This window comes from Notolabrus celidotus, chromosome 13 (assembly GCF_009762535.1).
Source record: "Notolabrus celidotus isolate fNotCel1 chromosome 13, fNotCel1.pri, whole genome shotgun sequence".
Classification (NCBI taxonomy): Eukaryota; Metazoa; Chordata; class Actinopteri; order Labriformes; family Labridae; genus Notolabrus; species Notolabrus celidotus.
In genome coordinates this window covers 22,084,655-22,155,785 of record NC_048284.1, presented here as the reverse complement: position 1 = coordinate 22,155,785, position 71,131 = coordinate 22,084,655, and the positions used below count along the sequence as shown (strand labels likewise).

General features: G+C 40.2%; 5 protein-coding genes and 1 long non-coding RNA gene across 13 annotated transcripts in view; 2 read left to right on the top strand and 4 right to left on the bottom strand.

The window, feature by feature from the left end:
• Positions 1-7,350, bottom strand: part of LOC117823699 — a 43,146-nt gene extending 35,796 nt beyond the window's left edge. Inside the window, exons 1-2 of one of the 3 annotated variants that reach the window (XR_004633477.1) lie at positions 7,280-7,350; positions 5,589-5,669 (exon numbers count right to left, since the gene is read on the bottom strand). This is a non-coding gene — a long non-coding RNA (uncharacterized LOC117823699). Of the gene's footprint in view, positions 1-5,588; positions 5,670-7,273 lie in introns of all 3 variants that reach the window. The other 2 variants (XR_004633476.1, XR_004633478.1) reach the window with 2 other exon arrangements.
• A 5,524-nt stretch (positions 7,351-12,874) lies between these two features.
• On the bottom strand, positions 12,875-24,346 carry LOC117824109 (E3 ubiquitin-protein ligase pellino homolog 2). Its single transcript, XM_034699504.1, has 7 exons — positions 23,969-24,346; positions 18,976-19,105; positions 18,575-18,676; positions 18,006-18,203; positions 17,716-17,901; positions 17,402-17,607; positions 12,875-16,702 (listed from the first exon to the last, which is right to left on the bottom strand). The coding sequence occupies exons 1-7, from the start codon at positions 24,046-24,048 to the stop codon at positions 16,318-16,320; spliced, it is 1,287 nt and encodes a 428-aa protein (XP_034555395.1). The 5' UTR covers positions 24,049-24,346; the 3' UTR covers positions 12,875-16,317.
• An 11,792-nt stretch (positions 24,347-36,138) lies between these two features.
• arf6a (ADP-ribosylation factor 6a) lies at positions 36,139-38,747 on the bottom strand. The gene is made up of 2 exons (XM_034699503.1): positions 38,578-38,747; positions 36,139-38,448 (listed from the first exon to the last, which is right to left on the bottom strand). Exon 2 carries the CDS (start codon positions 37,810-37,812, stop codon positions 37,285-37,287), a length of 528 nt encoding a protein of 175 aa, XP_034555394.1. The 5' UTR covers positions 37,813-38,448; positions 38,578-38,747; the 3' UTR covers positions 36,139-37,284.
• Positions 38,748-42,384: 3,637 nt separating this feature from the next.
• prpf39 (PRP39 pre-mRNA processing factor 39 homolog (yeast)) lies at positions 42,385-51,304 on the top strand. Of its 6 annotated transcripts, none has more exons than XM_034699502.1 (15): positions 42,385-42,517; positions 44,306-44,755; positions 44,907-45,100; positions 45,254-45,379; positions 45,625-45,743; positions 45,932-46,099; positions 46,351-46,531; positions 46,957-47,064; positions 47,161-47,325; positions 47,774-47,900; positions 48,015-48,283; positions 48,844-49,028; positions 49,123-49,197; positions 50,330-50,444; positions 50,648-51,304. In XM_034699502.1, exons 1-15 carry the CDS (start codon positions 42,505-42,507, stop codon positions 50,732-50,734), a joined length of 2,382 nt encoding a protein of 793 aa, XP_034555393.1. In that variant the 5' UTR covers positions 42,385-42,504; the 3' UTR covers positions 50,735-51,304. The 6 variants fall into 6 exon arrangements, with proteins under 6 accessions (XP_034555393.1, XP_034555391.1, XP_034555390.1 ...); XM_034699500.1 differs by having other exon boundaries at positions 49,123-49,206; XM_034699499.1 differs by having other exon boundaries at positions 49,123-49,206; positions 50,645-51,304.
• Positions 51,305-53,120: 1,816 nt separating this feature from the next.
• Positions 53,121-55,407, top strand: faua (FAU ubiquitin like and ribosomal protein S30 fusion a). Its single transcript, XM_034700238.1, has 5 exons — positions 53,121-53,245; positions 54,302-54,383; positions 54,549-54,693; positions 55,069-55,124; positions 55,225-55,407. Exons 2-5 carry the CDS (start codon positions 54,309-54,311, stop codon positions 55,348-55,350), a joined length of 402 nt encoding a protein of 133 aa, XP_034556129.1. The 5' UTR covers positions 53,121-53,245; positions 54,302-54,308; the 3' UTR covers positions 55,351-55,407.
• A 902-nt stretch (positions 55,408-56,309) lies between these two features.
• fkbp3 (FKBP prolyl isomerase 3) lies at positions 56,310-58,563 on the bottom strand. Its single transcript, XM_034700213.1, has 7 exons — positions 58,428-58,563; positions 58,000-58,101; positions 57,765-57,866; positions 57,528-57,663; positions 57,329-57,396; positions 57,120-57,217; positions 56,310-56,649 (listed from the first exon to the last, which is right to left on the bottom strand). The coding sequence occupies exons 1-7, from the start codon at positions 58,530-58,532 to the stop codon at positions 56,595-56,597; spliced, it is 666 nt and encodes a 221-aa protein (XP_034556104.1). The 5' UTR covers positions 58,533-58,563; the 3' UTR covers positions 56,310-56,594.
• Positions 58,564-71,131: the final 12,568 nt, after the last annotated feature.

The window sequence follows — 71,131 nt, the reverse complement described above, 5'->3', positions numbered from 1 at the left end:
AGAACGCTGCTGTGAGTAGCTGCTTACTGATTTTGGGGCATTCACGCCACTGTTACATCCCGTCTGCGATGTGTCAAAGACAAAGGCGTTAGGGTGGGGTGAAGCCATTCTGTCGCTGGTATGCCATTGGAGGCAGTAACAGAGGCGTAACGGGGGCAAGAGGGTGGCAATGTATGGCATCATATCTGATATGGCGGAACAATGCTGGATGTGTGCTAATGTCTGAGTGTGCGTGTAAATGCTGAGGTCCCGCAGTAAGTTTACATGTTGTGCCTCTTGTGGTAGACACAGTTGTAATGTAATGTAAGATCACACAACAGGACACCAATACTATGCCATTGTAAAATGTTTTGTGAAAAAGTATAAAGGCATAGTGATAGAAGAGTCTCAAAATAACAAGGGCTGTTGTTACCACCAATGTCCTCTGCACTTCAAATAAAGCTCTTTATTTTTTACAATTTGTGAAAACTTTTCCAATACGGAGACAAAAGAACACTCACCACCATCTTAAGTCTGTCCCAACATTCATATGCTACAGCAGAGCCATTAAAATGCATCAAACATTGCAACTAGCAATCCAGTTTAAGCTGTTTTGTGTCAAAACAATTTTATAAATAAATCTGCAAAAGGTTCCTGAAAGGACTTATTTGAGGTTGTTAGCACTTGACCTGCTGGTTTCTTCAGCTGAATTAGGTCTAACCCTGAATAAAACTTCTCTCCACATTACTTATACACCCTCCTCGTCATCTCGTCCCTGAAGAAGACCCTCCTCCACCCCTGCAAAAGGATGCTCTGTTGACACTAAACTCTTCCCAGGGGGTTGAGCGCCAGTAAGGGGGACTCTGGCAGTCTAAACCCCCGGCTGTGAGATTTAGGTTGCTGTTTATTTATTTCATTTATTTTTTTTTCAAGCTCCAGAAGAGTTTTTTTAACAGGATGATGACGGGGTGACAGGCCGATAGACGGGTCAGGACTGATGACAGTTTTAAGTGCAGACAAATGCCACAGTCTGTCGCAGATTAAAAATGCCCACTACCACTTTAATCCATGTAGTGCTGCCAAATTGGTATTTCCTTCTTTACCCTGAACTGAGCCGCACTGAACGGGCAGACTGAGACAGGAAGAGAATCAGCATCACACAGTGACTCATACGGTCTGACCTAAATTAACTCTCTGGCCCTGTGTGTGGTTAGACTGGACTACATTTCTTTTTAATTCCTACTGCCAACAACCTCTATAAGGACCTTGATGTGTTGGTGTTCAAAACAGGAAAATATGTATCAGCCTTAACTTTGTATGTACTGAATACTAAAAGGACAGATGAATAAGAGATAGAAGAAATGATCAGACAGTTGACAATACAAGGATGGAGCAACTTGGTGATCAGAGGGAGGTTCAAGGAGGAAAACTGGTCTGATGGTCAGCAGCTAAACTCCTGGCCTGTTCATTATTCAAACACTGCCACCTGCAGGCTGCTGAATAAAACACAACCAACTCAAAATGTACCATTTGATCTCTCACTTTGAGAAATTGTTGAATATGGACGAAAAATATTTTCTTAAAATGCATACAGTAGTGCAGCTTAAAAACTGACAATGACTGCTGATAACATTAAATATGTGATGGTGTAATCAGAGGTGTCAAAAGTATTCACATTCATTACTCAAGTAGAAGTATAATTACTAAGGTTTAAAAAGACTTCTGTAGAAGTTGAAGTATCAACTCAAGCTTTTTACTCAAGTAAAAGTGTAAAAGTACTGGTTTCAAAACTACTTAAAGTATAAAAGTAAAAGTAATGTAAGGGGGAAAAAATGCCATTAAGGACAAAAGCTTAGGCTGCACCACAGGGGCCTATAGTGCACTACCCCACCTCCCAAAAAAAAAAAAATCTGAAGGCCATAATGACTATAATGTTATATTAATATGTTAATGTGTCATGTTTATACTTCTCATCCAACTACAATCAAATTCACTCTATCCAGATGGCGCGATTTATCGGGATAGGTTTTGTTTTTTTGTGTGTTTTTTTGAACGAAGACAAGCCAGAATGAAAACAAGCTGGAATGAAACAGGAGTAACAAGACTATTTTTAAAATGTGAAGAGTAGAAAGTACAGATAATGCCGTGAAAATGTAGGGAGTAGAAGTAAAAAATTGGCTGAAAAATAATTATTCCAGTAAAGTATAGATACCCAAAATTTCTACTTAAGTAAGGTAACGAAGTATTTGTACTTTGTTACTTGACACCTCTGGGTGTAATACAATGATAAGTGAACAGTGAAATAAATTTGAGGTTTTGTGATTCAACAAAGATATTCTTTGTGATCACTAATGCAACTTGACTTGTATTTTGACAACACACAAAAAATATCAAGATAATCCTTATTGGAATTCAAACCAACAAAGACCTGCGTTTACTTACAGTAAGAGCTATATAACAAGTCAGCCAGACCGATAAATCGGACATCAGATTTAAGCTCAAATGCAGATATGCTATGTCGGTGCATATGTTAGAAACAGAAATGGCAAACCAGGCTAGGATAACTTCCAAACAGTTTCTCCAACATTACACAGGGGCGCCACTGGCCTGGCAGTCTGAGCGTGCGCCACATGTACAGAGGCTATAGTCCTTGTTGCAGTAGTCTCAGGTTCAACTCCCAACCTCTAACATTTGCTGCCAACTTCCTCCACTCTCTACTCGTGACCCACTGCTACCCCTGAGGTCAGGAATGACCACGGGAAAAATGGAGCAAAGAAGATTGCAATACATTTTAAAGGCGACTCTGGTGCAACATTCTCACGAGCAATAATATTGACCTAATTGAAGTCCTTTATTTTTAAAAATATATCCTGGCATTATTGTTGCACTTACATATTCGGAAATGAGTAAAGGCTGGACTTTGGGGGAGTTCTGTGTTGTCTGACTTACCTTCTAGGTTTGCTATATATCATCGCTGATGCTCTGATGTCAGATCCAACTATTTGTTTGGCTGTTTGCCTTTCTTTTCAGATGTGGCCTGTATCAGACTCCCATGTGAACAGGTCACAGTACTGAACCAAACTCACAACAACAAAGATGTCGGACGCAGCCTGGTGTTCCTGGTAGGGAACATGGTAGCCATTGAAATATGTGTGGTTTACAGTTTTATGCTGAAATTGATGTGCAGTTGAAGCTGGGAAATGATACATAGACAGTATAAAATATGGACGTAGGATCCGTGACGTCACCCATCTGTTTCTGAAGCACTGTTTTGAGGCCAAACGGCGGCGGCAGCCATATTGCTGCTGTCGAGTGATTGTGACGTAAAGAGGCGGGCTTTGAGCCTCCTCGCCAACAGCTACAGTGTTCCCGCCTGTCAGTCAAGTCAGCTGTGCCTCTCATTGGAAGACTCGTAATCTAAATATCTTCGAAATTGCTGCGTTAAGAAATGAGCTACCCAGACTACACTCGTCTTTTGTACCAGGCTGTAAACATGTTTATTTCTGCTGTAAAGATCGTCTTTTTTGAATTGGTGTGTATGTGGTTTCCGGTACTTCCGGAGCCAGTCTCAAGTGGATCATTGATGAATTGCAGTTTTTAGCACTTCCGCATTGGACTCATATTCTTAGACTGGAGGTTGCCGCTTTGAATGAACGAGCCTCTTCACCTGCATCGACAGATCTATCAAGCAGCTCTAACACCTGACAGCTGGGGTTCTCACCCGAAATAAAGCAAGCAGGTGATCTTACAACAACCACCACCTTGGTTAGAATCGCTAGCTTGACACTGCAGTCGAGTTCTTATGTGTCCATATGTGATCATTTCTTTCTATATGCCTTCAAACAGGTCGGTTACGCTACAACCTCTCAAGTTTTGCTTGAACAGATGTGTCACCCTAAAAACGTATAAAGTCAAACACAAATCTGGTTTAAAGAGATCAGATTCCATGTGACTTGTGCTGTTCCCATTGTCATCACGAATCAGACGTGAGTTGCCAAAAATTGGATTTGGGTCACTTCTGCCTACCAAAGATTCCCTTCTTAAGAACCTAAAGGCATCTCATTGAAGTCAATCACATTATTGTTAAGATGTTTAAAAAATTAACTGAAATTTATTTTCTGTAGAGACATAGATTTCTCTTCGTTATGAGGAGAACTCAATGTGAGCAGAGAAAACAGAAGCTTTCTGATGCAATCTCACCTACTGGACCTCAGATCAAAAAGACATGAGAAACATTTTCATTTGGGAACACACTCCAGTGAAAAAACTAAGTCACTAAAAATGTGTGTCTGTGGTTGTGTTGAGAAGCTCTATGATGGGCAGCATGTGGGAAGCTCCTTTACAGCATCCTGACAGGAGGGAGGAGGCCTACCATAAGACACGTCAGAGACACACAAAAACGCACACACACTCACACACCCTACTCATCAAGCTCTCCTTCCTCGTCCTCCCATCAACCCTCTCTCTTCGCTGGCTCTCCCCTCCTCCTCGTCCTCCTCCTCTCAAACCCTCCCGACAGTCCTGCCAAGCTGACAGCTTCAAGCTCCGTGGAAAATGAGTCTCGCTCGCATTACAATCGCGCAGGACAGATTCCATTAGCACTATCTGAAATTGAGCGCGGGGAGCAGAGAGCGGGAGGCGGCCGCGCGTGGCCTTATCAGAGGAAGAGTGCGAGTTACGCCAACGTCACTAATCCACCGGGCAGGATCCAGCACACACAGACACACTCACGGTGAAAGAAAACTTGGGGGAGACACAGGATGCACACACACATTCTCATATACTGAAGAAAACAGATGCAGAAACATACCTACACACACTTAAACACACATTAAGACACACAGGAATGAAAGGCTCATCGCCGCACACACAAACAGATACCACAACCTCAACTCTCACATCCTACAATGTTCTGAAAAAGACCAAAATTTGCATTTAGCCAAAGGATATGATGAAACTGGCGGAAAAGCGGGCAACAGATCAATTCTCACACTGCTTCTTTCTGTCTCTGCATGTATGTGTGCGTGTTTGATTGTGTATGTGTGTATTTTCTGAGTCTTTCCTGAGGAGTGCTGGCAGGTCTGCTCAGTGCTGCTGCTGGTGGGATTTGTAACATGTCAGTCTGCCGGTTTGAGATGAAACTGAGCATCGCTCACTTCCTGTGTGATCTCTACCTCCCTGCACTTATGCCTCTCTTCCACGTCTGTACACACACACACACACATACATCCTTGCGCTGTATATACACTAACACATTATACATATACATGCTGACATATACACTCTTATGTGCATATGCGGTAACACCCCACATGAACCCCCCAGTGTCCCCATCCCTTTAGCTATTAACCCTTGACATATAAATCCAAGGGTATGTGGGTGTGTGATATTAGCTGCGTGCGTGAGGGAGGATGGAGTTAATCTTTCTGTAGTGGGGATCTTTCCACACAAGATCACTCAATTTAAATAGAGCAAGAACACTTTGATGTCTCCAGCCCTCCCTCCCTCTTTCCCCAGCTCTCATTCACTCCTCTAATTTGCTTCATGTCGCCCCCCTCTGCGCCCCGGTGATAAGGTGTAATGAGAAATGTTTTCAAAACGGCTCTCACCTACCATGCGACACTAATTGGGGTGTGTGTACTCGATTCAGCCAGAAGAGGAGGGCTGTTCATCCTTGACCGCTGAAGATGCTGAGGAGAGGGGAAACAGAAAAGAAGAAGCGCTTTAACAACAGTTTTACAACCATGAGTTGATACACTCAGGGAAATAGAATTGACACGTGCTTGCATCAACTGAGCACCACTGACAGCCCTGCCCCCCTGAAAGACACAAAGTAATGAAGGGAAATACCATCTTCATTAGTTGTCATTTACAGGGAATTACAGACATTCCTCCTTGAGGCTGTTATTGGTCACGCTGAAAGCAAGCAGCGACAGAAATGTCACAAAGGAGAAAGAGGAAACTTTGGGAAGATGTGGGAACAGAGGAATGTTGGCCTATTTTACTTCCCTTGGTGAAACAGGGAACATGAAAGAAAAATCTAATTGGTTTCTAAAGTAAAATACAAATCGGTTTGGAGCCAAAACCAAAGCATAATAAACGTAAGTTTACCTACAAGATAGAAACAAATATGAAATGGCAATAAACCTTGCGTTTAGGTTTAATCAGAAATAAAGACTTAATCATATCTCAATATGGCAGACATAATATTGAACAGATATGTGAGATAACATTGTTCAATACTACAATAATGATAAGGGAATGAAATAAGCAAATATCAAGAGAGCATATCAATGATCACAATGTCGTAAAAATTGCAACATGAGCATTTGCAATGAAGACATTGAAAAAGTTATATAATAAAGAAAGAAAAATATTTTCAGTGAAAAAAATCAATGGCTCTCACTTTCAAATAATCTAGGGCAATATGACATGACTTGGGTTCCCCTTCTTCAATATATTGAAAAAACAAACTAAACTTATTACGATATAACATTAATGGCATCCTTTGGAGTGGCAGGAAGTAAAGTCCTGACAGGGTGGATGGGTATGGTGTAGGCTGGGAGGGGCGGGTGGTTTGGAGTATAATGTTTCCTCTATGTTGTTGTTGTTCGTTAAGTGTTACTCACTACATGTGTTGACTTGTATGTTTGTTTGTTATTTTTGTTTTTCTTCATTTAATTGAAAAGGAGGAAAATATCTGTAACATTGAATGTTTTATTATTGCTACCTCAATAAAAAACCTTTAAACATAAAAAAATCAATGCCTTCTACATTAACATGCATCCATTTTACCTATTGAATGGAGCCCTGGATACAATGGCCCTGCTCTCAAACAATTCCTATGCAGTTAAAATCTAAGCTAGCTATCAGCAACCTTCATAATAATTAGTGCAAATTTAGTGATAGATAAAAGGTTTGGGGTATCATATAAAACAAGGGCAGTAGATAAAATAAAAAATGAGAGTTCAGAAGGACTGAAAGAATAAACATTGCTAAAAGGATATTAATGTATTTGTCAACTTAAACAGATATTTTGTAACAAATACAGCGATATATGTGAGTTACAGCAATATGAAACGAAGAAGGAGAGCTCCACATGTGTAAAGCCATCACATGAATACATTGACTGGGCTCACTCACAGCAGCTCTAACAGCTAGCTAGAAGCACTTCAAACATTTAAGCTATTAAACTGGAAACATTAGAAGGTTTGTATAGTTTCGAGGAAAAAGGGCAGGCAGAGTGCAGGCAGAGAAGTAGTATGAAGATAAGCTGAAATATTCTTATTTTTACAATTACCGCAGGTCCGGGAATAAAAACAACGCAGGTAAACTGTATCTCATTTCCGGTTCAGTAACAGATGGGCGGGGTTTCTTACTACGTCATTTCAACACGTTTTTTGCTAGCTACGTGTGACCTCCTCCTCAGGTGTTGTATAATCTATAGAGCTGTACAACAAACAATTGCAAAGCATTTTTTTTTATATCATAATGCTTTCTTGTCCAAAATAAAGAAGAATTCTATGAACGCATTTTTTTCAACAGCTTTCAGTGGAATAATTATTACTGGTTATATTGTTGTGTTAACATTTTAATTTCTGCAATTTAAATGTATTACTCAAGGAACAATTCAACTGAGAACAAAAAAGTACCTGAATTTATTTGTTCTCTGTATTTCAAGATCTTTGTCTGATTCAACTATGTGGTCGGTAGATCCTGATATGATCCATTTTTTCCCCATAATATTGAAGTGTCCATTCAACCAAATCAGATCAAAGGATTCTTCTCTCATCTTCATCCAGTGGTTACATCCTATCCAGAAGTTATGTAGATAAGTGGGGGGATCCACGTAGGGACATGTTAAATCTCAGGACATTCAGCCAACCTGACTTTTAGACTCAGACTTTAGACTTAGACTTACACTTTAGACTTTATACTTTATTGTCCCCTTGGGGAAATTCTTTTCCACAGCACCTTTCTGCCTTTCCACAGACATAGACAAACATAGAACACACACTGTAGGCTCAACAAACTGTCCACCAAGACATCAGTACTCAAACAGAGTTGTGTAATTCAGCAAGGCCTTTTGTTCAGGCAGCAGGGATCAGGCTCTTGCCGAGGCAGGCCCTTCTACACCTCAGTACTCTGTACCTGCGTCCTGAGGGGAGTGGGATGAGGTGGGTGTTTAGTGGATGTGTTCTATTGAGGTTGCGATGCGTATGATGGCCCTGTGGTTTAGGTCTTTGAGGAATTAAATTTTTATGTTTGACAAATTTTCATTGCCGGCCTTATGTTTACCTGTCAGTCCTTTTAAAAGATTGGCCATGCTTTGCTAGCAGTCTTGTAGCCCACCTGCCCCATCATCACTCTAGGCCCCCACTAAGGGTTGCATCCCCCAGTTTGCCATCACTAAATTAATGAATATTGTATGCTTAAAAATATTGTGGAAGTGCTATGTGCTAGTGCTATGAAGTCACATCATCAGCAGTGAGGAAATACAGTATACTCCTCACTGTCTCAATTAAGCTGTATGTGACAGTTGTTGAAATAGATCCAGTTACAGGCTGGGCCTTCCCATCATGAAAACACTGATGTATGATGACAGTTTCATGGTGGCGAAAAGAGTGACACAATGATTTGGATTAACAGCCAGCAGCCACAACATCACATCCCTAACAGGATAACACAGCATAATAAACTCCATAAAATAATCAAACTTATTACAACTTCTAACCCCTGTTAAATACACTCTGCTCAGCTTACGTGAGCTGCATTCACTGCCACAAAAGAAAATAGTCTTATAAGTCTGGAGAACACAGGACAGCAGCTTGTGGTGTCTTAATATTGGCTTTAATTGGATTTGTAAATTATGTGGCTAAATTAACACTTCCTAGGGCTTGGTGACTTAGTGAAATGTGTTTGAAGAAAGAAAAAAGAAATGAAAGTCTTAAAGTTAATTAATCGTCTGAGGCCTCAGCTTAATTAAAGTTTCCAGTGTTTGTAGTTAATGGGTGGATTGATGGAACAATGGCGTGAACGCCCTGTGATACCTCCAGACTGAGTCCACAGAGAGTACAGGGAGGAAGATTCCATAGTCTCTGATTAACACTTACACACACTCAAGATGCCTTCACATAGCCCTCGCTTGTATTAGCTGTGTTTGCATGAAAACACACACACACACAAACACACACACACACACACACACACACACACACACACACACACACACACACACACACACACACACACACACACACACACACACACACACACACACACAGACAAAACACACTGTCCCCTTCAAACTTCCCATACACAGATACCCATTACTCTCCATTGAGGGTTTCACATTAATTAGCTCGGATCAAAACCTACAAATCCCTCCTCTGAGAATTTAACTATGTTGCTAAACCCTGCCTCCATCATCTATGCTGGGTCCCATGACACACATTTACACACACACACACACACACACACACACACACACACACACACACACACACACACACACACACACACACACACACACACACTTCAGTTGGGTTGGATAAACCTGTAAGGCAGCCTCAGGGCAGGAAGAAGCTGGTGGGCTCCCATGAGCCGCCCCTGCTTCCCTCTGTGTGCAATCTGTGTGATTTTGTTATCTGGTTTAAAACAAATAAATATGTGAACACAGCATTTTAAACTGAATCATACTGAATCATACAATTAGATATGTATGATTATTATTTATGATAGCTGTGTAAAATCTTGATTTAACTTGTCAGTACACTATAGAAAGTTGGTTATTGCCTGCAGAAACACAGTCCTAGTCCCAGTGACACCTCCCATTCATTAGTTTCTGAAGCACAGTTTTGAAGACGAACGGAAACACCCTTATGGAAATAATTATGCAAAACTTTTAACCTTAATATTTTAAAAACAATACGTTATGAAACAACAATTCACCTCTGTACAGTATGTATGAAGAGAGAAATGGAAAGTTAGACTGAAACCGTTTTTCTACCAGACTATTAAAGGTGACATATCACGCTTTTTTCATCAATATATATTGGTCTAAGAGGTCCCCAAAACATGTCTTTAAAGTTTATGCTCAAAAAAACACTTTCAAATCAGATTTTGGCATGCCTGAAAATCCCTCTTCTTCAGTCCTCCTCAGAACAGTCTGTTTTCTCTCTGACCACGCCCCCTCAGGAAGTGGATGTGCCCTCGGCTCTCCAGCACGTTGATCTAATGTTTACATGTTGGCTGAATATGCATGGCTGCTCACAGACTCTGTGTTTCTTGTTGTTTTATTTATCAGTATGTTGACGTGTGTCTTGGTACACAGCTACGAACATGTAGCTATGTGGCTATGCTAACTATTGCTAGCACTTTTCCATGAAAAATAAAAATCATCCAGTAGATCTTCAAATCTGCAGAAGTGGGGAGTAAAACCGACCTTTGTGTTTATTAAGACAGCCTACAACTAGCATGCCTCCCTCCTAAACTCCTTTTTAGCACACGTGTGCATGGAATGAAAAACGGAGGAGGGGTTCAGTATTATTTTATACAGTCTATGGGCTGAACAAGCTCCGAGCTCTGACTCCGTGACAGACCGAATATTGTTGTGACGTAACAAAAACACGGAAGTCTGAAACGGCTCGTTTCACACACATTTACAGAAAGGTGTAGAAATCAAAACAGGGGCAGAATGAATTTTTTTCATTCTCGGGGGGTTTGTAGACATGCCAGGGAAACATATTTCAGGTAGAGAACCATTAAAAAGTCAATTTTGCATGATATGTCACCTTTAACATGTTTATTTCTGCTTTTTTTTGAAGCATGCATTGACTTCATTTTTTAAACAACGGAGGTTGCCGCTTGATTATTTCATAAAAGCAGACTTTTGCTATGAATAACCCATTGTTTGGGATGTGGTTCTAGTCATACAAGCGACTCACAGACTCTGGTGAAGTAATTGTAATAATATCAATGCGCCAAAAGAAGTTGTAAAACTGATTTTGGTCTGCTTATGGGGGAACCCCTGAAAAGAGACATAAACTGCTATGGTAAATCATGAAAGGTAGTAACTGAAGATGAAGTGTTCACTTAGCGGAGCATGATACAGGATAGTGGTGTTTAAGGACTGATGAACGGGAAAGAAAATGTCAAAAACTCTGACAACTCAATAGGGTGATCTGATGGCTCATGAGGAACTGTTCACCTTGATTTACCTCACCATCTGTTCAAATGACCGGTTTATGAAGTAATAACAGGTAAATTAGCATATTTTGAGAAATGTCCTGTTAAACAGCGTAGGCAGGTAATTTTGAGAATAGTTAACCGTTACTAAAGATGCAGCTCAAACTGTGTCTTTGACAGACTTTTTGCAACAGAAGAAATATATTCATTTTTATATCAATAGAAACATTTTCAAATTAAAACCTGATGTAAAAACGAAGTTATTTATTTGCCACATAATAGGATAATGATAAATAGAGAGATAACGTATAGTGATCTGGTTGTTATAGTAAATGTGAGCCCCTAAGAGGGTGAGCAGGATTCAAAAGCAAAGCTGTGTTCCATTCCAATATAACACCCCACTCACTTTCCATTACACCTCAAATAACAGCCAGATTTGAACACAAGATGCATGTAGTTCAGTAACTGAGACAGGACTCACCGTAAACACCTTAGTGTAGTGATCTGTAAGCCAAATTCAATAACAGCTCAACATCACAGATGCATATTTATAATACATATATAAAATTCCTGACATACATGTGGTAAGTCTTTTCAAACAGCTGCTGAATTAATTGTTGAGATGGTACAGACTAACATCTATTTTCATTTCGAGATGTATTTATGGAAATTTTCACATGGTACAATATATTTTACCAACTACAGTTAGAGAAATGAATCCACTACACATTGAAATAACAGCTTAATTGTTCTCACAAGGTTTTCTGTTCTGATATGCATTTTTGAAGAAATTTAAGCACAGTGAAAATGAATTCTTTTTAGCTGTATCTGAGACATTTTGTTAGCAGCATCTTTCGTTTGTTCTCAAAAACACCAGGCTGAAGAAACAACAGTAACACTGCTTTCCTTTGAAGTGTCAAGGACCTACAATTTTAAACCGATACCTATTCAAATTCTATTGTTTGAATGGCTGCATGCATACCAGTATATCTTACTTAACCATATTTACTTTTTGGTACCCTTTTTTGAGTTAAACCAACAATCTTATACATTCATTTTTGAGTATGTATTGACCATTTTAATACACATAACAATGTATTTGTCTTATAGTCTCTTCTCAGAGCAGAGAGGAGGCTTTTAGTTTCTCCCTCCCATGCTTTAGAAGAGATTAAATGTAGTGTGGCACTGTGAAACCCATGAAAAAGGCTTCATAATCTTTGAATAGAAAGAAGCCTCCTCCTCCTCCAGGTTAAGAAGTAAAATTCTGTAATTCTGAACAAACTTCTGAATAAACCTACTCTCAGTGGGTCTTAGTGAACCTCTCAGCAGACATCCTGGATTCTTTGCAAAGGAGCAAACTTAAGTCTTTCACATTTCTATTTTAAATGAAGCGTTTGGTGGTTTTCAGACATTTTTCAGCTTCTTATCACATTTGCGTGGAGATGGAGATGACTGCCAAAACCGCTCATTTAAACGGCTGATTATTTTAAAGAGGTGATGCAACTCAAGAGCAACCACATCACAATGTGCATGTCGTGTTCTGTGAGCCTCAGAGCTGGCAGACAGCGCCCTCTGGTGGCACAAGTGAAGTACAACTCTGAACCTTTCTCTTCTTTAAAATACAATCAACTGCTTACTGCCTTCATGCTGTTTTTCCATACATACAACCACAAAGCAATCATTGGAAACAGGCAGAAAAGACAATATGTTACTTTTTGAACAGGTTTATTGACATGTGTATAGCGATTGTCTGTGCACCGGACGATTACAGGAGAGTATGATATAAAATAATACAAAACAGCTGTACATAACACAGATGTATGTTAAGGAATGCATTAATAACTGTGAGGTTTTTATGCTGTATAATAAGTGTCAGCTACTCACTCACCTGGAATAAGATGAGTTCATAAGTTGAGGTTTTGCGATCTGGAATGCAGGTCAATTGATACAAACATTAAAAAAAAAATTAAGGAAGAGCTACTGATGTTAACTGGTGGTATTAAACAGCTTGATGCCACGCTAAAATACTGTATCTGAAAATACTAAGATCTAAAAAAAACAAAGAGAGGATATTGCATATGGACACCTAAATCCCAAAGAGGGTTAAAATGTGGGTTAAACAAAAGAGAAGAAAAGAAAGTAAGCTACAAAAAATAAATATGAAAGGTCTCCAACTAGAAGCCAATGAGGGTGCTGCAACATTTCTTCCATTCACATGCCAATGGTGTTACTTTAGTCGTTATATATATATCATCTCAAAAGCAGGATTCGTTGGATTTGGCGTGCTCACTAAAGGGCAGCTGATCGAGATGTTTTCACAGCCTGTCTGACTCACTGTTTGACCTCCTTTGTGAGACTGATCCTGGACTTCTATCCCTGCCTTCGCTTTAGATTGTTCCCTCACATCTAACGTCTTGTTCTGCATTAGACAGACCTTTAGAGTGAGACTGTCCTCCACTAGGCGTTTTCAGGCCTCACCAGCTGTGAATCTGAAATCCCTAATCCTGAGCTACAGTAATTATCAACACTGCATCCATTATCCACCGCACTGCAGGGAGTTTCCAGCTTGTATTTAGACTTTGAATGGACACAAAAATGCATTTTGGGGGACAGAGGGGCTGACTTCTTGTGAGTGTGAAATAATCCATTACCGGCCTAAATACAAACTGAAGACAAGTGTGGACATCTTTCTGCAGTGAATTTGGTGAAAAATATTAGCATAGTAGTACAAAGTGGGATTCAATAGGTTTCATTCACAAACGTCACACATCCATCAAGTATGAGGATTTTTTTTAGGCTTGCTTGCTCAATTTTTTTTTTCTTTTTTACAGGTCTCCCGGACAAAAAGAAACATAACCAAACCAAACTGAAATGCTGCACTTTGAAAAACAGAGGACTCGGAAGACATCTTGGTCTGCGACAAACGCTTTCAGCATGAATACCAGGTTGGCGTTCAACCGTGCAAAGTTTTCGAGTAAGTGTCCATGTAGTGTACATACTGTATGTGTACGTTCAGCACATGCAAGCTAGACACAATTTCCATGTGAGCGTGTATTATCAGTTATACGTCTTCCATACTTGAGGCTATTATTGGAATTTTCCGATTTTTTTTTCTTTTCGAGCTAGATCACCAAGCTACACCATAATATTCAGTTACAAAAATAGTATCACAATATAGACCATTCAATATGAGCACCAGGGAAGGCTAAATATAGCCTGAGTATTTGGCTACATTCATTGTCTGGGCAATGTTTTACGGTAGCAGTGTGTTGAGTGTGTGTTTGTTGGACACAGTGTTGGCAATGTTTTCGCACTCACAAGCTCTCCTACACCTACCACACGAGAATATTCAGAAACATACAGAAGTTGCTTACACTGAGTAACAACAGTTAACTAGAACCAATTATCAGTTAGAAAAATAGTTTTTTTTTTAAACACTGAACACCTAAAAGAATTTGTCCCCCTTCCCCCAAATAAATCCCTCCCCATTTCCTAACAAAATACGTCTCTTTAAAACAACAAAAAAAAAAGTTATCTTTTGAGGTTACACAAGTTCAAACCTTTATGACACTCCATCTTAATGACATGGACCCTGTTTCACATAATTCACTAACCAGAAGTGTGTTCAAATTCACACTGTGCTAGTTTCTGTTAGCACATGTTTCTCACTAATGCATCTGAAATGAGTATTTAAATAAACATCATGGTTTTAATTGCTCATCTTAATATTCTAGTACTTTGGTTTAATCACACACTCTTCAATCACAAACGGTAATATTGAACACACCTCTGGTTAAGCCCTTAACCCGAAAACCATTCAGCCATGTTTGAAGTATCCGCCGACTTAAACTCTTGGCTAAACATAGCACAACATCTAGCTTATCTATGAGAGTGCTCTTATTGCTGTAGAGAGTTATATAGTGGATTTATACCCAGTTTCATTCCTCACCCTGGCTTATCCTCGCTCTGCTTGATGATCAGGATAAGATCTAGGCTCAACAGGTGATGTCTTTGTGTTGTGATCTGACAGTGTAGAGTGTTCCCTCCAGAGATGTGGAGATAATCAAACAGTCTGCAGGCTTTCATTCCAACCTTTTGCTACACAAGAGATCTCGTGTATGGGGTCTCTCTGCATAGATTTCATACTATAAGGATACATGAGGATGATAAAAACTGTGGATGACTGGGATGATATTTCCTGCGTGAATCCCGCGACATGCTACAAAGACGCCTCTTTATGTTACCTTTTAACCTCACACATTTACCCTAAGTACTTTACAAAGTCCACTGAGAATAAAGCTGAGTACAAATTGGCCGTTCATTCAAGAGGGAAAATGGGGACGTGTGCAATCTATAAAAAGAGTGTGAGTCAAAGATGAAGGCGATTAAAGGGAAAATATTAATGAGTTGCAGCATTTAGCAGTAATTACAGTAACATGTTTTAAAATTAAGGAGGTGGTTGGATATCAGGCCAAGTAGTGCAAGCGGTGGTGTATCACTGAGTAAAGGGCAGACAGATGCTGCAGACCAGCTAAGGAAAAGGCCATTCTTTTCTTATGTGCAAAAAGATACTTGTTATTTTATACATGGCTTCTGAAACAGACATTATTAGGATCATTTTTCTTCAATGATGATGAATATATCAGTGGCGAGTGTGGTGTTTTTATTACAAAGTTAAAATAATTATTTGAAAAGGGGCGAGCAGCATTAGTTCAGCTCCTGTGTGTATACACATGTACATTTACGGGAGCTATCTTTTGGTGAGGGTTGGTCATGAGTGAAATCTGCTTGTGTTGTTTTGGTTGGCATGAAAAACAGCAAACTTTTCCATGATAGCTGACTGGTTCAGAGAAAGTTCAGAGAAAATTGAATTCACCTTTTCTTGTCAATTCTTCAAGATCTTACACCAATCATCAAGCATGTACGGATAATCGAGGGGAGGGACTTTTCTGCCCTGAGCTGCATTCAGGAACAATATTGAATAGTGTTTGTTACACACAGAATGTGTGACCCCGGTGTAGAACACACATGCTTTTGTGACTCCGAATTAATAACCTATCCATACTGATCAACATTTCATCATGAACAAAGCTCGGGCATTGTTCTGTTTCTGTTACTGTGAGAGTGAGAGTGATTGCTGAGGAGTTGCAACTAGTCGATCGGGCCCTGGAAGATGAGCCGCGTCCAGCCAGGGGTGCTGAGGGCAGTGGAGCAGAAGGGGCAGATAGGTCTGAAGGCGTGCGTCCCGTGGGGAAGAGGGGTCTCGGCCCAGTACCTGGCTGTCCTCTCTGAGGAGACGTGGCCGCACGGCACAAAACCATGTGTTGGGGCTCCGGCGTCCACATACACCGCAGGCTCACAGCCCAGCCACAGTGGCACATATGGACCCACGCTTCTGCACAGGGGACATTCTCTGCGTGTTGTGGATCCCTCACCCTCTCCTGGCATCTCCTGTCCTTCAGATCTTTGGCCCCAATCGTGTCGTCCGTGGACATGGCCGCAAGCGAGGTAGACCCAGGGCTGACGCTCCTCAAGGCTGGGGTAAAACAAATCAACACAGTGTCAGTGGTTCCAGACAGCTCAGCTGTGTTTACAAATATCATCTTTCTATGCGTCCTACTAGAAACCTGAACTACGAGGTGAGGTCAACATACCCCAGATATCTTTTCCAGATTTAGCTTCACTTAACTTGACAAAGGAGATCACACTGTCAAACTCAGAGTGCTTGATCTTAGAAAAATATGAAGTTTTAAACAAATCCAGACTAAAATCAACACAGTTGTGTTTGCAAAATGAAGGAAGAATTGGTAGATAAGACAAAAACAGAGAGTTAATCTGCAAATTAAGACTTATAGTATCACTTTCCCATCATTAGTGGATGACAGATCTGACTATAGTAAGTCCCATTTAGCCCCTGAAAGTGATCTGTCACTGCGATATCATCTTGTGCCGTGTATGACAGCTTCAGACCTTATATTTCGGATGCAGCCCTGACAGTATCAAACTGAGTGGTTTGGAGATTGGTCTTATAGACTACTATTACCATCAATTGTTAAAAGTTTGAAATTTACCCCCAAAACACACAAACGTGCTACAACTTAGCAATTTACACCAAATGTAAGCCCAAGGTAGCATGAGACAGCATAGCTTTAACTAACTAAACTTATCTATGCCCACATTCAACCCAACATCCTCACAGAAAGTATGATTCTTGTAACAGACAGAGACAACACACCTGTGGCTGCGTGGCAGGCTGGGGAATGCCAGTGTGCTGAGGCCTACAGGACACTGAGGTCGGGATGCATTCAGCTCCTGGCGTAGTGCTTCCAGGTGACGCAGGGTGGGAGCACGCAACAATCCCTCACCTGTGCGCCACAGCAGGGTGGCACCACACAGGTCGACGAGGGAGCCATCACGTAATACGCTGCTCTCACCCTCTGCCTGCAGAAGACAGACACATGCTTAACATCCAACCAGTAATATATGCTTCACAACCTTGATAAGGCTAAAAGAGCAGTGTGGACGTGGTGGAATCATGCAGTGCCTCACCAGTTTGCCCCGGCTGGGTCCAGAACGAGTCTCTCGCAGGGCGTAGACATCTCCACACACAGAGATCTCCCTCCACAGACCCTGCTTGGGGTCCTCTGGGAACCCCTCTGGGTGCATCACAAGCACTCCGTTGGTCGTCAGGCCATCCATATGTCCATCAGGGTTTTTCCATTTGGTTGCTTTTTCCTATAACGGCAGTAAAATAATCATTTGGCTTTATCTTTGCATTGAAAGTGTATTCTTTCCTCTTGATCAGACTTCTTGGGTAACTGGATCCTCAGTCTACTCACCCCTAAGAAGATATTTTTGGATGAGTCAAAGCCAGCAGCGTAGATGCGAGCTGTGTAAGGTGGGTTGCGCTCACACACGATTCTGCAGGCAAAACGTGAGATGGTGCTGGGAGCGATCGAGGGGTCCTCGCCCTCCTTTCCCCCTCCAGAGGTGTCTGTCACCACAAAGTCAATGGGACTTTCTGTGGAGCGTCCAATCTGCAGAGTACAGCACAAAGAATCTATTAATAGCTCCATTGATGTCGATAGTTTTAGCTTCACACGAGTGTCATGCTTTCCCAAATGATTGTGGGGCAAGACTTCATCATTCAATGGAAATTATATCAACCCGAGAGTTAAAAATAGACTCTCCTGGAGATTTTCCACCTCAGTCTGTAGACCTAATGGTCCTGCTTCAGAGCCAAAATACACTACCTCCTTTGATGGAGTTACGTAATAGCATATTTTGGGTGAAACTAGCTCATGCTCTCTAAACTAAGATTGTTTTTGTTGTAAAATGAGCCCTATCAGAAGAAGGGAGTATATAAAACTTGACAGTGTCTTCTGTATTTATCAGAGTGTGACCGTACCTGGAACATGTCTGTGTTGTTGTCATGGCAGTACTCCACCACCACTGTCTGGTTTCGGGACAGAGTGAAAGAGATGCTGTGCTGCCCCCTGCTGTGGACAGCCTGCAACAACAACAAGGGCACCAAGCAGAGGTGATTCAGTCATCCTTTGGAAAAGTCTTTCATTTACTTCCCAGAACCCTCATTGAAATGAATCACAGGGTATCCAAAACTGTCTTAACATGATTATTGGAACACAAAAGCACCATGCCTCTGTTAACAGCTGGACAAAAATACACACATGCACATAAAGATGGACGTCATGCTTAGTCATCCTTCCGCTACCACATTACAAATAAGACAACAGGAAATCACAGGAAGGAAATGAACATGACACTCAGATAAAGCACTCACGCACATACCTTGCTGTCCTGTGGGGTGTTGAGGATGTGCACAGCGCTAGGTTTGACGCCGTTGGCTTTGGCTCGTCGGTAAAGAGCAAAACGGCTCTTCCTGCGCCCACGGTCTCCGGTTGGAAGAGAGCCATTGTAACTGAAGGAAGGTAAACGCAGGATTAAATTATGGCCCAAGGTAATCTAGATTGGACTGGATTACAACTCAGATCCAGCACCACATTTCCACACTTTATTTCTAGTTTGTCCCTTTTTAGCACATTGAGTTGCCCTCGTGTATGAAATGCGCTATACAAATAAAGCTGCCTTGCCTTGCCTTGCCTTTATTAAGACACCTTAATGGTGGGGAAACATTGTTGCATGGTTTGCCTACTGTACTTGAATCTGTCATCACTTCTGGGAAACTGAAGTATTAAATAACATTTAATAGTGCTGTCAAGATAGCTGAAGAAATAACTGCTTAAATTAATTTGTGCATCCTTACAGCATGGCAGATTCTGTGACATGAATCCAAGCAGCACACGTGGGTCGATTTGCATTAAACTACTTTTCTGAAGATCACCACTTGACCTCACTCTCTCAGTGTGTCGATGAGGCTTACCCTTACTGAAGAGGAGCTCGCTCTTCGTGTAACCTCTTTTTCAGAAGGACAGTATCATTATTGTGACACCATCAAACAATATTTTTATCCTTGTAACCTTCAGTTAGCGCCCCAGCTGAGATTGAGAGTGCTTGTGTTCCTTATTGAACACAGAAGTGAAGATGCAGTTTCTTCTCACAGGACTGGTGACTAATGTATTCTAGGCCCAGGGTGATTTATAATTCAAAACCAACCTTCCTCAGTTTTCATGTTTTAATAAAAGTGAGTTGGCATAATGTTGAAATCTTTCTGGGGTTGATGCTGCCTCAAAAGCAGTCTCCGTTCTCAACTGTGTTGACGCCATTGGGTCATGTTGGAGCCATGGTGTAAATAGTTTGAACAGTAAAGTTCACAGAGAAGGTAACCAGACAGCAGGAAATTTTTGTTTTTCACAACCATTGAGCACATAGCCAACAGGCAGAAGGACTCTTTGAGGGACAATGAGTGTCTGTGCTGGTCTCTAGAAGTGATCAGATCAGAGGGCATCTGGCTTAGCTCTGATCTGTCCCATGGTAGTCTGTCTGCATCATGGAGTGAAGACACCACAGCCTGCTCTGACATCTCTGTGCTATAGAGCTGAAGCTCTAGTTAATTTAGTAAGCAGTCTTTTACAAGGAAATCAATAACAATTTTAAACATTGATCTATTCATTATTTCATAAAATGAAAACGCCAATAATCTGCTGCTCATAAAGTGTGCTGGTATTTCTTCATTTCACATCATCACACTGAATATTCTTTTTTCTTTTTTCATTAAGAAAAGTTTGAAGCATCACTCTTGGCTATGCCAACTTTAAGTGGGCATTTTTCATATTTGACACTGTAAATGTATCTGACAACAGAATCAGCAGATAATCAAGGATTAAAAACTGCATAAGCTGCAGCCACATTTTAGAAAAATCGTTAAACAACAACCAGAAGTTATTATTAGTCAAAAATAATCTGCAATGACTTTTTGACAAAGTAATTTTGTCAGAAAATACACAATTTTTAAATTCCGTTTCTGCTTCTTAAAGGTGAGTGTTAACGAGTTCTTTGTCATCTTTGTCATATCTAAACTAAACATCCCAGGGTCGGACAAAAAAACAACAAAAAACATTTATGGGCACCCGTTGGTGTAGATCCCGCGCCCCATGTCCAGACATTATAGTACTGATTGTAGCGGTTGCTGGTTCAACTCCGATGCCATGTCCTCCCTCGCTCTGTGCTCCCAACATGTCATGTCTTTATTAAGCTGTCCCTTTCTAATAAAAGTAAAATTGCCCCCCAAAAATGTGGTTTTAATGAACCCAAAGTAACTTTAACTAAGGAGTAAAATAATTTAACATCTTGTTAAGCATATAAAAAGAAAAGAGACATCATTCACTCTGGTAAAACTATGTGCCCAAATGATAAAACATATATCTCCAAATGTTCTCCAGCATTGAAGCTGGAGATAACCAAACAATTACCCCAGGTGGTAACAAACACATTAAGGGGTAAAAGTAAAGGCCAGGGTGTGCATAGCAACTACAATGTTTATTTTTTCTACAATTTTGAGTCTTACTTTTTGTTTCAAATGTTCCTGCAGTGAAATTTGGACAAGAAAAACAGCTTGTTTACAAGTCTACTGGGTAAGACACAATCCGAACAGATGGTAGGGACTTAAAAGAGACTCTCAGCTAATCATCAACATTTCTGACCCGAGTTGTAGAAAAGCAAAATTAAAATCACAATGAATGGAAGACTTTTTCCTCTTATTTCCAAACATTATCTTAGTGTGATTTTTTTGATTGCAGTGGTAGTAATTCATCCTGCAAGTCACATGTGTGAATTGGGTTTGGGGGATAAATTTAGCATTTCTAGGGATATTCTGTTGACGTAATGCATTTTTAATGACCTATATTTCCATGAATCTCAGGACCAGAGACTATTTACCGTGGGAAAAAACCCTCTGGCCAGATCAGGGCAGGCAGTCAGCAGGATGTTGGAGAGAGGATCAAGGGTGCTACTTGGAAAAACCCTTCAAACCAAGGAAATTGGGATGTGATATTTAATAAATGTCGAGTTCAATCACAGAGGATGACTCAGTGCTACCTGCTCCCTGTGTGGCCCTGCCTGTCAGCTCCAACTGGACCCCATCTGACAGGAGGAGTACTGGGTCAGGAATAGAAGACACATGGGGACTGGCTTCTGCAGGCTCTGCTTAAAAGGCAGGACATGTGAAATGGGAGAGAGGATGAGAGGGCACAGGAGAGAAAAAAATCAGCTTATGGGAAGGGAAAGCCAGCACCATGACAGAAACAGAAGATGGAGAACAGAATGTAGCGAAGAGCAAGGGGTGCAGGAGGACGGGAGGCAGAGAGAGACACTGAGGGTTGAGGAAAGAGGCTGGAGGATGAGCCGCTCCACAAAGTGCAGTTTGCCAGGTCAGTTCTGGCCTCTGCAACACGCATGTGCATACATCATAAAGCACAATATGAAATATTCACTTCTTCTGCCCCTCTACACAAGGTTTATTTTCGTTGAGGTCAGCCACAGAGGAGGCCTGGCTCTGTGAAAGTCAGCACTCAGCAAAACACTGAAACAGACCGGGTAGAAGACAGGAATGCGACAGAGACGGTGTTACGGGTGAGTTAAAAAAAGAGGTGTGGGGGAGATAAATAGAGAGACCAAGAGGGTGTTTTTATAGTGATGGCAGTGGGTTATGATGAGCGAGCGGTGCTGCTGTACACTGTGTCCAGGCTAAGTAAGGACAATAAGCGATATCAGCCAGGCGGTCTCTGCAAAGATCACATGGCCTGCAGGAAGCAGACATCGACCACATGGGGCATGTGATCATCTAGGCTAAAGGATGCAAAGTTTGGACACACCTGCACCATGAAATGTGACAGGAAGCTGCAGATAGAACAGCCTGTTCTGACACTTTGGATCTGCTGTTAGAGTTACCTGCTGTTTGTTGGGGAATATATGACAGATTACAAATCCCACTTCTCTGAATATGCCATTGCCTGTTTGATAATGTCATTAATAGCGTGTCATATACCTTTTTAATCAGATTTTGACATTTTTAACATGTTGTCAACCATGTAACATATCAATAACAGCCATAACAACCAACAATCATCATTATCTTATGCTTACAACCACTGGAATACTACTACATATGCCTGAGAGCCTGTGGCTATCACCCTCAGCAAGATCAAACCAAACCTCAATCACCAAAGTTGAAAAGTAATCTCATTCAAATGCATTTTCAGCCCTCACTTAACCACATCATGAATCGTGACGCACACACCGCAGAGCAATCTTGTATTTAAGTAGCATGCCCAAAACCTCAAACTACGCATTAAATCATCACTTCCTCCTCTGATCTGAGAAGGTAAAGGACCGCTCTGTTCAAACAGTCAGATGACGAGGAGGACGCTAATCAGTATTCTGATGCTGGTGGCCCACAGCCTCCTCTCTCCATGTTCAGCCGGAGGGGAAGAGATAGGCCATTAGGTCAGTTATCTTTGGCATACACAGGAAGCTCTGCAGGGCAACAGGGAGGCCTGTGTAAGCCTGGATATGACTGTGTCTGACTATGTGTGTGTGCGCTGTGGCATTTGTGGTCCCTGCAGACCCAGCACAGTGTGGAGCTGCAGGGGTGGAAATACTGTGGAAGCTGGTGGCTGTCATCAGCACATCCTGCCTACTGTGTGCTTGTGTGTGCTGGTGATGTAGTAGGGGCTTTTCTCCTCCTCCCTCCACCTCCCTCCTCCTTCCTTGGCGTGGATGGTCATCTGGCTGCGACGTTTATTACCTAGTTATACCAGGGCTTTATGACTAAATAATAAGAGCAAGGTGCATGCATTTTTTAGACAATGATATCAGCCTCCTTGCTACTTTTTTTTTTTTTTTTATAGCATTCACAGATCCAGCATAGTATGACATCATTGGGATTTTCAGCTTGAGCAATCCAGCGCTGCTTCCCCTCACTACAACCATTGATGAAACGAGGCTAGATCTGTAGTAGTGCTTTGGCTATATCACATTTAGCTCCCTTGAAGCACACATTATGTATAAATGTGGCACAGTTTTAAAGAATATGCTCTCATTATGAACATAAAGTTAGTTTGGTAGATTACTACACTACCATAGACTGCAGTAATATAAAATGAACGTAAAATGAGGTGAAATGTGTTGCTATTATTGTTAAAACACACCCAAAATGAGGATTTATTCAGTAATATGAGTGGATTAAAGCTAATCTCACGCGTCATCTGGTGATTTATTGTGCTGAAGGTGCCGCTACATATTATTACACAGTAATAAACCACTGGAGGGTTTTCTTCGTCCCACACAGTCTCCTAAATCGGGTTTTAGGGTTGATGAGACTTACCCCAAAATGACCAGCTCGCCGTATTTCACCGGGTCTTTAACGGGCACATCATCATCTCCGTCTCTTTTCGGTGAATTCATCAGACTGGACTCCTCCAGAAGAAAAATAAAACGCGTCCAATGCTGGCAATAGTGGGGAGATAAAACAATGCTAACACACTCGAAACTGAAGGGAAGTTATTTGGGATTCGGTCTATTAAAGTTTGGATATAGTTCGGCAAAGTTTTTCCCGACTTTTTGCTATTTCTTTTATTGTTTTAATCCTGTGAAGAAGCATCTTTTTCATGGCTAAAATCCCAGTCTGAAGCTAGTTAGTAACGCAACATCTCTGCTCGGTAGCATAGGGTACAACAACGGCTAGCGGCAGGGAGTGGGGCATACCATCTTTCGTAGGGGTGGTTGATAAAGAGAGATGTCAAAATAGTTCACAAAAAGTGCATCCGGATACAGAAAATAATGCATTTCGCTTATTCAAAGGTTCTAAATTCTTTATAAGTGCTTCTATAGAAAATATATGATGATAAACAAAAAACACAGAGGCATGTCATTATGAACCCCCCCTTGAAAGAGAATGGATGCAACCTTGGTGAGACGCTTGCTCCCACTGATAGAACAAAATGAGACATTTCGAAATCCAGAGGAAGTGCCCACATATGCTGCCGTGTTAAGGCGTGCTGTCACACTTAAAGTACAAGACTAAGCCTTTATATGTTCTCTGTGTAAATTATATAGCTCTTATCTCGTGGGTCATTATGGAGTCTGACGTAATGAGATGCTTCGGGGGGTGTGGTGTAGTTAGGATGTGGGTCACCATTGCGCCCCAGACGAGACACCTTCTTTTCTTCTTGTCTGCATTTTCATGTGGGAGTTGGGAGACAGATATAGGCCGGCTGGAGCCCACACTTCCATATTTCCCCTCCCTCTCCTTCTCTCACTGAAACACAAACAGTAGTGTGTTGGCTATGTAGTTACTCATAATACTGTGACCACATGAGGGCAGTGCACATCAGGAGCAAAGTACAACTTTCCAGTCTGTGAAGTTAGCCAAGTGTGACTACGCACACTGATTTATGTTTCTGACCATCATTTCTACTTGTGCAATGGACCATTAACTACTACTGCTCTCTGAGGGTATGTTTGGTTCCTCTGTTGCAACACTCTGGAATTTGTTAGTGTCAAATGAATGAATACTAGAACTGAGGCATACAGTTGATTCAGATACGTCAGATACTTGGCACATTTTCGTCCTACAACCTGATTGCAGTTCATTGTTATTTGATGAGATTGAAAGTAAAGCCATCCCTGAGGACTTTCTTACAGAACTCAGAGCTGGGGTGTCAGTAACAGAATCTGCACATGTCTCCACACCAGCATGGCTGTGCTGTCCTCATGTGGAACAGTAGCCTTCCTAGTGTTCTGGCTGGGTGGTGTAGCCTAACATGTAGCAGCTTGCATGAAAGGTGAAGGCACAAAGGCGCCACACAATTTTCTACATGACTATTCAGTTTGTGGTGAGGCTAGCCCTTGCTATCAAGATATGTCAGTGTCATTCAAAAATTTGCTTGTTCAAATGTACAGGAATTACATGTGTGATGTGATGAAAAAAATTCAAATTGGAAACAGTCATACCCTCCCATTCAAATTCACTATAGTTCTTCAACTTCAGAGAAGCTGCCCATGACTTGAAAAGGGGGAATGAGTCATGGATGAGCTTGAGCATAAACTAGAAAACAAACAACCACACCCTAAATATATGAATGACAGCCCACTGCAGCCACGGGGTAACTAATTAACTGCAGTGCTGACTCACCTCATAAGGGTCTATAAAATTGCACAAGTTTCACTGTGTGTAGAAATTTAACCCCCAGCATACTTTTCTCCTGACATACAAAGAAGAAACTGGATGGACCAGATGTGTGCGTGTGTATTTCTTTCTTTCCCACTCTGGGATTAAGGTCACACCCTCCTAACGCTTTCAATCTCACTATATCTCACATTTACACTTCTCTCTTTCCCCTGCCCTCTAATTTCTTTTATGCTGTCCCTGTCACTTTTATTGGCTAAATTCCTGCATTAAAATAGAAAATATGTTCAGCCTCCACCGTGAAGAAGGACTCCTCACAGCCCTCTTTAATTTACATAGTTTATGGCCATAACAATCAATCAGCAGGGCGAGGATCCAATGTTCACTGTTGGTGCACTGTGGGGATTATCTACTCAGTGTTAACAGTCCAGGACTTCAAAATGTTGAAAAAAACTCTATAGGAGTAAAATCCACTCTATATAAGGTGATCAGTGTATTTAATGACTATGTAGAGCTTTATTTATCCCTGCAGAACAATTTTCTTTAGGGCCATAAGCAGGAAAGACGCTTGTCCTAACTGAGAACTCTCTGCTCTCACTATTACCCAGCTCACATGAAATAGAAAGAAAACTCTCAATACTGAGGCTGTTTTTTCCATGAGTTCACCAGTTCTGCTTCTTTTCAGTGACAGGAAACTGATGTCATTACTAAAAGTGATTGGACATGGCAGTTTTCATTGACAGCAACTTTGTTTAACGAAGGCTTCTTCATCCGGATAGATTATGGAGTTAATCACAGTGTGAGGTCTCTGCTGCCTTTCTACTGATTAGTATTTGTATTTACAGAAACAGAATATACAATAAATACTGCACTTATGTAGTTCAACTAAATGAGCCAGCAGCTCATTACAATTAAAATTCGCAATTTATGGCATTTGTCTTTCTTATTAATGCCACCCACATGGATATGAGGGATCAAACCAGGCATTTGGAAAGGAATTTGTAGTTCTTCTGCATACCAAATCATCTGAAAACCATATTTGGTGAGCAAATCATAGAAAAGACTATTTGTGCCTAATTGTGAACATGTGGAATGCATTACCTCTGCTATCATTACGCAGCTTTTGGCTGGGTTATTATGCACTTCAAGTCAGGCAAAGCAAAGCAGAAGAGGTGGACACCCATCATTTAGAAGTGCATGCCCCTGGAGAACATAAATATGGACCTCTTTTTTTGGAGAAATGCTCTGAATAGCAGAGGATCTACCTTTAAACACACAAATACAACCATCTTTATAATACAGAAGCCCTTCTAAAAATAAAAGGTGAGGGCTCACAGATAAAATGAGTTATGAAAGCAGTGAGGACAACAGATTAGAAAGCTATCTTTTAAATCACACAAATTATGCACACAGTTGCATGATACTGCTAATGACAGATTTCATTACAATATCCACTCTGGATTTCTCCTGGAGTGTTACGATAATTTTTTTTTATTATCATTTATTATCATTGTGAGTATCTGGGACATAAAGGTTCAGCTGAACCTCCCAAATTGGTTTTATTACATGCAGATTTAGAAGCTAGAAAAGAGATATCTTGTAGAGAAATAGTAAGTAAGACACTGGACTTAGGATGACCAGTTTAGACCACTTGCATGTGCCACAGCCATCTGCTGCTGAGTCTTTGTCATGTTGCCATAGAGATAAGAGCAAACAAAGGAAAGGTATTTCTGTCATTTAGACACCACATCCCCATTGCCTGTAGTTAAAGGCTTAGATGGTATTGTGAAGCCAAACCTGAGACTGTTTTTTGGTACAGTAAACATCAACTAGAGCAGCAAGAGTTATTGAATCACCTCAATATAAAACCTGATATGATCTCTGATATACAACAACCACTGTCTGCTGGTTTGAGTCCTTGCAACAAAAGAGACAGTGTCCTACCTGGGATGCACGAGTGCACACATGCCTGTTGGGTGTGTGTGTCTGTCTGTGTGTGATGAGGAGGCAGACTCCTACATGATACTGCAGATGGCTCAGCATATTCCCTCTATTCTGTACGGGCATGCACACACATCAAGCTCCCTGCAAGTGATTGTGGCTCCCTGCAGGGGAGACTAATTGCATACACAAGCAGGTTTGTTTCAAAACACTGAAAATAAATGGGGTTAGAATCAGCGGCAATTGATTGCATAAACTGTGGATAATAGCTTAAACAGATTGCGGTGCAGGGTTTCAATTTTTTTGGAATATGTGCTGATTTTGGGGGCATTTTGATTGCATATAATTGCATTGTAAGATTATCATCATGGTTCAGCAAGACAGGGAAATATGACTTGGGATCATGTGAGAGGCAGGAGGTAAGGAAGTCATTTGAGGGCCTCATAGAAACAACTTCTGAGCCAAATCCCAGTCAGAAAATGACCAAATAAAGCTGCTGCACATGTGATAAGATTAAACTTTGAAGCCAGTTTGTCGGGCCATATACTTTTTCTATTTCAGCACTTCCACCAGAGTAAAGGTTGATACAAAATACGATCATTGCTAACTTTTAAAAGACATAGAGACAGCTGCAATTATCTAACGTTGTTTTACCAAGGCAAATGCAACTGCCTTTTTTATTTACTTTAATTAAACGTGTATTGATGAACTCCTAACTGTACAGAACTCAGCTGCAAGACTTTAAACTAGAGCAGAAAGTCGTAACCACATAAATCTTCTTTTAAATCCCCTTCACACCTTATCTGAAGATTTGACTGGATCCTCTCAGGCTTCAACAGCCTTTCTACCTGCTCCATCTCTTTTTGTATCCTACAAGTATGAACTTTGATAAAAGTATGTTTGTCTGATGCAAATACCTAATTTACAATCTTTAAAAATCCATGTTTTTCTTGGTTTCCTTCTTTATTACTACTTTTGTGAAGCACTTCATAACTTGGATTTTGAAAAGTGCTCTAATAAAAGATGTTATATTTTTATTCATCCATCTCTGTATACACACAGAACTAATGAAATTCAAGTCTTGTAAGGAAAACCAGCACTTCTTTCAATCTTTCAAAGAAACAGGAGACATTATCCCAGCATGTGATATGAAACAGCCTTTAAAGCAGGACAACAACAGCTCAGCTTAAACACAGACTGCTGATCCGAGTTGCTCCTCTCTGATAGCTCGCAGCACACTGAGTCCTTTCATAAACCACAGAGCTGCATGCAGCACCTGCCAACAACCTGCCATACATGTACACGACCCGAGCGCACAAGCTATACACACAGCTGCTGGTGTGAGTGCTTACAAAAGCAGATGGTTCTTCAGACGGGTCATTAATAAGAGACGGTAGGGAGGCTGTGTGTGGTGGGTTATTCTTGGATTTAGTGTTGTGTGTTATTTAGGGATGAAAGTTGTGTTGGTGAGTCTATTTCTGTGTGTGTGCGTGTAAGTGGGAGGTTAACAGGCACCAGAAACAGAGCGACATTTAGAGTAATTGGCTCCCTGTTCAGCGTGATTGGTATTCCATCACAGTCATATTAATTATTAAACAAAGTGTGAATGGTGACCTTTGACCTCAGTGGAACAGGTGTTATCATCACAGCTTTAAAAGGAAGGCATAGTGACACTTGTTGAGTGTTTTATTATCACCCAGAAAGTTTCATAGCAACATAAGTGTCCATGTGAGTAAAGGTTATTTCCTTCAGAGTAACACTACTTTAACACTGTTTAACACTTTTATTGTACTTTTGTACTTCTGTTTTAACTCTGTTCATCAAGTATCATCTCATCGTGTCTATCTGTTGCAGTGGTGTACCATGTGTGACATAGAAATGTTGCAGAATATGCCACTTCCTCTCACAAAGCAAAGTGCAACTCAACGTTTAACAGTTACTTTAGGCTTCAATCTAAAGTGGAGCTATCTGTTTGTTATTAGACAGTCATTTAGCCTCCTGTTAATGATTTCATGTTGTTATTATCTGCTAATGCAATATTGATAAAACATCGTTACATAAAAACCATAGACTGTATAAAATATGGACGTTGTATCCGTGACATCACCCATCTGTTTCTGAAACGTTGTTTTGAGGCCAATCGGCGGCGGCAGCCATATTGCTGCTGTCGAGCGATTGTGACGTAAAGAGGCGGGCTTTAAGCCTCCTAGCCAACAGCTACAGTGTTCCTGCCTGTTAATCAAGTCAGCTGTGCCTCTTATTGGAAGACTCGTAATTTAAATATCTTTGAAATTGCGGCGTTAGAAAAAAATTCTGCCCCCGTACAGTTTGTGCCGATCAATAAATGACCTATCCAGACTACACTCGTCTTTTGTACCAGGCTGTAAACATGTTTATTTCTGCTGTAAAGATCGTCTTTTTTGAATTGGTGTGTATATGGTTTCCAGTACTTCTTGAGCCAGCCTCAAGTGGATCTTCGATGAACTGCAGTTTTTAGCACTTCCTTATTGGACTCATATTTTTAGACTGGAGATTGCCGCTTGATAAAAACCCACACCCAAGCCAAATCAAACTTTGTGTACCAAGCTGGGCTGTATTCTTTCATTTACACCTGCTCTCATATTTCATTTCCAGGCAGTGAGGAAGTATAAGATTTATGATGTCTTTTCTCAAGGAGGCTAAAAAGCAGTGGGCTAAATGCACAGCGTCCATTAATGCCATCTGTGAGCCTGTATCATTGCTGCAGCACTCATCCCTCCCACTGCACAACTTTATAGCTAAAAACAAGCACAGGCCTAGGGCTCCCTGTAATTATTAGCACATTGTCCGAGACGGAGGGAATGCAATGTGCGTCCGATTCTGAGGAGCTTACAACTGCCTGGAAGCTGAATGTCACTCTGCATGCTGCTTTATGACACTGTCTACATGGGCCCCATGACAACCCAGACACTGAGACTTTTTGAGCTGCAGCTCCAGCTCATCCAGCCGGTCCTAAAGTCTCTTTTGTTTGTGTGTGTGTGTGTGTCAATGGAGGATGTTGGTGGAGAGGAAATGCTTGTGAAGGCAAGCGCAAAAAATAATTCAATCAAATGACAGTGGTTCGAAAAAGATGGAAAACAAGAGAAATCAGGGGAAGAATCTTATCTATGATGAGCTGAACAAAAGCTGGTTAGAGGAAGATTAGGCAGAGGGAGGAGCACTGGATTTTTGGTCCTGTTGCCCATGGCAACTGGAGGATGCACTGTCCTGGGTTAGAAACCCCCTGAGGTATTTAAGGGTTGATAATGGAAAGGGCAGGGTTGTGACAATGTGGTAAAGCATAAGAGGGTCCACACTCAAACACTGCGGGTCATATGCAGTGATGAATTTGATTACACATTAAGTATTTGCAATGCACAACAGAGTCTTGTCTCTTACAAATGTAACACTCTCGACATTGATGCAATCTTTGTGTAGCATGTGTGTTTATAAGTATATTATTATTCGGTCATATCATGAATAATGGGTCTGCAAATTTCCATTGTTTTGCTGCTGTTGTCTTGATCAAGTCTCTCTGGTGAATGGGACACCACTTCTGAATCATACCACATTATTGAAAAAATGTTAAAGTTAAAGCTACTGTGAGGAGTTTTATGTGGTTTTATAACAGACTAAAATGCATGCTGATGATATCTTTAAAACTGGCAATAGCAAAAGCCCACCAGGAAGGGAATTGTTTATTTCTATTGATGTATTTTTATGTCTGAAACTGCTACCGCAAGGTAGGTGTCTGATGAGGCGATTAATAGCATGCTACATTACGGCCCTTTAAAGAAACTTCTATGGACCAAATCATTGAGTTTCACACTAAAAAAAAATTAAAAAAGGGGTTTTCTTAAAAATAATTCTTGTTTCTTGTTAAATGGGGTTAGCAAGTAAAGTGTTTATAGTCATTAATGTCACACCTTGCTGGAGTTCTGGCCAAAGTAATACATTTATATTTTTAGAATGATCATAAATACAAATCAATTGAAAACACCTCTATATATTTATATATTTTAAGTTTATTTCAAAAACTCCTTAAATAAGCTTGTTATTATCCTACCTGAATGCGGAATACACTTCAATATTTGATCAGCCTGTTATCACACCACATTTCAAACAAGCTCCTCCTTGTCTTTACTCTTGTTTCAGATCCCCAACAGTAACAGTTCAACTCTGTTTCTTCAATTTCTGTTGAAAGATAAGTTTAATACCACTCTCACCTGTCTGCTCAATATTATGCTATAGCCTGTTAGCTCAACACAATGACTGTAAACAAGGGGAACAGCTACCTTGGCACTGTTAAATATAACTCCTAGTAGTATGGAAAATCCTCCGTTATGGTGACAGACAACAGTAGTTAACTGTTGGTGGCCTGGGTGCTGTAATTACACTCTCCAAATATTGTCAAAACGTGTGTCCGTTCACTTTTAATTCCACAGATTGTGTACATATCTACAGCAGCTAATGAAGCTCACATTCAAACACATTTGTACAAGCATGATGAGAAACAGTTGAGGGTGAAGCTCTCATTGAGTCTTAAAGTAAAGTGTACATGCCATCTGTGAAGTCCCCGACTCTATGGAAACATGTGGGCAGAAACAGACAGTGACTGCCTGAGGTGTGAGAAAAGTAACTCAACTCTAGATTGCACTGTATGAGTGTTAGCCTGTGTGCACTGTAGCTAGCATACACACAATTAATGTCTGTACTTCACAAAGTAATTCACTATGGTTACACCATTACACTCAAGGTGGGGTTGCTTGAATATGGCTGTGGCCTGCTGTATTCCAGACTGTAAGTCATAAATGAAGGTAACCTGACAATTGTTGTTGTTTCACATATTCGGAATGAATGAGCACCTGAAAAGACATTAGATAATGAAAATCTGGAAGGAAATGTATCTGAATTTTTAAATTAAAACAGCCTATTGAATAACCTTCTTGCTAGCTTTAGATAATACTGCTAGCATTTACAATGGCTAAAAATATTTAAGCTAGTTAGAGCAATAACTAGAGTTGCCACCCTTCCGGTTTTTCCCAGAATTATTCTCTTTTTTCAACAGCTGTTTCGGGAAAATGAAAGTCTCCCCGAGACACAATTTGTCCCATTTTTGGGGGAAAATACAAAAACCTCATTTGATTTCCTTCGTTCTGTAGTCTAGAAAGGTCTCCCATGCTTCTGCGGTTATTCAAAATTGTCCCTGTTTTCTTCACGTCTAAGCATATGTCACACACGCGCGCCCTAGCACTCAAAGCGGCTCAGGCAGGGAGGGAAACTTGACCGAAGAGAGAAAGCAAGCTGAATTGACCGACGTACTCTGCGCTGAGGTCTTCGTTTCACCAATTTTGGCGTCTCCATTTGAAATGGGAGGAGAGACGACTGACGACGAAGGAGATGGAGCAAATACATGCAAGCCACCAGCACGAAAAAAAACAATATACTAATTACAATCCTGACTGGGCGACAGTGTCAGAGTTGGAATGGGTACGGCCGACCCAGGGAGACAATTTTTCCGCCACATGCATTTTGTGTCCTGTGAAAAACTCCGTAAAATATGAAGGGAAAGATGCATTGGAAATCCACCCAAAAACAAAAAAGCGTCAAGCTGTGGTATCAAACAAACAAAAACAAGCAGCCGTTGCAACTTTTATGACAAAAAGGTTCACCAGAAGAAGACAAGATAGCAGTGGCAGAGCTTACCAGTGTCCTATGTCTGAATTGTATGTTCATTTGGTCAGTCGGAACTGGTAATAGTGGCCGAGCCCTCCACCCCAAACAATTGGTCGAGTGTCCCTTTTTTTCACAAATCCAAGGTGGCAACAATAACTAGTATCTTTTTTTTTTATTAACGAACATTACGTTAGCTAGGAATTTAAGCCTGCCTTACATCATCCAAAAAATTGTGATACTAGCTTTTAGACAGTTCTTAACTAATGGTTAATTATTTATTATACATTAGCTGTTGTCTGACCATAGCTAATGCTTATTGTTCCAATTTGAAATATGGCTAGATTTCTCTTGATTACCCATTGTTTGGCCTTCTAGTTGATCAATTCAGAGGTAGTACTTGATTAAGACAATCAATAACCCACATTTACACAACTCACAACCTAAAACAGAGCTGTCCAACATTACAACAGCATTGTGGCTTTCCACCCGGAGCACGACATCACAGGAAAATGGCTTCTGTGTGAGTATGGTTGAATAAACCTGTGATTGTTGTCAAGCAAGATTTGAGAGTAGCTTTTTATATTTCCCAGAAAGCACATATCACTTTTTAATGAGTCAGACTTTATGACTCTTATGCTGATATTTCACTGTCTATATCCTGGTTCTCTGAATGAAGAACTGCAGTGAGATACAAATCAAAGAGGAACGCCTGAGTATACAAACAACAGAGGAACTGCCCATAAGCTCAGTTTTAAAGTATTGTTTGAAACCACCCCCTACAAAAGGCATACAATAGTCCGGTCCGCCCCCCCACCCACAGATACACAATGGCAGCGCTCTGAGGCTAAAACAGTATGTGACAGAAATCGAAGCAGGTCAGCTCTGACTTTCATTCAACACATCCATAGCAGCTTTCACTAGAAGACTGCTCACAGGAAACACATTTCTAGTGAATCACTTGTGAAGTCCCATTATGGCTGTTGACGACAATGGTGGAGAGGAGGAACTGAAAGTGGTGTATGCATGAATGAGGCTACAGGTTAATAGTCTACATTTGGACTGTCACAACACTTGAGTGCTGACATTATTCAAACTAACTCTTAAATCATGTCCTTTCACTGAGGGCCACAGGTGATTTTGACGGCGTTTGACACCTGCCAATGTGTGGAGTGCGTCTGCTGCTGAGTTCACTGACAGCTGTACAGAAAGCCTCTGACATGTGCAGTATGATTCACCGACTCAGCGCTGATGTAACATCAGGAGCCGTTACAAACTGCTTTCCCTTCACACACTTCCTCTCATGAGAAAAGAAACATGTTCATAAATTTCACTTTGGGATTGCACAATACAAGTCATGAATGGAAATAATGAGCGAACATGATCATTCCTGACGCTGCAGAGGCCCTGCCCTCCACTGTTCAAATAGAGTGGTTTCAGGAGGATTGCGTGCTCTGAAAATGCAGGAATTCCTGTAACAAACACAGCAGTTTCAGGAGAGATAAAAGGCAGCGACATTTGTGTTTCCATCTCAGCTGCACTGTCTGTCCCTGTCCTTCACATACACGACACCGCTTTCAGCACAGCAACAGGTCAAACTTCAGATTAGCAGCCACAGAGCAAACAGCACAGAGCAAATACAGAGACAGAGAGCAAGGATTCCTGCAGAGAAATTCCTGGACTGAGTCCCTTAAACACTGCTATATGACACCTTTTTAGTGCAATCTTGTCAAGAAACAGTAGATTGTTCATTGTGCTTTTACCACTAAGCACCCCAAGTTCAGAAGTAGAAAAAAAAATGCACTAGAATTAGAATTTCTTCCTGTTTTTCTTTACAATTTAACCTCATAGTTATTGAGGCTGCTTTTAATCTGAACCACCAATTTTCACGACAGCTACTTTTGTTCTTTCAAGCGTTTCCTGACTTCACATGGTGAAGTCACCACAAACAATAGAGATCAGACGCCTCTTTCAATGCAGTTAGAAAGGAGCTGACCTGCAACACACGCAGCCATTACTCTTCTCTTTATGACTAGGAAACATGTTAAACTGTAAGCATAATATGAATGGAACCCAAATCATGGCTCATGGTGACTCAGCCGGGTAAAAATGTTTCGTGCAATTGTCCCTCCTTGCCTCAGCAGTTACACAATCATTAAGTCAAGACACTGCCCTCATTGACACTTTATTGACCCAAATTCTCACCAGATAAAAATATTTTTAATAGTGGGAATTTTAAATTTGCTTTGCAAGATATGTGTCACATCCTGCGAGTCAAAGCACATCTATTTATCTTGAAAAATCCCCTTGTTTTATTAGACAATGAGAAGTTACACCTAGTTTACAGAGTACTCTATAGAATTTAGTATTTTGACTTTTCACCTACTCAATGTTTCTTTTCTTTGAAAAAGTCTAAATCAAATCATAAATGTAGCTCCCTCCCTGGCTCAACAAACTGTTACTTCAAGACCTTGAGCAAAAGCCTGACAATCACTTCTCTGAAACCAGAGATGCCATCATTTATTCACAGCCAGTGAGTCACACATGCATGTGCAGAAAGGAAGCAGGCCGGAGCTCACTTCAGTTCACAGTTTCGCTTGATCTCATCCGTTTTTCAAACATTTTCTGACACCTGAAACCGTCACTTCCTCATTTACAGGCTCAGCTTTGTCAGAAGTGAAATAAACCTTTGCCTTTGAATGCAGCTGCTGATTGAGAAGGCGTCAATTCAGTACTGATCTGGATATATTTTTTTATTATTTCATCAGCATAGCAAAAAAGGAACAAAAATAAAACAGAGCAGTCTCTATGGAACTATTAACAGAAAGCTGGTGTGTGAGTGAACCTGAAACATACAGGTGGATGATCATGTTAGATTTAAAAAAAGAGAGAAAAGAAGAAGCACCTACATTTAAGTTGGAGGGGGGCTGGGGATTTTTCTAAACATTTGCTGGGGTCCAAAAGTCAGTCAAAATGTGCACAGCCAGCTAGCTGGTGACCCCGCCCCCCTCTTTCCCTTCCAAAGTGCAAACTCAGCAGTGGAGCATACCTTCAGCTGTAGCTGTCTTGATTTTTTGGGCACCTGTAACCTCTTTTAAGGCAGCTGAAACTACAAATACTCAGAGTAATGGAAGCCCAGAGAGGACAGAAAGGCAATAACAAGACTGGTGGTGACAGATTGAGACCCTGAAACAACAAAAAGTATATACTCATATCACAGTGTGAGTGTGTGTGAATTTCCAGCGTCCACATAGTGTCTTTCAAACAAACATGATGGATGTAATCACAGCACAGGAAAGAAGCACTGACACGTTTCCTCATTCACTCCGGTACAATCAAATATGAAAACAGTTATTTTACAGAGGTCCTAACACATCCAGAGTACACATTCTTACACAGTACAGAGGCAGTTTCAGCCACATGAGTGATATGCTGATGTAAGCGATGGTTTTTCTGTTCTTTTCCATCCTTTGGATATGTAGCTGGTTCATGAGAGTTCAGAATGACACTACAAGTGTGTGTCCAAAAGTCCATTGAGGAAATTATAAAAAATATAAGTAGGAAAGCAAAAGAATTTGCACCAAAATTAAGCTTATTGGATTTCAAAGGAAAACTGATTATACAGAATGTGAACCAAAGCAAACTAGAAAGAATAAAGCCAGCAGAAAAACAATAGTCTTTTGTTTAAATGAAATATGTGGTTATAGTGAAATCACCATCATCAGAAAGAAAAATAAACAAATTATTATCGCTACTCTCTTTGTAATACACTCAGCAGAGAGGTCATGGTGTTAATTGCTTCAGATTGCATTTTTTTCAACTTGTGTTTTCATTCTCAGCTACTTTTTGCCTTCAAATGTCCAGGCTGGTGACAGGAAACATTAATATTTGTAATTTGAGGTAAGCCAGGTTAGGCCCTCGTAGAGTCCATCCCCTGATGTCGCACACGAAGGCTGAACGTACCAATTCCTATCTCTGATCCGGGTCAGGCCCAACTTCTCCTGGATCTCGTGAGGCTTCATGGCATCCGGGAGGTCCTGTTTGTTGGCAAAGATGAGGATGATGGTGTCGTTCATCTCCCGGTCATTGATGATCCGGTGGAGCTCCTGTCTGGCCTCATCAATCCTGTCTCTGTCAGCACAGTCCACCACAAAAATCAGACCCTGGGTGCCCGTGTAGTAATGTCTCCAGAGAGGCCTGATCTTGTCCTGGCCACCCACGTCCCACACGTTGAACTTCACATTCTTATAGGTGACCGTCTCCACGTTGAACCCAACTGTAGGGATGGTGGTGACTGACTGTCCCAGCTTCAGCTTGTACAGGATGGTTGTTTTACCAGCAGCATCAAGTCCAAGCATCAATATCCTCATCTCCTTGTTGCCAAAGATCTTTGACAGCATTTTCCCCATCTTGTTTTGTGTGCATAAATACTTAGTTGGAAGAAAAACAAGGCTTCTCTAATGAGAGAGAAAAAATAGAACAGGGAAGTTACAGTGAAAGCCCTCCACGTGATGGCAGCGGTGGACTCACACAAGTGTCAGTATTAAAAAAGGCTTCAAGTTTGTGCAGTCGGATAAGAGGTGGCTACAATCGGCTGGAGCTTTAGAAATGATGTGACTTGAGAGGTTGAGCTTTCAGTGGGAGCGCTGAGTGTGGATTCCTCGCTGAATTGGGTGGGGATATATTTTCATGATGCACTATTCTCTGATATAGAAAGAAACAAATGACGTCCGCTCGTGTTAAAATTCCTCCAAAATCCGCATTTCAAAATTGCTTCGCTCCTTCAAAATCCTATTGGTCTTCTTATTTTTTTTCTACTATAACAACCAGGCCCCTGTGTAAGCCCGGGGTTCCCACTTCCTTCTTAGCTGCCGGGTGTCCACACTTATTCTTAGCCAATTCCAGTCGATGAATTGCAAAGCGCGATGTTTTTCTTATTAAAAACGCACCAAAATATGCGCTCTGTGGTCCGTTTCTGCACCGGGACATCCAGAGGAGGAGCGTTTCAAAAGGTCATTGATTCATCCGACTTTCTTCTCTTCCCCCTGTGACACAAGAGCGGTCCAGAGAAGGGAGGGGTGTTAGAAACAGGACAACTTTGGATCCGAAAAAACACTCTCTCTGTGCATAGAAAAGCAAACGTAAACAAAGAAGATAGAGAGTGGGGTACGTACCACTGTCTGCGGCAATCATCCTCCTGTCCCCGGGCTGTTTCTCCCCGCTCTTGCCGCTCTCTGGCTCTCTTCCTCCCTCTCCCTCTCTCTCCAGTCGTTCAGTCACAGCGGTGGCGGTGCTGTGTTACCGGAAAAGGTGCGGACCCAGATCAGCCACCACTTCCTCTACACTGCTCTCACACACTGGTGCTACGTTCAGGGGCTTCTCTTGAGCTCGGGAACCTGAATACACAGACAAATATCAATCTACAGGAGTGTGGAGTGTTTTTAAAACACTTTGCTCCAATCCATTATGTTTTTAACTTCACTCGTTTTGTAACCACCTATGCGATAGACTTCGTTATGTTTATAATAGCCTATGTGATATCGAATTGGCTAATAAAGCCTAGAATGTTTAGGCCTACAATAACTAAAATATAAATATAATAGTTATACACCCAATTTTCTTTATGTATTCTACATGTCTGTAATGTCTGTAAGCTGTTTTTTTTATTAAAAGCTTTAGGCCTCTGAAAATATTTTTTCACAGTATTTTCAAGTAGAATAGAATAGCATAGAATGTACTGTATTCATCCCAAAGGGGAGAAATTCAGGTGTCTGGCAGATAAAAGTATAAAAATCACATAAAACAAGTAATTCAGGTGTCTGTCAGCTCATCTCCCATTGGCTAGGGAGTTATGAAGCCTAATGGCTGCAGAGATGAATGATTTTCTGTATCTCTCAGTCCTGCAGCGCAGAGAGATGAGCCGTCCACTGCTGCTGTTTCTCTGGTCCACACAGAAGTTGTGAAGTGGATGATCTGTGTAATTTAGAATGGCCTCAAGCTTCTTCTGTGTGCATCTCTCCACCACAGCCCCCAGTGAGTTCAACCTGGTTCCAACCACAGTGCCAGCTTTTGTCACTAGTTTGTCCAGTCGCCTCGCATCCTAGTGTTTTATACTGCTTCCCCAGCAGACAGCAGCATAGAATAACACACTTGCCACCACAGACTGATAAAACATCTGCAGCATCTTACTGCAGATGTCTAAGGATCTGAGCCTCCTTAAGAAAAAGAGGCGGCTCTGCCCCTTCCTGTAGAGTGCTTCTGTGTTAAGGGACCAGTCCACGACAGAACAGTTTTGTTGTAGTAAAATAATGTAATAGATTTCTTAATTACCCTTTTCCGCACTCTTACTGGTCTGTGGAGGGTGGGACTCAGATTGAAAAATGTGATTTCACAAACTCATTTTCACCACTCTAATACATGATGGGTTATTGGATCACTGTCATTCAAAGCTTATATTCAGGACACTGATATGTAGTTGATATGATATGTTTGGTTGAAATTTAAGAGACCTTTTGCACCTCAGACCTCCTCAAGAAGTGGTGCCATGGATAACTTTCATTCCCAGGAGTACACCTCTACAACATTTGAAGAGAAGAGACATTACACCAGAGCACAACATAAAGTTTAGTGGTGTTAACTTGTTACTTGAAGTAAAAACAATCATCAAACTCTGGAAGTAATGCAGACTATCCCGACACTGTTACATGACAGCATGCCGATAAATAGATTATTTGAAAATAATTTAATAAATGTAAGACAGGATTTTTATTTTTTTATCAATTGGCCATTTTTTTATGTTTGACTTTATGAATTTATCAGTCAAATTCCCCATATATATATAGGATGGACAGAGCTCTTAATCTTTCGGCTTCACAGTCAGTGAACACTTAAGGCGTCTATATATATATATATATAACAGTCAATTTGTAGTTGTTACACAGGTCAGATTGACTAATGTAGTTAGTGTTTCTGCATGAATGTCATAGCATTGATTATCCATTTAGCTGAATGTGTTTGTTGTAGGTCCCTTTGAGTGCAAACGTCAGCTACATAAATAAAGAGCAGGCCTTATAGATATATTAATATTCATTTATTGTAGATAATAGAGTTAAAGCACCGAGCAAACCACTGTGAGCATGAGGGACAAATACTATACAATTTCAAGATTTCCAACTGTACCTAAACGTTGCATACGCCATTTCGCATGCGCGCTTATAAAAAAACTGAACTGCAGACCGGTCCATCAGCTCATGCTGACGCCATTTGAGCTTTAGTTGTGTATTTAATCGACCCTGATATTAAATTTACCTCATGCATTATATCGAGCTCTCAACGTAAAACAGATCTAATGAGATAGATTGATTCATGCGCTCTGGAGAGCGTTTCCGGCCGGGTCTTAATGACATGTCGTATCATTCATTCAAAACGGTTCCGTATGATCAGGCTGTGACGTGGAGGTTGTGAGTGGGCAGGGCAGGCGGCACTACAGCTTCACACTGTGGAAGCTGTTGAGTATTTGTCGTCTGTTTATGAAAATAGTAAGAACACTATCCACAATATAGCACACAGTAAATTAAAATCTTAATGAGGTTTTACAGTGTATGCTGAAGCAAGGAAACTTAAAATCTATCATAGGTTTTATTGTGGCTGAGACAACTACGCTTTGGAAGCTTATAGCCAATTCGAGCAACAATATGGTGGCTTATTACAATGTAAAAACTTTATTATGGCATAAAGTACTATTGTATGTTTAACAGTTGATAAAATATGGGAGCCTTAAGACGACATGCATTCCAAGATTTAATATATTAATGCACCAAAGTATCTTTGCATCGGGCTTCAACTGATGTAGCCTATAAAAATGTGCTTATCATTAATTTACCCCCTCCACGCGCGCACACACACATACATAAACACAGCTCCTTATATTTTAGATTAGAATAAGTCCTGAATTAAATGACTAAATTAACTAAGTGACTGAATTTGAACGCATGTACGAAGTGAAACACATTAAGTTCCTCCTTCTATTAGATAACTTGTGTTGAAAAGTTGAAATCTAACATTTATTTTTGATTTTCAAAGCACCACAGGCTACAATCTGTCACACTTCCACTGCCCACACAACCTATTAGAGGCCAAATTGATAAATCTCTCTAACTACAGTGGTGGACAGTAACAAATTAAATGTACTTGAGTACAGTACTTATGTACATTTTTTTAATATCTCTACTTTACTTAAGTATTATTTTTTAGGGATACTTATTACTTTTTACTCCACTACATTTCTATCAATGCTTTAGTTACTCACTACTTTTGCTCTGAAGTCAGCTCATGAATTCCCTTCTCTTTTCTGGAATCTGATCCCTAAGTCAGTAAAATGGGTTTGTGTACTTCTATTTGTCTCACTTGTTCAGCCGTACCTGTGTATCATGCGTCTCCACGGTTGAACGTGGAGCAAACACAGAGCATATTTCATACAAAAATTCACTGTCCAACCTGAGAAAGCGTGTTGAGCTGCGTGACGTTTGTTTCATTCCAGATGAACATTTCAAACTAAGTTGTCTGTGCTTGAAGTAACTTAGTTTGTTTTTATTCCATGGTATAGTTTTTAGCGATTTCAAGTAGCCTAATGGTTTCTAAATAAACATAATGTAACAGAACGTACTCCTAAGTGTTCTTGACTGCATTTATGTGTTTTGAAAATACATTTTTTGAGATATTTTAAAAAGTACTTTGAATACTTAAGTATTTTTAAAAGCAAGTACTTCAGTACTTTAACTCTAGTAATGATTTGACAGAGCAACTTTCCCTTGTATTGGAGTAATATTTGACCAGGAGGATCTATACTTTGACTTAAGTAATGAAGCTGTGTACTTTGTCCACTACTGCTAATATGGCAAAAATAATTCTGACAACACAACCTAACACACAAGCGCGCGCACATGCAGTTGGCGCTGCGCTGAGCATGCGCACTCCATACTTTACTTCTTCACCAAGTTCCCAGTTAAGAACAGAATGGTGGCGGAGCGCGCCTGGCTGTAGTAGGTTAGACCAAGTGATTTGAAAGCTGCATACGAGTCCAGGAGGTTGACTTAAATTTCATGGAAAATACTGGTAAGGTCGTGGAACTTGTCTTCGTTCACTTAAAAGGTCTAATATAGCAGTATTTGTGGCAATGCTACCTTGTGTAACCCAACCACTAGCCGGCTAGCTAACGTGGAAAAGCCGATGGTGCCGTCTAATGACTGGCGTTGCAGGAAAAATGCTCGGCACGTTGTGACTCTTCTGGTCGGCATAAATTATACTATTTTGAATCAGAGTGGAATATACCTTTATTTTACATCAAAGTAAAGAACATTGTAGGCGGTGAAGTTTTACTAATCACTAAAATATTCGTATTTGATATCTTGTTCACCTCTAGCTGAAAGGGCGCTAGTGTGAAGCTAATGACACATTAGTGCCGTCTTACTTTCCAGGAAATAGACGAGCCAAGGCCCAACTTCTGGTTGAACTTTGACCATGCAAACAAGCTCTGTAGTGCAACATGGTGACGATTAGCCAACATGGCTACAGCTACTGTCAATCTTTACAGTCGAAGCTAGACATTGTGGTTACAAAGCTGTGCTGCTATTTAAAGAACGAGGTAGTGTCATTTATCTGAGAATCACGTGGACCATTATTTTTAGATGTTTAAGCTCGAGCTGGCGTCGTGTTAATGTTTGAACAAGGAAGTGAAATGTATCACCAGCTGCTGCTTCTCTCTGAGTTCCCTTTCTTGGTGAAGAGCTCACTTATTTAAATTTAACATTTTAAATGTCAGTATCATCCAACGCCACTGAAGAAATGAAACATGTGGCGTCAGTATCATTGATTTATTACCTCGATTAAGAGGCCAATACAAACATTACATCTTACCAAATTAACAGGATGAACCAGATATACAAGTAAGAGTTATTAACACTGAACGGCACATTTTAAGTGCTTAGTTGTTGAGAACTAGACATTTAGATAGTAGTTTGATTACAGGTAAAACATCAAAAGTTTTACAATGTACAAATGTCATTAGGCTGATTTTTTTTCTCCCAAAGCAATATAGAGTTAAGAGCAAGTTATCAGGCCTTATCTGCTAAATACATTTGTCTGGTAAAAAGCTTTTAGAATTTTAACTATTGCTTAGATAATAAATAATTTGCATGATTAATTCTAAAAAAATATCAATATATGTTTCAGTGAAAGTCAGATTTTTAAGCAAAAAGAAAAAAATATTTTATTGTTTTTCAGCCAGAGAAAATGCTGAAAAAAAAAAAAAAAAGATTTTATTATCAACTAAAATTAAGTGGCAACCTCCGGTCTCAAACTATGAAGCCCATGTGGAAGTGTTATAAACTGCAATTCAATCCGCTCAAGGCTGGCTGCAGAAACCCTGGAAACCACATAGACACCAATTAAAAAAAGACGATCTTTGCAGCATTAATAAACATGTTTACAGCCTGGTTCCAAAAACGGCTTGGGTCTATGTAGCTAATTTCTCTATCAGCACACACTGTACGGGGGTGAATTTTTTTTCTAACGTGACGATTCAGAAGATATTAAGATTTTGAGTTTTTGCCCAAATAAGGACATGACTGGCTTGATTCCCGGATGGGAACACATAGCTGTTGGCTCGGAGGCTCAAACTCCGCCCCTTTACGTCACACTATGCCTGGTTGAATACGCATTTCCAATATGGCTGCTGCCGTCGATTGGCTTCCAAACAGTGCTCAGGAACAGATGGGTGACGCCACGGATACTACGTCCATTAATTATACAGTCTATGACTAAAACTGATAAAATCACATACCATATGTAGATTAAAGCATTAATATAGCTCTGGTGATAATAATCTAATCTGCTTTTCCACAGACCCACAACCCTCAGAGGACACAATAACTGGAATGCTGGACACTGAGTCTCCTGTCATGGAGAGCAATGGGGATGCCTTTCTTCCTGACCTGCCTGTTCTAGCCCAAGCAGCTGACTGGGCCTTAGACCAGGTTGCTCCAGAACCACTTTCCAGCATCTTGCCTGATGACTCAGATGCGTCTCAGGACGCTCCTGAGCCACCGCAGCTACCAGACCAGCAGATGATTACCACAGGGCTTGGTGCCGTTGAGAAGGCTGTGGAGCAATTTCAGCTTGCTAGTGCTCAGCTCTTCCAAGAGGAGCAGCCACCACCTCCTCCTCCTCCTCCACCACAGCCTGCAGAGGAGCCAGTACATTCACCAGAACTCAAAGCAGATACTGAAGAGACTCAACTAGACAGCATTGAGATGAGAATAGAGCCAGAAGCAGCTGTACAAGATGGCAGTCAAGGTAGTTTGTGTTATTTGGTGCTATATTTCCAATCTTTCTATCATAGAAAAATTCTCAACCAAATTTGGTTTCAATATAAATAAAACCCAGGAGCTGTACCTTCTTTGTTCTACAACCTGATACATTTAGTTTTTCTTGCTAACTTCTCCAGATGGAACTGAGGCACCACAGGTGACAGAGGACGGCATGGAGCTGGAGGAACCATCCAAAGATACGACAGAGGAAGCGACTGTCCCTACAGAGCCTGAGCTGCCCAGCGAGTTTGAAAAGCTCTTTAAAGGGTGTGAGGAGAACCCAGAAGACTTTAATGGATGGGTCTACCTGCTGCAGCAAGTGGAGCAAGAGGTACATTTGACATGCAGATATATTACATTCTTATTGAAGTAAACGGTATGGGGGTACAACTTTTATTATAACATCCTTAATGAAACTAAGGATAATAAAAGTGCTCATTCCAAAAAGAAAACAGAACCTAATCTTGTTTCTTCTCTCTTGCAGAATATCCTTGCAGCGGTGAAAAAAGCATTTGATGTATTCTTCATGCATTATCCCTACTGCTATGGCTACTGGAAGAAGTATGCAGATATTGAGAAAAAGCACGGAAATATACAGGTTGCAGAGGAGGTGAGAATATTTTTCAACCCGCATTATTCTAATTCTGCTTTAGAATTGGCACGTAGAAAACCTGTTAGTACATTGCTATACTAAGTCAAACCATGTGATATTTCCTTAGCCTTAAAGTCTATTTACAGAAGCTGCTTAATACATGTGGGCAGAGGAACAAAAAAAGAGCCGCTCCGTATGTCATGCAAATGCAGTGAAATAGTTCCGACTGTTGACAGGCTTGTCTGTGTTTGGTCTCCTCCCAGGTGTACAGAAGAGGTTTGCAGGCCATACCTCTCAGTGTGGACCTGTGGCTGCACTACCTCACCTTCATCAAAGAAAACTCAGACCCTGCTGACCCGGAAACTGAGGGGCGCATCAGAGCGTGAGTAAAAACCTCATCTTTATGTGATTGAGCCTTTTCCTTATGTTATGAAAATGTATCTCCAATTTTAGATGAAACATTCTGCTCTCAAGATCTTGTTACTGTTTGTACCCATCAATACCATTGTCTCAAAACAGCAATAGTTTGAAAAGATTAACCGTCCTCCTCTTGATTTTTACTTCCATTAGTGCCTATGAACATGCAGTGCTTGCAGCAGGCACAGACTTCCGCTCAGACCGTCTGTGGGAGGCCTTCATTAGTTGGGAGACAGAGCAGGAAAAGCTGGCTAACGTCACCGCAGTCTATGACCGCATCCTGGGCATCCCGACCCAGCTTTACTCTCAGCACTTCCAGAGGTAATGTTAAAATCTTCAAAATCTGAAGTTGTATCTGGTTTTACAGACACCTCAGCTATACTCCTGAGAAACAGGAGTTGATGAGTTAATGTTTTAAATATATAAAATAGTGTTGCATTAATCTGTGAGGGGCTTTGTCTTTGTAGCCCTACAAAGAGAAGTTATTTTACCCTTGTAGGCCCTTTTATGATTGAATACTGCCTCAAACACTTTAAAGATGAAATTACACTGACTTGTATTACTCTTAACAGGTTCAAAGATCACGTCCAGAGCAACAACCCCAAACACTTCCTCTCAGAGGAGGAGTTTGTTCAGCTGAGGGTTGAGCTCTCTAAAGCCAGCCTGACTCCGATGGTCAGCGAAGAGGACGAGACGCCTGCTCCTCAGGAGGATCTGCCGCCGGGTACAGAGGATCTTGCCGACCCTGCTAAGGTAAGAAATCCGATTGCGAAACATTTACCAAATCACTGCTTGCAGGGGATCGCAGGCGCTTTCTTATTCTCCATGATGAGGTGGAAAGAAAGCTTTGCTCCGGTTTGAAGGTTTCTTTATGTCAGCAGCCAAGCCAATGAGTGCCAGTGAGGATTCAAGTTGGCATCCAATCAGGGACTTGCCCTGAAACAACGCTGGCCCATTGTCCCTAGCACCTGCACCCAGAGGCTGACATGCTGGGTGCATTCATACCTTCCCCCTTCTGCAGGCTTATGGTGTGTGAAGAGCTCATGGTGATGTAAATCCTTGGCTGCAGGACTAACATTTTTTTGTTTTGTAACATCAAGTGGAGAAAGTGATATGTTGATGCATAGTGAAGGTTTTAACCATGTGTTTGTTTGTTTTTTCTGTGTGTCTTCATGTAGAGAGTGACAGAGATTGAGAATATGCGTCACAAGGTGATTGAGGTGCGGCAGGAGGTGTTCAACCACAACGAACATGAAGTCAGCAAGCGCTGGACGTTTGAAGAAGGGGTATGTTTCAGGTTATTTCTTCAGGAGGGTTTTGTGGAAATATTCTCATCGCTTTTTCATTCTCTGACACTGAAGCAAACATTTTTCTCTCCGTAGATCAAGAGGCCATACTTCCATGTCAAAGCCTTAGAGAAGACCCAGCTGAACAACTGGAAGGAGTACCTGGACTTTGAAATCGAAAATGGGACCCCGGAGCGCGTGGTTGTGCTTTTTGAACGCTGCCTCATTGCCTGTGCACTCTACGAGGAGTTTTGGACCAAGGTAACGTGACCATTGACCTCTCCCTCACTCCTGCTACCTCCCTGCACTTCCCCAACAACGATGATAATCACAACGACACAGTAAAACGTCCTGCACTCTCTTTGCGTGTAACGTTGATATGTGACTGTATCTGTTGTATTAGGGGATGGCCAGCTTGCCACACAAGATTTGACTGCAGCATTTGCCAACTACTACGTTGCATCTTCTTCGTCTCCCACTACCTTACAGAAACTTATCTAATTGGTTCCATGAAGGTGCTGATGGGTTTACACAGAAAATTTCTAAAAACGATCTTGTCAATGAAGAAATTCACTGTTTCTGTCAACTGAAATTATAGGTTTAAAATGTCTTGTCTCTTTTGCCTTTCTCTCTTTCTCCTGTTCTTTTTTTTTTTCCTCTGTCCTCTCCTGCATTTCCTCCAACTCGCTTTCTCTTTTTCACTCTGAAGTATGCAAAATATCTAGAGGGCTACAGCACTGATGGTGTGAGACACGTCTACAAGAAAGCGTGCACCATCCATCTGCCCAAGAAACCAGCCATCAACCTGCTGTGGGCGGCCTTTGAGGAGCAGCAAGGTGAGTGACAGTGAAACCTCTCCTGGTCTGACAACATGCGTTTGCCTTGTGAAAAATAATCAAATGTAATTTAACCATATCGACTGACTATTTTATTGTCATTGTCCTCCCCAGGTAACATGGATGAAGCTCGTGACATCCTGAAGTCCCTGGAAGCAGCAGTCCCTGGTCTTGCCATGGTGCGTCTTCGGAGGGTCAGCCTCGAGCGGCGCCATGGACACTTGGATGAAGCAGAGGTGCTGTTACGGGAGGCAATGGAGTCAGCGAAGAATGCTACAGAGTCCTCGTTCTACGCCGTGAAGCTGGCCAGACAGCAGATGAAGGTGCAGAGGAGTCTGAGCAAGGCCAGGAAGGTGCTGCTGGATGCTATCGAAAAAGACCAGGTGAGAGCTGCTGCACGACCTCAAACATCAAACTACAAGAGTCGGTAGCACCTTATTACACCCTCTAAGATAAGCATTTCATAAATATGTTATTGTGACTCCTAACATGCTTCTGGTTGGCATAGCTCTCTGTAAGTAAGTACAAGGTTCAACAGTGTGCACAGAACAACATGCTTCCAATATCAGTTACCTCTGCCCTGAATTACTGCTGCACTATAAATACTGCATCACATCCAGGAGTGTGTTTACTCGACCACATAAACATCTTCACTGTGTGTGTTCCTGGTTCTCCTTCTGTATAACTTAGTCAAATTTAGTTCGCCCAGAGCTCTCGGTTCTCAACATTTTGAGACATTTTATTTTAAAGGGGGGAAACTGGGATGCATATCTAGTGGAATTCTTCTGAATATTCTGTAGAGACATCAGAGAAAATTGAGCCAACATTGTTTTCAAAAAGATGAACCACCTCAATGTAAACAGATAAAAGGATAACGCATCACTTCTCACTATGCCTGTGTTCTATTGGTTGTGAGGTTGAGTCTATCTTTTTGGCTTTACAGACGAGTCCAAAGCTGTACCTGAACCTGCTGGAGTTAGAGTACAGCGGGGACGTGACGCAGAACGAGGCTGAGATCTTGGCTTGTTTCGACCGGGCCCTGCAGAGCCCAATGCCCATTGAATCCCGCCTCCTCTTCAGCCAACGCAAAGTTGAGTTCCTGGAGGACTTTGGCAGTGACATCAACGCGTGAGTCTTTTGTTTCTTTGAGAGAGAGGATTGGATACATTCCCTTTTGTTGTATTTGACAGAAAGTAACGCACTATTATTTTACGTCTTTTAGGCTTGTTGCTGCATCTGAGGAACATCAGAAACTCCAGAAAGACAGTGAACCCACAAAGAGGAAGGCGGAGAACGGGTATGACAGGTGGATAAGGGAACAGGGCTGGGCTCACATCAACACACCTAATCTGCAATCAAATGATTTATGTATTTTTATAGTGGGGTTGTATCAGAGAAAGATACTTGTCAATTATATGCGTTACCCACAGGGAAATCCTGATTAGCTTGGCCACTTTGTTGAGAAACAGCCTGGAGTACCAGCACAGATGCTAGGCTCTTAACTGCTGCAGGCTGCAGCTTAAGTTCACCACTTAATTGACTAATTTCCAAAAAGTCTGACTTAAACACTTTTGTCAGGGTAAGAGTATGCTGTATTTAGTTAATCGTTTGGCTCATTCCTTTGCTGTCAGAGAGCCACAGTTTCACGGAAGCAGCATAGATGTATCCTCTGCCCGTGGGTTATACTGTGAATTTAGATTTTAGTTTGAGATAAATTTTAAGCAAAGAATGTTGAACACTATCTGTCTGGTGCAGTATTGGCTCTAGAGTTTATTTCAACTCAGTCTTCCTCTTCAACAGCTAACATACATTTTGAACATTACATGCAGACCAGGGGTTCTTTCACTAAGCAATAAAACGAGTAAGAGCAGAAAACTTACTTTGGGGCCATGCTTCTATTTGGCTTTTCATTTGCCAATTTAACTTCTGATAATTGAAGAAAGTTGGTAAAACAGTAAGACAAGGAACTCTGGATGGTGATGCAGGCTTGCAGCTGTACAGTATATGAGCTGTCTGTGATGCAGGCTGCAGCTGTGTGTGAGCCACTTGTATCCTCTGATTAGGTCTGAAAGTACTCTTGTTATCAAGTCCTACTCATGACAGCAGTAGATCTCTTAAATTGTGTGCATGGGCTTATAATTAACACTTGTGCACTACCAGGTAACTTGGGATCTCTCCTGCTCTTCAGCTTTCACAGAAGTTTATCCCCCTTTTTTTTCCTCCTCTGCACTCAGGTTCATAAAAGGTTTCCTTGAGTGTCTGAGAGTTAGTTCCTCATTGTGCCAAATTAAAGTAAAAGCATGTAGTGACTGTTTGACACCAGCTATACATCTAAAAAGTTACTGGTATAGTGTTGGCATATTTTTAAACAATTCTAAACTCTGAGACGTAACATAGGACTTTACTAACTTAGCACTGTCCGTCTCCAGCTCCCAGGAACCAGACACCAAAAGACAGCGCGTGGATGAAAGCTCCACGGGTGCAGCTAACGCAGTGACGGACACACAGGCAAACAACTCTGCTTACAACTACAACTGGTACCAGGTGGGTCTTTTTTATCTGAGCAGTTGAGGGCAAAGAAAAAAATGTCTCCTGATAATGAAGGATGTGTTGCCCTTTACAGTATTGATGTATATTTTATCGTAAGTATTAAAACAGGCAACTTAAATCATTTATCAAAATAGTTTGATGTATCAGCTTCTTGAAATGTCATCCACTGGTTAATTTGTTTTCTCTTCGCTCAGCAGCAGTACGGTGGATGGGGACAAAACTCCTGGGGGCAATACAACCAATACGGGCAGTATAACCAGTACTACCCTCCTCCTCCCACATAATGGACAAAAACCTGACCTGAAGATTGGAGATCTAGAGAAAAGCATCTTTTCTGACCTGCGTACATCTCTGATGGCTACTTAAAGGACTGAGAGTTCAATCCCACCATAGAAACTGATTTGTTCCTCCTTTGTGGTGCAATGTGGGTTAATCAGATATATTACGCTTTGTAGGCATAATTGGAAATAACACACTTGGCCCTCCATGGCAGTCTTGATTATCCATGTCTAAAAAAACAAAACAAAAATATATTGTTCACCCATCATCTCAAACACTGGTTGCTTTTTGGGATTGTTTAATGCATGTTAACTGTGAAGGCAGATTTGTTTTTCCCTGTGTGAAAAGGCTTTTTATCTTTTAGATTGGATGACTTAGTTATCTCATTCTTTGTGTTTAAGATTTAAACTTGTAAAGGAGGCATTCAAAGATGTACCTCTGAGTTGTGTGTTTCTCTTTCCCAAAACTGAAAGATTTTTAATATTTCATGGTTATGTTTCCAAACAGTAAATGAAGATTTTCTCCTTTTTTTTTATTTTGACTTGATTTCATAATAAAGAGATTGATATCCTGAATTGCCACATCATTTTTTCTTAATGAATTAGAATCATATATATGTATATACATAACTTTTGTTGGTAGAATCAAGAGACATAATTGACACAATCAATAGCAATAGCAATTTTATTTATAAAGTACATTTATTTACACGTAAGTTCTATGTGCTTTACATGGAGAATTAAAAAAAAAAAAGTTTTTCAAAATATAATAAAAACAAAAAAAACAATGGATACACCCAACATGCATCAGACAGCAATCAAACAAACAGCAATTGTTGCTGCACATGCCTCCAGTCACAACAGACATATTACTCATACACTTGAGAAAATAAATGTGCGTTGAGTCTTTTTTCAAGAGGAGACAGTTATGGACCTTAGGTCAGCAGGCAGTATGTTCCAAAGAAAAGGACCACAGCAACTAAAGGCCCCTTCACCGGACTTTGATTTGACTGGGTACATTTAAAAGACTTCCACCTGCTGACCTAAGGATCCTGGTTGGGTTATACACTGTGAGCAAGTCAGAGATGTACCGGGGAGCTGAACCATTGAGTGCTTTATGGACTAATAGGATTTTTAAATGGATCAAGTGCCTTTTAGTATATACCAAAGTGTTCACTGTTCAGGGAAGTGCTTATGATCAGAGCCAATGATAACTTCACAAACAGGTTTTGTTTTACCTCAACAATGAAAAACAACAAAAGCTTATGAGCTGAGTCATACCAAGAGATGAATGCACACCTTGAATATGCAAAAACACTGAGCTGCTCAAAGTAGAGCTTGTTCATCATGATCCAGATGAACAGGAGATTTAAAGGTCGAATTTAAGCATGTTAAGCATGTTTATGTTTTTTGGAAAGACACGAGGGCGTTCTCGATGATGTCTCTGATGCATTACATATCAATATCCTGTAGAATTCTGAGATAAGACCTTTCCTTAACCAATTCTTTGTCATCATTTTTTTAAGAGAAGTCAGGGTAGGCTTGTTAAGATTGCTTTGATTTGCCTTCACAAAACTTCTCAACTGAAGATATTTAAAATAATGTTGAATTTAGATTGCAGCTCCCCAAATGTCATGAAAACATTAGATTTGGGCATGTAAAGGGTGTTGATTCTTATAAACCATGGTGACCCTGAAGGACAAGACAAATTTACAAAAGATGAAACACTTTTACAAAGTTGGAGACAATTTTACAAACGACGGAACACTTTTACCGATGAGTCTGACTCCTTTTGCCTGACTGAAGCTATGTGGTCTGAGGCCATTTCATCTGAATTCTGACACATGATGAAGATTTTGTGGAGATATGACGGAGCTTTTCCGGAGACATGATGCTTTTTCATCTGAGGTCTGACACCTCTCTCTGAGACCCGAGGATGTCCTAATACGTAAACCATGTCCATCTCTGTTTGGTTTCTCTCCATCAAAACAAACTTATTGACCCCTCACTCAATCACTTCCGGATCACTTCTGGTATTTGCTACAATCCGCTTCCGCAAAGATGAAATGCTAATTTATTTCAGAAATGGGAAAAGTGTTCTGTCATTTGTAAAATTGTCTCCAACTTTGTAAAAGTGTTTCATCTTTTGTAAATTTGTTTTCTTAAATTTAAATTTGTTTTGGCCTTGGTAAGTGTTTTGTTGATGTAGTTTTGTTTTATAAAATGTAAAAATGTTTACCAAAATGTAAATGTGTCTACAACTTTGTAAAAGTGTTTCTTTTTTTGTACATTTGTTTCGTCCTTTAGGGCCACCGTAATAAACGCATTAAATCACCATAAATCATAAAACACCTTTAAACTGTATCACACTCTTTTATACAATCTATGATCACACTCCAAAGTGCAGTGGGCGTGGCCACCTCTTCCAACCCGGGCTACGTAAATGCACACATGCGCAGTGTTGCCCCTCAGACAGCCCTTTCTATGCCTAGCGTTGAACGACTAGCATCAAACGAGGTAAGGCCTGGGCAATTTTAGTGAAAACTCCTCTATATGTTGAATTCAGAGATACTTTGGAAAGCAAATCACGCGCTCTATGAATTGTTTGTATCATTGGATGTCTAAAATTCAGCAGCTTCGTTGAATATAATGTGATTTTAAACGAGTTAGTGTAACGCGTGCCCCATGTGGCTAGTTATGCTAGCATAGCATTAGCGAGCAAGATACCCAGAGAGACATGTCCGGACCAGTTCACAGAACATTGTCTTTTTTTCATCGTATCTTAAGTTTTCATGACGGGTAGTACTTTGTGTTCATTTCAACTGTGTATAAAACTTAAATGGGGTATTTCGTGGCGGGATTGATGTCACTGTGAGCTGTCGCAAATTTAAATTAACCTTTCGCCACAAGTAGATTTCCGCAACATTACCGAAGACACTTTAGATTCAGAGAACTTTATTAATCCCAGAGGGTTATTTGTTTGCAGTGTACTAGCTTGTCGATAAACAACACAAACACTAACAAACAGACCAACAGTCATTAGTCAGTGACAACAGCAGTGCAAGATGGGGCTTGTCATAAAGTGTAAAATAATGTTAAAATAGACTAAAATAACTTTTTAAAATAACACAGTAGCCAATAAATACTAAAAGACACCTTTTATAGATACACAATTTCATAAGGACAAACTATTAAAAAGAAGTTTGCCTGGAATGATGTGCAGAAGGACTTAAAACTGACACATCTCGCAACTATGTTGGAATGCAGGTCAATCATAAAAGACAGAGAAGCAAGCTCAATTGGATCTTGTGATTGCACTGTGTAATCATGTAACCATGTCATATTGTGACCATATTTGATTTGTGTTGTTTTGTGTGCTTGTTGAGTGTTGTAACCTGTTTTGTGCTGCCGTCTTAGCTAGGTCACTCTTGAAAAAGAGGTTTTGAATTTCAATGCGTCTTTTACCTGGTTAAATACATTAATAAAAGAAGAAGAAAGTCTGATGGCAGAAGGAATACAAGATTTTGGGTATCTGTTACTTAATCACTTTGCTATTTCTCTTTTTTCTTTTAGCATCAAGATGCAGCTCTTCCTGCGTGCCCAGAACACTCACACCCTTGAGGTGACCGGACAGGAGACTGTCGGACAGATCAAGGTAACACTTAATTGAGTAGTCGATATTACATCAGACATGTCATCCCTAAACAGTCTTTATTATCAGAAGAGGCATTGTTAGCAGGACCACTAAATATGTAGATTACACATGAACAGGGCTATGACTCTTATTACAACACTTCGGCAATTCTTCTGTCTCTCTTAGGCCCATGTCCAGGATCTGGAGGGTCTCCTGGTAGAGGATCAGGTGCTGTTGCTTGCCGGTTGTCCACTGGAGGATGATACCTCCCTGGCATGCTGTGGTGTCACAGAGCACTGTACCTTGGAGGTAGCTGGCAGGCTGCTGGGAGGTGAGTACACAGAGACAACATAACATTTTTGTTTTTTGTACAAATACCAAATCTTACTAGACAGTATGTTGAACACAGACACACACAGTAACAAATAGAATACTTCACTACTCTTGTGTAATGAAGAGTATTTGTTGCAAGCTATGTAGATTAACTGTCCTTAAAATATTGTTTGTATAAAAAGTTCAAAGCTAGTGTTTCATTTACTTGACACACCTGTTTGATCTGATGTTACTGCAGGCATTTTCTTGACAGCCTTAAATCAACTTAAATCTATTGTTTATGAGCACGATATTAATATTGTTAACATGTGCAGGAGCATCAGTTTGTCTGGATAATCTTATAATGAACACTTTTCCTTTTTTCATTTCCCAGGTAAGGTTCACGGCTCTCTGGCTCGTGCCGGCAAAGTCAGGGGACAGACCCCCAAGGTAAGAAAATGTCTTTCTGTTACAAACTTATAATTGCCAACCCACTGACTATTAAGAACATTTTAAAAAAATAACCGATGCCATTCTGGACTGTCTACAGGTTGATAAGCAGGAGAAGAAGAAGAAGAAGACCGGCCGTGCAAAGCGTCGCATCCAGTACAACAGGCGCTTTGTGAACGTTGTGCCCACCTTCGGAAAGAAGAAGGGACCCAATGCTAACTCCTAAGTGCTCTATGCCATAAAGGAGAAACCAGTTCATCCCTCATCTGTTTTTTTTTTTTTTTACCAAGTTAAATGTTATCTTTCAGTACAGAATAAACCATTTGACTTGGACAAAGTGAATGTAGTGTTGTTCTTTGAAGGATTTGTTACTAATAGGTCATTATAACACAGTATTCTCACAGTGTGCTTTTCTCCTCTGTTGTTGCCAACTGGTGGAATGAATTACCTAACTCCTTATAATCCGCAGAGTCCCTTTCTACTTTAAGAGATGTCCGAAGACTCAACTATTCAGGGAACACTTAGGCACTTTACCTGACCCTTCTCCTCTTTGTCCTCAGGGGTGAAATGAATCAGAAGGTCTAAAACCCAGCTCTTATTGAGTATTTAGCACTGAATATTGAATACTGTTGAATGATATTGTTGACTTGAATTATTGGTTGTGATTAGCTGTGGCTACATTATCTTTAAAAAAACAACAACCTGGCACTAGATGGCAGAACCTGTGGCCAATCAACTTGAAGCGCGTTGTCGCACTTACTAAGGTTTTTACCTCCAGTCTAAATTCTTGCTTGTGTTGTACGTCACTTTGGACAAAAGCGTCTGCTAAATGAAATTGTAGAATTGTAGTATTCATAAATAGCTAACCATTAACAGTATTAAGAAGTGTTGTTAGTGGTTTCTTTGAATCTATAATATATAGGATGGTAGCTTGGCTGATTTGCCTTCAGGAGTTACATGGCATTTCATCTTGATTTGATATGTAGTGTTGTCTAAATCTTTAAAGATGTCATTCTAAATGACCAGTAGTTTTTTTTTTTACAGAACGTTTGAACACAAGATGGTTTACTTAACATGATCAAGGAGATTCAGTGATTTATTTACTGAAGCTTAAAATTCAACCTGTACATGTTAGAAATGTTTTCATTTTTATCAATAGTGACCTGAAAGAAGAATCCTCATTCATTTTAGTCTCTGAAACAAGTTTATTTCTCATTTACATTGTACATGCAAAAGAACTGAACAAAAATACAGAGAAAAAGGTTTAAGTGTCTCATATTTACAGTATTGACAAGCCAAAACTCGGTATGCTGTAATAGCTGTTTCTTGTAACGTGATCGATGAGACAAAGCAGAAACAGGACGGCTCTCTCCAAATGCCATTATAACCCAAAACAATACAACATAGCCCGTGGGAATATTACTTCCCTCCATCCCTGAAAAGTAGTGCATGCTGACCGAAACCTGTCAGTTAATCCACAGCCACCAGCTCGACCTCAAAAATCAGTTTGGCATTGGGTGGGATTCTGGGAGCAGAGAGTCAAGGAACAAATGACAGTTGATGCAAAGTTTAAGTAATAAGTCACATTATCAAATACAGAACAATCAGAATACCCCAAGGTGTCTTGATGTGCCCATATATTTGTTAAGAAATATAGCATAGGATGGATGTACAGAACTGAATATCAGTCCTGCTTTGATTTGATCATAGGCACCAGTGCTGCAGAAAATCACAGCAGTGCTGATATTCAACACAACATCATGACCTCCAGTATGATCGCTTTTATAAAAGTTATACAAGCAGCAGAAAAGTGATTGAAAAAGACTAAGAGACAAAATATTTTGTTGACTCATAGATTTGAGGTACTAGTTCGATCAATTCAGACAAATTTTGCACTTTACTCATGGAATGCCTCATGTCTAATCAGGTTACTTGGTCAGAATTAATATTTGTTGAAACATGCGCTGCATGAAAATCAGGCAGAGAAAAGGATACTTGGATTCGGGGAGGCCCTTTCTTCCGTAACCCCACTCGGGTTCGATCTCCAGTCGTGCCGTTTCACCCTTGCTCATTGTAAGAATGCCCTCGTCCCACTATGAAAGAATTACAGAGGATGATGTGTAATACAGATGTGCATCATATTGAACATGACAGAAATGTAGATACACAGAGTGAATAAAATAAACATCAGAATAATCACTTACTCCTCTGATGACTCTGCCCAAGCCAACTTTGAAGGAAAGAGGTTTGGTCTGCTTCTTCTTTCTTGCGGCTGCAGAGACAACAGGAATAGTTTGACCTTTGGTGAGGATTTTACCTGTATGTATAATCATGCTGCTTTCTATATACTCAAAAGGCAATGTATTCTGTAGAGTTTCACTTCAAGCATTGTATCCGACATACTTGTGGGAATATTGGTGTCGAAGACGGTTCCATCCTCCAAAGAGCCAGTGTACCAGCAGCTCACATTTTCTCCTTTCTTTGGAAAGTTCTGCTTGTCTCCTTTCTTGAGCACTGACTTGAAGTACTTGGGCGGACCCTTAAAAACACAACACAGAAGCAGCTCATAATATGTTCAATATTGGAAAGGCAATTACTGAGTAAAAAAAACATTCTGGATTCTACTTGCTGGACTAATACCTCATCCACCACTTCTGTCTTGACTTCTTTGGGTTTGTCATCAATTTTCACAGCTTTCACTTGCTCGGTCACTTCTTCAATTGGTTCTGTGCCTTTGAACCTCTGCAATTGAGAGGAATGCATGAAACAGACATTTCTAGTTGGATTTGTTTCTCAGCCAAACCGCATGGTCACATGGACCCCATCGATGCAGTGAATCTGCGTGCTACAACAATGTCTCATTAGCATCACTTACTTTGCTCTCAAAGAGCTGGTCGTAGGCGACGATGAGTTGTTCTTTCTTCGCTGTTTTGGCAACATTTTTAATATTTCCCAGCAGCTTATGTTCATTGAGGAACTGAAACAAAAACAAGTTTTAAAATTTAGATTAATTTCGCAATCTTACTCACATCAATGATGGCACGACAAAATCACAATAACATCACTCAGTACATGCAGCGGTTTGATATCCTATGCGTTATATCTACATTGTGCATCACGCGTTTGTAACAACATGACTATAAATCGTCGCAGTCTGTAACATGATGCTAAAACACATCTGCCTTCCGGAAGTGGCTCCCTTTAGCTCAACACGCTGCGTGCTGCGGCTCAAAGGAAGCCTTTTCACTTTACTGCAGCATTACCCAATAAAACGCAAAAAAGGGCAAAATGTGTCAGACATACCGAGTGTGCTGCATTGTCCTGGATAAACTTTATAATGTCTTTTTTCGGTAAATCATCACTTTTGAGCTGCTCTTCGCTCCATTCCCGTGCTGGTTCCGCCGCCATTTTGAAAGGCGAACTGGTCAACTTTGACCCTTACTGCGCATACTGAAGACTGCAAAAACAAAAACTTGGTTTTTTTTTGTAAGTATTTTAAATGTTATTTAAACTCTTACATTTTACGGAAATATTCTTAACGAGCAGGAAAACACAGTAAAACCCATTGAAAAAAACCCCAAACAAATAATTAATTCTCAATTTATAGGTATGAAAGAATCATTATCAATGCATCATCGGTCAATATCAATTCAATCCGTAAGATAGGCTTCACACAATAAGCATACATTTAACCTTACTGTTTAAGTGAAACTACATTTACAATAATGGAAACTTAATGGTGTTATAGTGGGTTTTATATTTCTGTTTTTCCTGCCACCTAGAGGAGATATCAGCTCAATGATACTTTTAATGAAGGTATCGGCTAATCCAGGGGTTCCCAAACTTTTCAGCCCGCGACCCCCAAAATATAGATGCCAAAGACTCATGACCCCCACTGTCCCTCAAAGTGATTTAATATGGCTTCATTTAGCTGGTCTGCAGATAATGACCCTATCTATATGAGCATATGGCTGTGTTTCCTGTGCTGTTATGCATTAACATACTGCTACTGATGCTTTTGATAATTAACTGTTCACTAACCCAAAACTTAGGAGTCATCTGGCAAAAAGAAAGGCAGAAAACTCATCACATTTTCTATTTTCAAGGTTTTATTTAAAGTTTAGCTTCTATTATGTCTATATTTTTTTTACTATAATGGTTAAAATGTACTAATTTTGGATAACTTAAAAAAAAAAACATTCTGGAAGACATCTCCTGACCCAACCATTTGTGTCTCGCGACTCCCTTGGGGGATCACTAAAACTACGTAAAAGCAAATACACTGAAATAAAATATGTCTCTCTAAAGTTAGACACGATCAAGAATATATTGGGTATATAAATGCTCTATGTCAATGTAATTTTTCTTCTATGTGTCAGCTTTCAATAAGGTGAAGGCTTTGAGCAACAAAGCCTTCACTAATAGTGGTTGTTGGTATGTTTTCTTTTTTTGATGGAGAAATACATAACTACCAACAAAGACAATTGAGTTTGTGAGTGACACACTAGAGAGAAGAATTGAATTACTCTTAGATGTATTTGCTATTAATACAAAATACAAATTCTACACTCCATGACGCCATATTGGTGCCAGCACTCTTTTTTTTTAAAGAGCTCTTATGTATGAAAGGAAAGGCATTCACAGTCTGACCCATGTGAATCACCACATTTCACCCATTAGCTACCATCAGACTACTACTAGCATTCATTCATTCTTGATTACATTTCTGTTCAGGAGGAATGGATTTCCTTTGTAATTGTACAACACAATCAAAATGTAATGTTAGCATTCAGCCCCTCCAAGATAACTACTATTTTGTCATGAAGTGGCTGAAAGCTAACATTTTGTCAAATGGTAAATTCTTATTGAAAATGTTTTTGCTAAAACATAGCTAAAACATAGCAAAATGTCCCTCTGGATTTGTTCTATCGAGCATCTATTCAGTTGTTGATCATATAGGCTAATGATTTGTTTCACAGTATTCATACATGTCACATCATAAAGATGCAGCATTACGGTATTAAGTAACACTTATACAAGTTGATAGGGGCTGGTATGTAATTGTGGTCAATATCTGTGATGACATGTCCAGTGAAATTAAAAATGGTAGTACTTCTACCTCATTCTTTCTATAGATAAAATCTCTTTGTGTTTTCTTCATATATCAGAAGCTGCAGATGTCTCATTTCTTCACAGTTTCTACTCACTCTCTGCAGCAGCCTCACTACAGACAGGAAAGCAGCCAAGCAGAGCAGACTCTTTCTTTCACATACCAAAAACTCCCTTCTTTGGTTTTTATTCTCAGCTTTGTTTTCATCCATTTCACTTTTTGAGTACATTTTTTCAGTATATTGAGACCACTCACTACAACTTCTGTATGATACCATCCCTCTGTGTAGTTTATAAATGCACACTTTATAATCCGGAGATCTTCCTAGTCTAATGGCCTTGTTTTTAGATTTAAAAAAAATCATAAGGTCTTGTCATTAGTATCAATGGATTATCTAGTTCCTCCTGAGAACTGAATTTGAGGTTTTAATTAACCTGCCTTATCGTAAAAAGCAGCTGTTGTGTTTTATTTGTATTATTTCTCACTAAATACAAGAGACAGGTCTGTTAAACATCAAAAACAACATCAAGGCCAGAAGTGTTTAAAGAACTTGTGACTAAAAATTTAAAAACGAGACCCTTCTATTAAAAATCTGCTGTGAGGTTCACATGAGTCACTTTAAAGTTAGTTAAGTAAAAATATTTGAAAGTATAAATATCATAACCAGTTTTAAATGAAGGATGATATTTTGTTATATTTTTATAAGGCTGTGATGTTTTTGAAATATTGAACATCCAAATTTGAAATGTGTGGTACTCTATTTTAAAAAAATCTTTTTCTTTTCCTCTATGTTTTAAGTTCAGTCATTTCTTTACATTACCCACTGTGGGGTGCCATTGGACTAGAGGTTGAGGTTTGTGGCCCTTTTACATAGCCAATGGCATCAGCTGTTTTTATGTAGAAAATAGTTCAACTTTGAAACACTGCTGCTTAGCAGAGCTGCTGCTAATGCCTTTCCTTTGTAAAATTATATTAAATGAAAGCATAAATGAAGCATATGGAGCATTTTAATCTTAAAGGTTATGACTAGGGGAAGCGGAAGTGCTGTGTGACAATTTTTGCAACCTACCAGCACATGGTGAGAAATATTAGAAAATTGAGGTCGTGGACGCTGCCAGTACAAAAATAAACAGCATTAATGATCCTGAAAGCTCCAGTGATTAATTTTTAGGTTGTCATTTGTGGCGCCCACTCCTGGTTTTACCAACCTCATGATGGCTGTCAGGCATTTATGATAAGGATGGAGAAGATTCAGCCTTTTTGTTGATGGTCTGTTTCATAATCAGCAAAGAACTCCTCACTGGAGAAGTGTTTCTTAGTTTATTATAACATGTCTGATTATAAAATCTGGTTATATATCTTATAGGTTCACATAACAACAGCATCTTTCCCATCCAGGCATGTAGCTTTATTCAACATGAGCAGTTACAGTTAGACTGGTTGCCCTCGTGTTTTGTGGCAGCCTGCAGCCTTCTGCTGCCTCTCTCATGGCTGTCATGTCAGTCTCGTCTTGTTGCATCAGCCGGCCTTTCTGTTTGTGCCCTGCTGTTTCTCTGGAAATCTTCCTCCTCGCCTCAGCGATAAAAGGTCTGACATAAAAAAAGTGCTTGTAAGAATATGTCTCCCAGCTGACCTTGTCTGCTTGCATTCATCAATAACCTCGAGAAATAGCAGTGAGAATATGATGAGGATTAACCTTTCTGTGCTGGTTACGAGGCAACAGCAGGGATGAGAGGGATACTGATATTGTTTTAGATTAATATTCTGAGCCTCCATAACAACATTGTTGAAAAGAACGGACTAAAAATGACCTCCACTTTAGTTTGGTATTGTAATCTTTTGTCTTCTTTTGGTTGATACCTTTGTTTACAACATACTTTTTGTAAACACCTTACCAGAGGGCCTGTTCAAAAACTCGATTTCTTTCTGTTCTTCTTTCTTCATTTAGCCACAGGTATACTGTCTGTCTATGCATTATGGAGTGATGTCTTTCACTCTCTATGAGTGTCTGAATGCATCACAGGAAGTTTCAGGATTAAAAAAAAAAAACCCTCTGAGTATCATGTCAGGTGCATTGTGTTATGATGAAGTGTTTCTGAGAAATGCAAAGCTGAGAAGCTTAAACGAGCTCACTGATACAGCTCCTGAGAGCTCTTCACATCTACAGGTTACACAAACAAGTGACACACATTCCCTGAGATGTGACTCTTGGCACAGAGATCGTAAACAATGTAATCCTTAAGTAATGTTTGAAAAACCATGTCCTTAGATTCTCTCGAATTAAGCACAAGCACTGTCAATCATAGCTTTTGACAAATCAACTGTGTCTGATGGGAAAATGCTGTTTTATGCATGACAAGCAAACAAAGTACTGTGCATGTGTTGGTATTATGGTTACATTTTAACCTCCAAAAGAGATTTTTTTTATCCCACAGGTTAATAATAGGTTGACTTTCCTGTGCTTGGAGCTGACATTTCAACACTTAAGATCTGAATCTCTGTATCTATGAAGCCGTGACTTGGCCAGCTCTCGCTTTCTAATTAAATTCTTAATTAGTTGATTGTATCTTTTCTTCGTTGGACATTTCAAATAAACAAAATGCTCAAATGTCAAACAGCTATGGACAGAGGTTTCACCCATTACAGTTCTCATCTTATTTGACAAACTGTTATCCTAATGATTCAGCATTTAAAAGATATTCTCATTGCTTTAGCTTGGATAATTTAGGCCCTTTGTAACTTATGATCCAAAGAGTGGTGTGTAGATTTTCTATATGTAATGTGTCATAACATCACTTTGTATGTTTGATAACCTTAAGTGCAGAAAAATATTTCACATCTAGGACTGATCTAATTTACCCCTTCTCCCTCCACTCCTCAGTGTGTCTTGTATCTTTACATATTCTTCCATCCATCCAGGTAGCTGCAGTTCAGCCAGACTGCAGTTACAACTTTTGACCACTAGGAGTCAGTATGTACACATCATTGAAATGAAGGAAGCAGGTTATTTTACCCATCTCCAAAAAGATTGCTATTTTCAATACATGAAGCTCACAGTGAGGTTTGACAGTAGATAAAACTGGTCATTATTCACCATGTTGAAGAGTGCAACAATAATAAATACAACAAACAATGAAAATAAATAAATAAAAGGCCATTGTGTTACTCTGCCAATAATTCACTTCAAAGGTTTGATGGTCATAAAATAAGTAAGAGTCCTCTCCACCTTTGAGTCCCAAAAGCAGTCAATGCTCGAGTGAGAGTACAAGCACAAGTCATCACTGCTTGTTGTGTCTAAGTCAAGTCACGAATCCTGAAATTCAGGACTCGAGTCAGACTTGTGTTCAAGTCCTGGACTTGAGTAATATAACTATGGTTACAGGCATTAAGAATTACAGTATGAATTCAGTCAGGCTTGTCAATGAAGGTCTTGTTCCCTTGAGCATGTCATAAAGACTGTTAATCTTATTCTGTTTCATAACCAGACAAGACATCCTCACAGGAGCTTTAATTTTCTCTCTCTTTTTCTCTCATCGGTTAGAGAAGGTTTTTTTCCATAATAATTCTAACAAATCTGTGTCATTGACTGTACAACAGATCTACTGATCTAGATGAAGTGTAGCTAGTCCCTGTGTGAATGAAATCCTTGAGCTTTTTAAATGTGGTACCAGAGAACACAGTGAATAACTTCATCATGTAATTGTTTTAACATAAGTATATGTGAAAAGTTATTTTACATCTATTCAAGTGCAGGCCTTGGGTGTTTCATCAACCTGCATATATCTATTCTCAATAGAGGTCTTTTGGGTAAATGTGATTAAGCTGAGAGGAAAGAACTGGATGAGAGTAAAGGAAAAATCAGCAGGGTGAGCTGGTTGGCTACTTGTATTATTAACAATAGTATTTCTCCTGGAGAAATTACATCACCACTTGAAATTCCACTGAGGTGCACAGAACCCTAGCAGATATCATCCACTCATGCACAAGCCAGCTGGTCAGGATGCACCTCTTCTCCTGAAGCATGTTTCCACATTCCCACTCCCACCCTCCTCTTCATACTACTCACAGCAGTGGAATTTAAGGCTTTCATAATGGAAATCGTCTCTCGGTGGCCTTGGTCCACTGTGGATAATGTGTTTTCTACTCAGAGCCTAATAAGCTCCCTCTAAGCCATATGGCAAGCCCAGTTCACCTCCCTGTGTCTAGAGCTGTGAGAATACACCTCTAGCTTCGTATGGGATCTGATTCATATGCTGCAGCAGCTCAAACCAACAGCTTACACTCCAAGTGATCGAGGAGGAGCACTTCCAGGGGGAGAAGTGGGATAGGTCAAAATTTTTCTCAGGGTCTGTTTTTACTCCCATAAAACTTCCACCTATAACTTCTCAACTTTCCCTGATATCAGTACCAGTGACTATATTGGCCTCTAATGCAGCCTAAGGTATGTGGTTTTAGAAGGCACCCCAGTCACTGCACCAATCTGACTCTATATATTAGCACCCACCCCAAAATGAACTGATTTTAGGTTAATTATCATGGGTGAGCTAGCTACATGTGCAATAATGTATGTTTGTTATCGACCTGATATTGGAGAGGTAGACTGTATCAGCCTGGAATCAGTGTAAGGAGGAAAAGAAGGTATAGGAATATCTATCTGATAACTTTCTTTTGGAAAAGACAAGACTAGATTTCAATGCAGTGCAGCAGGTGTAATGGTCGATAGATTTTCACCCAACAGTGGTTCCTGGTTTCACCATGTAACTTGGAGCTCTCAGTCCAACATGCTGCACCCAACTTTGGAACATTTTCAATCCAGAGTTTAGCCTGCAGATCTGTAGTCTCAGTACTAGCCCACGCCTCCCCTGTCAGATCTAATCTCTGGGCTGCATGCCGTGAAATGGGGCTTATTAAGAGTTTAACTGAGATCAGCCCAACCCCGATCTGAGGCTTGCAAAGGGAAAGAGGGAAAGCACTCACCTGAAAAATCTCAAAATCACAAGAACTGGGTGGCATAAGGGGTGGGTATCAGTCACCGGAGGCTTTGCTGTACAGCACTATGCTCTCTCTCCCTTCTGTCTGTGTAATGCATCATCTGTTAACTGCTAATTAGAAAGCAAAGAGAAAAGATGGATTTGAAGTTTCAATTGGAACTGGTCCCAGTATATATCTCACAGGGCTTTAAGGGACAGACTGGTGAGCCACATGCTCTGACAAACTCGTGTCTCCTCACATTTCTCTCACTCTGTCTGTTTGCATTCAAACAAAGAGATTTGTGTCGGCATCCTCTGCACAAATTACAATTTTAAAACACTGATGTATAACTTCATTCATATCTCTATGTGAGATGTCAGCAGCTCCTCTTTATTTGTTACTATAATGTATGAGAAGCTGTTGTATTGTTGTCACTGCGACTGTGGGCAGTTGGCCTTCACATTACTTTACTTAAAGCTTCTGTGAGGAACTTTTGGTTTGTATCTTTTTTGGCGCCCCCCTGTGGACAAAACGCTTGTGGCTGTCTTTAGACTTGTATAAAGCATGAACTCAGAAACTGTTGAGGAAAGAGCTGCACAATAGAGCCACTGTATTGTATGATAGCTGAAAGAGAAGTGATATTGTCTGCTGAGTTTTGAACGAAATGCATGACTGGAAATTTCATTATGAATCAGTCTGTTGGTTTGTTCACCACTTAGCCCCAGTCTGAAATAACTCAGCAAGCACTGAGTGGATCACCATGAAACAAGTTACAGGCATGTATTGTTCATAAATAAGTAACCCCACTCACTGTGATGATCCCTTAACTATTCCTCTTTTACTTTGAATTTTACATTTGTGGTTTAGAGTGAAATGTTTGGACACTGATGCAGGAATTGCTTATCTTGACAAACATATAAGTCCTGTTAAGCCTTAAGCTTTAATTCGTTTAATATTCATATATTAGCATGCTAACCTGCTAAACTAAAGTGATTCACATGGAAAACATTAAACTGAACAGCAATATGCTGTCAGTTTAGCTTAGTTATTGGAGTAGACTCCTTGTACAGAGGCTACAGTTCTCTGTATAAAGTGGAAACTTTTTTTTAGAAAGAGGCATTATGGAATATAATTTCTCAACAAAAATAAAACCATGGACAAAGTGTGCATTATGTTTGAGACTTTAAAAAGTTGACTTGAAGATAAGTTTATCTGAATGTTTTTCTTTCATTTTGGGGCATTTCTGCCTTTATTAGATGTGATAGCTAGAGAGAGACAGGAAATGTTGGGGATAGAGGGGTATGACCAAGCCGCAACCTCCTGCCGTGAGAAGTGAAACTGATGTGGAATTGCTAGAAACTGCAGTTCTTAAAGTGTCTGCTTGAGACTTGCTGCAGAAGCACCGGAAATCTCATACACACTTATTCTAAAAAGCCCATCTTTACTGGAAAAATAAACATGTTGATAGCCTGTTACAAACAACGTTTTCAGTTTGATTAGCTCATTTCTCTAAATGCACAAAGCACACTGGGGAGTGATTTGTTTTATATGTCAGTGGTTTAGAAGATATGAAGATCACAGGCTTTGAATAATTAGAGGCTTAGTAAGAATTGAGAAGTAAAGAATATCAATTTAATACATCTTTGCTCACTAAATCTGAGCCTTTGTTACCCTTAGTATACATTTTAAACTACAAAAAAAAGCGAATCTTATTGGAATCAGCCATCAGGAGCAGATTGTTGTCAGTTTTCAGTATCAGCTAAAAAAATTCCCACCGTGCATCCCTTGAAATTGCATAATTTCTAAGAGATCTTATTGGACAGGCATATATGAATCTCTTGAGAAAGCTCCAACATGCATAGTTGATGCCACAATTAAAATGACAAACAACTGTATATATCTCACTCACATGTAGTTACACATTCATTCATACATTTAATACACACCTTCCACCATATGAAGTGATGTTATCTCATCTCTCCACTCAAGGTTTCCCTCCCAGCCTGAGATCAAGGCCCCATCTCACCCTGTCCATGCCCCCACTCAAAGGATCCATCACCAAACAGAGCTCTGATTTGTGTTTACCAACCTTGGGATGAGGTGCACACGCGTGTCCCCCGAAGGGAAAACCTCTGGACACAGATGGTCGATGCAAGGCAGTAGTGAGGGGAATTCTGATAGCAGGAAGGCTCTGAGTCAGAGACAGAGCTGAGTGACATTCAGAAGCGTACCACAAAACTGGAGGTTTGGATTAGGAGCTGTTATTTCAAAGCTTAATTTGATACGGATGTGACAAGCGCACAACATGATGGAAAGCTATTTTTTTTTATTTCAGGAAACAGAATTAGGAGTGACTGAAGACACTTTTTTCATTTTGAATCACTGGTTTTCATAGTTTTGATATGTTCATAATTTGAAAATATGCCAGTTGCCAGAGTTACATTTCTTCTTTTTAACCACCCAGTTTTATATTTCATGGTGGCACAAAATTATTTAAGCATGTTGGCAAGTCATGTTTCATCTAGTGGTGTGTGTACAAAAGTGAATCACTGCCTGTATCAGTCTCGGTTAAAGCCATGCCAGGATACCCATTGGCCTGGCACTTACCTCCTGTTACATTTTTTAAAACACTCAATCCCTCAAACCAAGTCTCAGTAAAATGTTTCCTTTTTTATCAAAAGAATGACACACCATCCCTTATCAGAATGTCAAGAAAAACACAGAGCAATTTGGCTTTACTCACACTGAGCTGAATGTGTTTTGAAACCTGGGATGTAGGGACTTCTTTTCCCCATTTCCTCTACAATTGGATTTTATTTTTAGCAATCCCTTCCTTTACAAAAACACAAACCTGCACAGTTTGTGAGGAGGTTTTGTGTAATTGAAAATGGGTTAACATTCAGTAGATAGAATTCCATCTTCCTCCTTTTCGTTCCATCACTGGAATGGGGCAGGTTTCACTGTGGTTGCCATGTAAAATACATTGTGGCTGCAGAGAGAAGAAGACTTCCTGATAACGGAACATGTTTCTTGTGCTTAGTATTTATGAAACACCTCCTGAAGGTTATTTCCAAGGCTGAATCTCTCCTATCAGGGATGAAGCAGAACAAGACAGATACACAAACAGGTGACAGGTAGAGTAACGGAAGTCATGAACTCATCATGTTGTTTGCAAATAAAATTGTACCCCATAAGCAGCACAGGACCATAGAGTATACATACATGAGCCTGAATGCCCTTTGGAGGAAGATGAGACAAACTGGGAGCACAGAGTGTATTTTAGGGATGAAGTGTTGTGTGTTAAATCCTGTTCATGCTGAGGGTACACACCTGGTGCAAAAACCACAGGACATTAGAGCACAAAAGCCATGAAAGAGGTGACCAGTCATATTTTTCATGTGCAGCTGTCCTGCCATGTCCTCTCCAGCCAGCTGAGCCACTCAGGCTCAGAGTTTGATCTGGATGTGAGGCTGACACGGACAAGGCACCATGCAATGAACATGAAAGGCTCTGCAAACACCCAGGCTCTGACACGCAAACACACACACACACACACACACACACACACACACACACACACACACACACACACACACACACTTACACACCTACACACCTACACACCTACACACACACACACACACACACACACACACACACACACCTACTCATGCAGAAATAGCCATGCAAACACAATATTTTTATGTGTCTGTCTCTCATTCACTTTATTCTTGTTGGCTATTTTACTCTGACCTCACACAGGTGTTAGGCTTTTGTGCTGTTAAAATACCATACTATTGTATTCCATGTTTACAAATTTAAGAATCAAAGGTAAAATGACAAATTGTTATCATTACACATTCTCGATCAGAGATGTAAAATAAAATGAAGGTGGAAATTTAAAGGTACCATAGGTCATGTTTTAACTTAAAACAACGTATTTAAGAATTTATAAGGGGCAAGCAAACCCAGTGAGCATTTTTATTGACTAGACATAAAAACCACTACAGCAACCAATCTGAGAAGATGTTCAAAGAGGATCAAACGTTTTTTTATCAACTTTCTGAAGACGTAATCATTAATGTTTAGACCAGATTTTGCAAGATTCATGACACATCCACACACATATTAATAGCCATTTTCAAGTTGCATCTTGTATAAATGTAGGGGCTAAAATGCTGTATAAGTGAGTAGTGCATCAAAACTAAAACCATACCCTTTATGATGTCTTTGAACCTTCTTGTTAACACCACAAAGCCCTTAAATGTGCCATAATTACGTTTTTGTGTGAAAATTAAAAGGGGTTGAAATTACACCCATAGAGCGGAGATCACAGAGGTGGCACATTACTTTGAGAAAATAGCATCGAACAATAATCCTTTCTCTACTCCTTCCTTCCACCCCGAAAAGAAACAATTTATCAGAAATTATAGATAAAAAGTTGCTTTTATGACACATCGTTGTAACCATATATTTGGAAGGTTGTAAACTGGTAGAAGTTAGATAATGGCCATTCAGACCTGATTTCAAACAGTTTTAAACCGAATTACAACGCTGACATCCTGGTTAGTGCTCACTGGGAAGTCACATCAGTCAGTGTTATCAATTACCCTGTCTATTGTGTGTACAGTATGTTAGCTAGCTCACATTACCATTAGTTACCTGTAAGCTAACATTACTTTTAGCTTGGGATTTATGCTATATGTACTCTTAATATGTGACTAGCTAAAGGTAGCGTTACCATTCAACCAATTTACAAAATGACTGTTAGCTAGGAAATATTACTCTTAGGTACTGAGAGCTAACACTGTCAACTGGTTTATCATGCCTTTCTTAATAAGCCATGCACAATCAGGTAATGTAGGCATTCAACTCATATTACAAAATACTATTAACTATCTAACATTACCATAAACAAAAGTTAGCCTACATTGTCCTCAGCGAGGAATGTATGCCCTGAATGCCTTTAGTAACTGGCTTAGTAACATCAGGTAGTATTTAGCCATGCGATTGGACCACGAGTTAGCTAATATTACCCTAACCTGCCATTGGCTAATGTTAGCTAAAGAAGTAAAGATAGTGAGGAAGTGGTTGAATGATGTTGTTGTCTAATGGTAAATGCTAAAAGGTTTTCATATGAAGTAACTTGAAATATGTCCCCATGTCCCCCTAGATTTTCAGTCCATATCTTTTCAGTAGCTGATCAGTTCATAAGAGGTGTTTATTTCTTTCACTCTAGTAAAATTGTTTTAAAACCAACAATACTTGTAATTCACACATTGTGTCTCCGGCCGTCTGCACTCCTCATACACTCTCAGAATCACATTCTTCTCAATAATCAAGGAGAGGAGAGTGCCCCTTCCAGATTATCTGTGGCACCTCCACCACCTTTCACTTTACACACTGCCAACCAATCTGTCCGTCTGAAAGAACTCATGAGGATGCCACTTTTAAAAAAGAGAGGGAAGAAAGGTCATGTTTAAATAATGAATCTGTGCAGAGGACGATCTACAGGCCGGTGTCTGTCTGACTTTTTTGCAAATTTTCATCAGGTAGAAGTGACAGTGACCACAAGTTCAATCTCTGTTAGAGACACTTGAGGAAAGGCTGGCTAAACTTTTCATTTAAGAGAATAAATGTTTCAAAAAAGAAAGAATGAAGAGAGTTTGGGTGAAGGGAGTAACATCTTCATAAATGTCTTACATGTGCCTTTCCAAGGTCTTACATACATGCCAACAAAAGAAATACAGAGACAAGGAGGTATGGCGAAGATGATGGTGATGATGACGACAGTAATATTATGGCATTGTTCAGTGGTATTAGTAGAAGGTCAGACTCAGTCATGACAAAAATTCCATTATCTGGAAGGTTGAGATGTTCCACTGGGGTTCAGGGCTCATCATCATAAAGGAAGACAACAGAGACC

Excerpts from the sequence above, each read along its gene's own strand:
- LOC117824109 (XM_034699504.1), bottom strand. The coding sequence starts at position 24,048 with ATGAATTCACCGAAAAGAGACGGAGATGATGATGTGCCCGTTAAAGAC. Across the intron at positions 19,106-23,968 it reads GGCGAGCTGGTCATTTTGGG|TTACAATGGCTCTCTTCCAA; the intron begins GTAAGTCTCATC and ends ACCTTCCTTCAG. Across the intron at positions 18,204-18,574 it reads ACAACACAGACATGTTCCAG|ATTGGACGCTCCACAGAAAG; the intron begins GTACGGTCACAC and ends TGTACTCTGCAG.
- arf6a (XM_034699503.1), bottom strand. The coding sequence starts at position 37,812 with ATGGGGAAAATGCTGTCAAAGATCTTTGGCAACAAGGAGATGAGGATA.
- faua (XM_034700238.1), top strand. The coding sequence starts at position 54,309 with ATGCAGCTCTTCCTGCGTGCCCAGAACACTCACACCCTTGAGGTGACC. Across the intron at positions 54,384-54,548 it reads AGACTGTCGGACAGATCAAG|GCCCATGTCCAGGATCTGGA; the intron begins GTAACACTTAAT and ends TGTCTCTCTTAG. Across the intron at positions 54,694-55,068 it reads AGCTGGCAGGCTGCTGGGAG|GTAAGGTTCACGGCTCTCTG; the intron begins GTGAGTACACAG and ends TTCATTTCCCAG.
- prpf39 (XM_034699497.1), top strand. Across the intron at positions 44,759-44,906 it reads ACAAGATGGCAGTCAAGGTA|ATGGAACTGAGGCACCACAG; the intron begins GTTTGTGTTATT and ends TAACTTCTCCAG. Across the intron at positions 49,207-50,329 it reads GCGGAGAACGGGTATGACAG|CTCCCAGGAACCAGACACCA; the intron begins GTGGATAAGGGA and ends GTCCGTCTCCAG.
- fkbp3 (XM_034700213.1), bottom strand. The coding sequence starts at position 58,532 with ATGGCGGCGGAACCAGCACGGGAATGGAGCGAAGAGCAGCTCAAAAGT. Across the intron at positions 57,867-57,999 it reads ACCAGCTCTTTGAGAGCAAA|AGGTTCAAAGGCACAGAACC; the intron begins GTAAGTGATGCT and ends TCTCAATTGCAG. Across the intron at positions 57,218-57,328 it reads TGGGCAGAGTCATCAGAGGA|TGGGACGAGGGCATTCTTAC; the intron begins GTAAGTGATTAT and ends ATTCTTTCATAG.